A 58,417-nucleotide genomic window follows, 5' to 3' on the forward strand; every position below is an offset into this window, starting at 1 on the left:
CTATCCCACCTGGTTCATTGACTACAGCTCAGCCTTCAACACCATAGTGCCCTCCAAGCTCATCAGTACGCTCAGGGCTTTGGGTCTGAACCCCTCCCTGTGCAACTGGGTCTTAGACTTGCTGATGGGCCGACCGCAGGTGGTGAAGGTAGGCAACAACACCACCTCGTGTGTTTGTAAAGTACGTTTCTGTGGGGGCCCCAAAGGGGTGTTTGCTTAGCCCACGCACGTCTACAACTCAATCAGGTTTGCTGACAACAACAATGGTAGGCCTAATTACCAACATGGACAGCCTACAGGGAGAAGGTGGGAACACTGGCCGAGTGGTCCCAGGACCTGATCGTGGACTACAGGAGACCGCAGAGCGAGAGCACACCCCCATCCACATTGAAGGGGTTGCAGCAGAGAGGGTCAAAAGCGGGGGCACACCTGCCCTCCAGGACATCTATAGCACCCAGTGTCACAGGAAGGCCAATAAGATTATCAGGGACTTCAGCCAGCTAGAAGGTGGAGACACTATAGGTGCCTCAAAGCTGTGACAAAGAGACAGATGTTTATCAATCTCCAGGCCATCAGACTGTTAAACAGTCATGACTAGCCGGCCTCCGCACAGGACCCTTCGCTGAACCTTAGACACTGTCACTAGCCGGCTACCACCAGGTACTCTACCTAGCCTGGGCAGCCGCTAGTTGGCGCTAAGGATCTCCACTATCATCTGGGCTTGATGTGACCAGCCGGTAATACACGTGTGCCCCCTGGCGCCCGGTTTGTACATTAAACATTCTCACCCTTACAAAAAAAAGATTGCAGTTTTGAAACTGCAGTAAAAGTGCAGTAACTGCTGTCGACAGTTGTTTTGGACGCTGTAATTACAGAATAACTGCAGTGTACTGCACTCTGACTGCAATCTATTTAATAAAGTTTAGGCATAGGCCTACACACTTGTGATTTGAAACAATCCACAGCTATAATGATCCTCTATGGCTAAGTCATGCTCCCTAGTGAAGTATTTTGAATGATTTTATATAATTTTGGCAAAACAAATTTAATTAGCATCCTAAAAGTCAATTTATGCTTGATCTGAAAATGTGGTTGGAGGCTACTTATGGAGGGTGTGGCGCAGTTGCGGAGCCTCTGGAGACATGTAGAGGCCAACTTGAGCTCCCTACCGCATCCCAAATGTTGTAACAATGCAGAGGTCTCCATATAGCTCCGCATTGACATGACTGGGTGATGGTAGGTGGGGATGGGAGGTCCTATATAAACACAAACTCACTTCTTTCAAAACGGCTCTGCTCAACAGCTCTGCACTGCCCCGTAAAGCACCTAAAGTATGAATGAACTGACTTCTGCAGAGGCCGCTGCATGGCCAATGCAGATGTCGGATTGACCATGCTGCGCCTTCATTAGTACCAACTTTCCTTTCCAATTCACAAGAGGCTGAAACCAGAGATCTGTATATAATGACGAGATTCTCATGTCTTCGCCATAACAATGGGAGTCTTCGTCCCAAAAGCTGGAAGGCAGGCGATAAGATTAAGTCTGCATATTATGCCCATAGAAACGCATTGGGCTAAAAGGCGCTGCATGGTCAATCCGAGTCTGCATTGGCTGTGCAGCATTTACTGTGACACGACCTCTGCAGAAGTCAGGGCATCATACTCCTTGCGAGGGATGTTGTGAATTAAGTTGTCAAGAAAGTGAGTTGGTGTTTATACAGGACCTCCCGCCCTCACTTACTGTCAACCAATCATGTCAATGCGGACCTATAGGTAGCTCTGTGCATTGTTACAAGGCGCACAGGGTGCAGTAGAGGCCAATTTGGTCTCTGCGTGCCTCAGAAGGCTCCCCAATTGCGTCACACCATCCATAATGCGCCGCTGACCACATTTTCGGATCAAGCATAAATTGGCTCTTATTCTGGACAGATTTTGACAAGTGAGCCCTCTCGCTTCGGATTTTCCTCTTTGCTGAAACTAAATCACTGGAGAAAGCATCCGAGTGAGCAGAACAGCTCCCCTTTATATGTAGCCCATGTATCGGATGCCGTCTGGCCAGAAACAGTATGACATGCAATACTCCTTTGGTGCAGACAGCATCAGATACATGGTCTACACATACTGAGACAGAGGGGCACCGTTTCGCAAGCTCGGGTGCCTGAACATAGATTGAGTCTTTCTGTCGGTGCGCGTCTCGGTAAAATAAATTATTAATATTTCTGTATTTTATTTGTACGGGAAAGAAGGTTACGGTAGGCCGGGCCAGGCCCTTAAGGCCGGCCCATAACGCCGGACCTGGGGGGAAAGAAGTAATACCATCTACCAGACTTTATGCATAACTAATATGATCTGTCTGGAATGTCTTAAAATCCATGCCTTTTAAGATGCGTTTTCAGAGTTTCCTTTAAAGAAAATCTCTTCCCACACTTGGACCACTGGTGAGGTTTCTCACCCGTGTGAATTAACATGTATTTTATTTTCCCTGAGAATGACAATGTTTTGTGCACAGGGTGCAGGGGTATGGACACTCCCCTGTGTGAAATCTTTGTACATGAATCTGAACATGGCATGCTGCTTTGAAACCCCTTCCACAACGTTCACAGATGTAGGGTCATTCTCCTGTGTGTGTGATCATGTATGCAGCATTAGTTCTCCTGAGCTAAGGAATGCCTTACCACAGATGCTACATAAATAGTTTTTCTCCCCTGAATGCATGTGTCTAGCTAGATGTTGAACAGATGTCTTCCCACAAATGGTACAAAAGTAGGGACTCTCCACAGTGTGTGTGTGTACATGCATTTTGAGTGAATATGCACACATCACAATGGTCTTTCCCCTGTGTGAGCTCGCTGATGTCTTTTGAGATCTAATCTGGTCGAGAATCTTCTCTCACACTGGTTACAACAGAATGGAAATGTGTGAATTCTTATGTTTTTCCAGGGAGTTGAGGTTTTGGTAAACATTCCCACAATGAGGGCAACTTAGAGTCATGTTATCGGGTCTATAGGGGATAATTTTTGTGCTTGAGGGAAGGTTTTCCGTCCCAGATTCTTCAGAGTGTTGACACTTCCGCTCATCCCCTTGGTGCCTAGTCCGTACTACTGATGAAGTAGTTTTGTGCTGCGTGTGGGACAGGAATTATCATTCCCAGATTCTTTAGAGTTGAGATGCTTCCAGTTCTTCCTTTGGTGCCTAGTGCTGATACGCTGGGGGAGTTTTGTGCTGCTTGAGGAAAGGTGCTTTCAGTCCCAGATTCTTTAGAGCATAGACGCTTCCTGTCCTCACCGCCATGCCTAATCCTGATGTGCTGGTGGAGTTTTACCATAATATGAGAGAATGTACAGAGGGAGCAGGCAAGGACCTGGGATGCCATGTCACTATTCAAACCTGCAATGCCAAAATTAGGAGGACAGATTGCTTAAGATGTCCAGATGAATGAATTATCATTTGAGAAAGCAATTTTGAGTAACACTACATTTAACAACTTGCTGACTACCAGGTGTTTACTTACAAAGTACATAAACAAAAGATAAGCATTGATGTTATTTGGCAAAGAACACAAGGATGTACCAATTGTTATCAAGAATTTACCGATTCTGTTCATTTCCAAGTTGCTAATTACGATATGGAACCAATTGTTAAGTAATTTCATTTTAAATACCAGATAAATAACAGTGATAATAATGCTGTAAAATGAAGTCAAATATTTTAGCAATTACCTGAATTTCCATGCCGTTGCTGGGTACTGGGATACACGGACCAGAATTCTCTGCAGTCTTCCTTTTCCCAGTCCTCTTCAGTCTGCATATCTTTTTCCTCCTCTCTGACCCCATTAGATTGTCCTTCTCTCTCTTCTCCATCTCCTGCTCTCTCTGTCCCATTCTTGAAGCATTTATCTCCATCTGAGCATGACCTCATTTTGTCAGAGCTGGCCTGCTCCGAGCCAATGACAACTCTTATTGTTGGAGAGAGGAACAGGATGGTATCTGCAGTGTAGTAAGATAAATAACCTAGGAAAGACAGAACATACTGATCCAGTAAGTTACACTCTTGCCATACATTGTCTTCCACTACATACCAGACTTGAACATACTCAGTAACAAATACATAATTCTGGATGGAGACTTACTCTTTTTCAGGTTTCCATGATGCTGGTGGTGCTACATACATTTGTAATCGATTACATTTCGGTGTTTTTCAATGCTTTAGATTTGCAATTGAATTCAACACTGTGTATCATTGGTATTGTTCCTTCTCTGCATGCCAGAGCCTTGCGCATTGGGTAGATGTTTTCCTTCAGCTCACCATAGTCCTCAGTCCAACATTTTTTTTTTAAACAGTGTACAGCACTCAATACTTTTTAAAATATTTTTTCCCTCTCTTTTTTCTCCCCAATTTCGTGGTATCCAATTGGTAGTCACAGTCTTGTCCCATCGCTGCAACTCCCGTACGGACTCGGGAGAGGCGAAGGAAGCCAGGCGCACCAATGTGTCGGAGGAAACACCGTACACCTGGCGATCGTGTCAGTGTGCATTGGAGTCGCTAGAGCGTGATGGGACAAGAACATCCCTGCTGGCCTAACCCGGACGACGTTGGGCACAGCTAGCACTGCGCCACTTGGGAGGCACCTCAATACTTAATGAGGCTCAATACTTAATACTTAATGGGCACTGATGTTTCAATCTGTACCTGTCTGAAGTCTGGTACAGGTAGCAGCTCCTCCAATCTGGAGAGGAACTCCCACACCAGTACCTGCAGTGCTGTGTCATACTGAGGGCCATAATGTACTGGGAACACCTCCTGAAAAATAGACAATTTAACACACAATAAGTCCGGTGGCAAGTATTTTCTTCAGCATGGCTTTCGTGGATAATTTTTAATGTGGAAAAGTCTGCAATCATCTCCTGTTAATGTGACAATTAACAATGTCAATAATAGCAACACTTGGCTTTGACGTGACTACTGTGCCCAAAAAAATGCACTTGCAGATGCATTAAATACACACCTCTCAGAAGGGTCTTCCAGCAGAGTTTGGACCAACTCCACAAAGTTAGACTGTAGCCTCCAACTCATCATCATTACTCTGTCAGTAAGCATAAACAAAACAAATTACTTCAGACATGAACTCAACCTCAACATAAAGCTGAAAAAGTTCATATTTTCTTCAACTTAAAGCATAAGTTAACTTATAAACGTATTCTGTTAACAAATGGATTTTGTCCAGGTGAGGCTGGATGGACAAGGTCACCGGTGCTCTCCCTGAGTCACAACTCCAGAACCAGTGTGAGAAGCAGCCCCAGGGGAAAATATATATATATTTTTTTTACATTTAATTTTACCCCCTTTTCGTGGTATCCAATTGTTAGTAGTTTCTATCTTGTCTCATCGCTACAACTCCCGTACTGGCTCGGGAGAGACGAAGGTCGAAAGCCATGCGTCCTCCGAAGCACAACCCAACCAAGCAGCACTGCTTCTTAACACAGCGCGCATCCAACCCGGAAGCCAGCCGCACCAATGTGTCGGAGGAAACACCTGCACCTGGCGACCTTGGTTAGCGTGCACTGCGCCCGACCCGCCACAGGAGTCGCTGGTGCGCGATGAGACAAGGATATCCCTACCGGCCAAACCCTCCCTAGGCCAATTGTGCGTCGCCCCACGGACCTCCCGGTCGCGGCCGGCTGCGACGGAGCCTGGGCGCGAACCCAGAGTCTCTGGTGGCACAGCTAACGCTGCGATGCAGTGCCCTAGACCACTGCGCCACCCGGGAGGCCGGGGAAAACATACTTATTGTAACTTGTAGCTGCCCATACTTTATCAGAATCCTTTGCATTTCCACCTTGCTCTCAGACCCAGGAGGAGTTGGGTCCTCTGCCTGGAACTCAGCAGCTCTGGAACCATCTCTGTCGCCAAAGTCACAAACTCCTCCAGTTTCCCATAATGCTTTACAATATGCTGCCGAGCCACTTGCCACCCGAATGCTGACATCAGGCGTAATGGTGGAGCAAGGAGACACAGCGAGGACAGCTTTAAACCGGGAACTACAGTGGGAAACACAAACAAGAAAATATCATAGCGTAAAAGCCAATGACATATTGGAAATACTGTAGGCGAGTTATAAAAAAAAATGTATCCAGAAAAACATTAGGAAACTAGCTACTTAACTAGCCAGTCACCATTGTGAAAGCCCTCACACAAACTACAAAAATGTACACAGTAAAAGTTAACTTACCAGTCTTCTGCTCCTGGAAAGGAATAAGCCTGAGTTTTTGATATGCGAGTGAGGACTCTATCGATGACGACAAAAAAACGCTTTCTTCAAGATAGATGGAACCACTCATCTTGTCATCCTTGAGGTTTCTTTATTCCTGTTTCAGATGTTTTTACTTTTCTCTGCATTGCTTTAATGTCCTGTTAAATCCAAGTGCAGCAAACTCTGAACTAAATTTGGCATAGACATGCTTGTTTTTATAGGCGAGAAGCTGCTCTTGAACACTCATCTGCCCAGAGTTTTAATGCATGGATCTCCTGAGACGTTCAGCTGTATTCCGATTTTAATGTGAAAGAACCACATCAGTTGAAAGCAGTCAGAAACTGGTAAACAATATTAGCTAGCAAGTTTATTGTACAGTTTATGAAAAATGTGTACTAGATAAGTGTTTTTCAAATTCAGGCTATTACTGGCCAGTCCCTCAGATGGTTAGCAGACATTAACTTAGTTAGCTAGTAGTAGTAAGCTAGTTTCTATCCAAGCAATCTACCAAGGAACACATTTTGCTAATCCCTGGTACAAAAAAGTTCGAGAAAGACGGTACTAAATTACTTACAATAAGGTTCCTGTTTTACAGGGGAATCCGGTTGAGTCGGCTCCAGCAGCACAGTAGCTGAATTTATCATCTCAGACCCTGAAGATCCTGGTTGGTGACCAACGACCTCATCAGGTGTCTAACTGGATGAAGATTGGTCTGTGGAAGCAACAGCTCAATTGACAGTACTCACATAATCAATATTAACTACCAAGCTTGTGGTAACAGGACAAGTTACTGTGTAAAAAACAATTTGTACGAGAGACCGTATGAGAGAACCTACCAGAATTCTCTATTTCTTGCGGGGAATCAGATTTAGTAGACTACAAAAGCTTTGCATCTGAATTTATCACCCCAATCTCCTAAGTACTTGGTTGGTGACAGAGGACACTATCAACGATGGCAATCCATCTTTCTCCACGATGGTTGGAACCACTCTTGTTATTGTCATCCTTGGGGGTTTTTGTATCCCTGTTTCAGCTTTTTTAGTTTGTCTCTGCATTGCTTCAACATCCTCGTAAATCCTATGGCGGCGAGCTCTGAACCCAATTTGGCATAGACATGCTCGTTTTTATAGGAGAAAAGCTGCTTCTGGACACTACCAGCTGCCCAGAGTTAAGTCCCAGAGTTAACCTCCTAAAACGACCAGTGGCATATTCCTCTGTGAAAGAACAGCATAAGTTGAAGCAGTCAGAAACTTGTAATCAATATTAGCTAGCAAGCTAACAGTACAGTTTATGAAAAATGTGAACTAGATAAGTGTTTCTCAACTTCTGGCCATTACTGGCCGGTCCCTCAGATGATTAGAACTTACAAAATCCGTTCTAATCCATTCCACAAAGGGGAGCGCCAAATCTTGCCTGTCCCTGGTACAATATATATATTTTTTTACTTTGTACTAGATAATGTACCATAATCTTCAGAGGAAACAGTCAACTCCAACAGCTTAGAAGCTGAAGTTCTCACCCCAGACCCTGAAGTTTGTGGAAGTTCATCAGGTGTCCAACTGGATGATGATTTGTCTGGAAAAGCACCAGATCAGATAAAAGCACTCACACAAACAAACAAACAACCGCCGGCTATTTCTGACCAGTGTGCTGTTAAGGTGCATTGCCAACAACCTTGTCATAATAAAGTTCTCTATATCCTTTGTTATGTAGGCAATCATGTTTAACATTTACAATTTGGTCTATTTATGTGTATTCATGGTTAACAGTTCCCTTTGTTGTTTAATGTGCCTGTATGCGCTTGGGTGGGGACTGTTTTGGAGCAACTTGCACCTTTTGGTGATCTCGGGTTTCCCAGAAGTAAATTATTGTGAAATTTGGTCAGCTTCCTTATTTACTTCTGGGTCCAAACGTGTTAACAATTGAGAGTTGTGTTGTGCCAAAGAGGAAGTAGTCTCCACCCTTGCAAAAGGAAACTCTCAGACAAAGCCCCACCCCTTCCACACACTGCTTTAAACAGGGGAGAAAGACTCCCCCCTTTCATTGAAGTTCAAGGCCGACCGCGGAACTGCAGGCATTGTTTGCAGAAAAAAGGATCCCCATTATAGCGAATAGGAAAATGGCAATCTTCGTGGTCTATTTGTGAATAAAAATAGAACAAAATCAAAGACAATCATGGTACCAATAATTGCTTCTATTACACCAGATGTATGTATGTCTTTGAAACAATTATTTTAAAATTGCACACAGAAGAAGTTATAATTTAGCTGCTGATTGCAGCCTGCAGTACCCCAGTCTGCCTTCAACTCGAGTTACTCAATGAGAGGAGGCAGCACTGAGCTAGCCTGCAACATTACTTCCTGAAGTAGTTGAAACTGCGAATTTGAGCTGTGCCGAGTATTCGGACAAAATGAGTATCAAAACGGATATGGGCAATTTTCTGGATACGATTATGATCAGAGTATTTTTTTGTGATTATTCATGAACAAAAAATAAGTGTGCCAGCACACATCCTTTTAATTTCAGTCAGTCTTGTGCAAGGTTCTACGTGGTCTATATCAGTGGTTCCCAAACTGTGGGGTGCAGGATCCCCCCCATTTTTACTCAGTCCGGCTTTCAACTGACTCTTGAAAGTTGTAATAGTAAAATGCACAAGCTGCAATTTCGAAATTGGGTAATCCATCATCACTTTTCCTCTTGTTATGTCAGTCAAGGCATACCTTTGAGAGATATGTATAACTTGTCAGAAATGTTTAAGACCGGGTTGAAAAGGCTGCATGAACTTTCAGCCTGTTTTGGTGGGATGGCGTTTTGGCCTGCCTGGTGACACCATCAGGTGCTAAATTTGTTAATAGACCAATAAAAAGGGTTCCAAACCTCTATGCCAATAACAGCTAGTTTTCCCCTACCCACTCAGATCAAAATTCTTGCTTGAGAAATAGTTTTTTGCTAAGAAGGTATTTTTGTTTATTTTTGACCATTTTAATTCAACTATCACAGTGAGGTACTTAATTGTTACCCAGAAATGTTTTATTTAACTAGGCAAGTCAGTTAAGAAAAATTCTTATTTACAATGACGGCCTACCCCGGCCTAACCCGGACGACGCTGGGCCAATTGTTCGCCGCCCTATGGGACTCCCAATCATGGCAGTTGTGACACAGCCTGGAATCAAACCGGGGTCTGTAGTGCTTTAGACCGCTGCGCCACTCAGGAGCTCAATATCAAAATGTTTTGATATTGAGATAAAAAAGGCTGCATTGGACTTTTGCTGTAACCAAGAGTCATTGGGAATACCAAAGAGATTGAGACCTAATCCCTTTCATTTTTGGGAAAACTCTTATTTTGAAGGATTTGGGAAAAACAACGTGAGCCGGAAGTGATTTGTGATTCTTGTTTCTGACCTGGAGGCTTCAATAGGTGGGCTATCTCGGCCCACTTTTATCACAGATGAAACAATGAGACCGCTATTTCACCGGATGTATGAACGTGGAGCATCCGTTTGGAGTTTCCACTCACTACCACATATGGTAGTGAGAGGAAGCCCAGTGGCCGGCAGTGGGAGAAGATGGAACGAGATGGATTTTGGCCGACATTCTGCTAATTTACTCATCAATTAAACATTTGATCTCAATACAGTTTTCTGTTCCCAAAAGTACAATATGTTACGAACAGAGTGGACTAAGTTTGGTAAACTTGACCCATGGCCAAAGTTTTTAAAAATTGCGTTGTTTAGAAGGCGTATTGAGTTATTGCTCGCGCGCACTTCAGAGTAGGCGTTCCCCAACGGAGATATGCAAATTACTTGCCAATAGGATCACGCTTGCTTCTGCCTACCTCATTGCTTGTTCTGCCCACTATTGCTTATTTGTTTCCATTTGAAACGACAGGCTGTGGTCTATCTTGGTTTAGTTATACACATCTTTGCATTATCCGAACCGAACCGTGCTAGGCAGACTATTGTGAAAAGGGTATTCTATAAACTTCTACAAATAGCAAATAAATAACCATGGAAAACAAAAAATCCCTGTCCTGTGCATGTCAATGGACACCTGAGGAGGTAGTGGCATTGTTAACACGCTGGGCAGACGGGAGTGTTCAAGAGCAGCTTCTCTCCGCAGTGAGAAACGAGAGAGTCTTTATCAAACTTAGTTCAGAGCTTGATGCCTTAGGCTTCATCAAAACATCGACACAGTGCAGGTGGAAAATAAAGAAGCTGAAACAGGAATACAAAAGAATCAAGGACGACAAAAACAAGAATGCCTCCACCTGTCTTAGAAGAAGATGGTTTGCCATCATGGATAGTGTCCTCGGTCACCAACCAAGTGGTACCTTATTGAAGTCTGGCTTGGTAATGAATTCTCAAAATATTTTGGAGTCCACGCCTGATGCCCCACCAGAGGAGGAAGATCCCGGTAATTTAGACTGATGTCCCTTTTCCAAAGTAGGGTTTTACACCAGGCTGTATATAAACTCTGGATTGCTAATACTATGTATTGGCCATTGAGAAGCTTTGAAGCCACCGGTCGGCCATATTGGCACTCCCCAGTAGGAGCAGACCTCTATAGGATTTAATGGAATTCTACACTATTTCAATGAAATGTTTCAAGGACAGAATTACATGTATTTAAGTATTTTTTTGTTCTAGTGGACAGTAACATTAGTAATATATACTTTAAGGAAAATGTTTTAATTTAATTTATTAAATCAAATTGTATTTGTCACATGCGTTGAATACAACAGTGAAATGCTTACTTACAACTAACAATGCTGTTAAGAAAATACAAAAAAAAAGTGAATAATAATAAATGATTAAAGAGCAAGCAGTAAATAACAATAGCGGGGCTATATACAGGGGGTACTGGTACAGAGTCAATGTGCGGGGGCACCGGTGTCAAGGTAATTGAGGTAATATGTACGTGTAGGTAGAGTTATTAAAGTGACTATGCATAGATAATAACAGAGTAGCAGCAGCGTAGAAGAGGGTGAGGGGGCTATGCAAATAGTCTGGGTTGCCATTTGATTATTATTTGCATGCTTAGCGCACAATCTAATTTAAAAGTATGCATTAAGGTGTCTGTAATTAAATCCATGTGGAAAAAACGAATGTAGACAATAAATGCATTTTTATAGCTTCCAAAATATTTTTTTACAATGTGGAGGAGTGCCAAGATGGAGGCACGGTGGCTTCAACACAGCGCCCACTATAACTGGTCTAGTGTGTGTATATATATATATATAAACCATTGGTTTACACTGTCACTTGGCCTGTATTTCCACCCCTGGAGGCCAGGCAAAAAAGTATTGGGCCATGGCCTATTTTTCATCATGCCAACACCAATGTGACTTTCCATGCGTTTCCCACAGTGGAGGCTGGTGGGACGAGCTATAGGAGAACGGGCTGATTGGAATGGGTGGATTGGAGTCTGTGATTTCCATATGTTTGATACCATTCCAGCCATTACTCCTCCCACCAGCCTCCACTGGTTTCCAAGTGTTATAAACTAAGTAACATTAGATAATGGTGAATGGTGTTTCCATAGCTAAATCTAGTTGCAAGTGTAGGTTAACACTGCGTATGTTAGCAATATACAGCTCTGCCCAGAGGCCCAGGCTTTTGTGGTGCAGTCTGTTAGGTGCTCGCATCTGCACTGTAAAATGCCATGATGCAGCTCTCTTCTTTCCCGCTACATTGACAGCAGCGGTGGGAATGAAACAGCTTGTGCCACAGGCTAAGCCCAGGCAGGGCAGAGGCAGTACAGTACAAAGCTCTAACATACCGTGTTACACAATCTTTGCTAGTTATTATGTCCCTGTTTGTGTGAGTACTCATGTTATCTGGTGCTTCCACAGACAAGTCACCATCCAGTTGGATGCCTGATGAGGTCCACAGTCTCTTTAGTCACCATTCAGGAACTTCAGGGTCTGGCGGGATAAATTCAGCTTCTAGGCTGTTGGAGTCGGCTGATTCCCCACAAAAAGCTGAAGATTATGGTAAGCTCAAACACTCATCCATTACATTTTTAGTAGGCCTAAATGGCCTATGACCTTACGTGATAACATTATTATCTGCGTTTTCTTGTGTCCTTCAACTGATCTGGTGCATTCACAGATGAATCTCCATTCCGCTGGACGCCTGAGGAGGTCCATGCATTGTTAACACTCTGGGCAGACAGGAGTGTTCAGGAGCAGCTTCTCTCATCAGTGAGAAACGAGAGAGTCTTTACCAAACTTAGTTCAGAGCTCGCTGCCCTGGGATTTAACAGGTCGTCAAAGAGGTGCAGAGAGAAAATAAAAAAGCTGAAACAAGAGTATCATAAAATCAAAGACAACAATAAGAAGAGGAGCTACAACCGCCGTAGAGAAAGATGGTTTGCCATCATGGATAGTGTCCTCCGTCACCAACCAAGTACTTTGGTAATAGATTCAGATGGAAATATTTTGGAGTCAACTCAACCTGATTCCCCACAAGAAGTCAAAGATTCTGGTAAGTTAAGCTGCCTAGTACAGCATCAACACCAGTGACATTTTTAAAACACTAAATTGGCCTGCGACTGAAAGCTCGGAAGTTAATATTGTTTGTCAACTTATCTGTTGCTTCCCCAGACAAATCTCCACCCAGTTGGACACCTGACGAGGTCCATGGTTTCCTTGGTCACCGACTAGGAACCTCAGCTACTATGATGAATTCACCTACTATGCTGTTGGAGTCGACGGATTCCCCTCTAGAAGCAGAACATTATGGTAAGTCATCTAGTGATGTCTTTCTGAACCTTTTTTACGGACTCAATGTCTGCTAACCATCTGAGGGACCAGACAGTAAAATAGTCAATGAGAAACACAAACAACAAAAACATAAACGCAACATGTAAAGTGTTGGTCTCATGTGCTGAAATAATAGATCCCAGTAATTTTCCATATGCACAAAAAGCTTATTTCTCTCAAATTTGATCAACAAACTTGTTTGCCAAGATTTTCCACACACCTGACAGGTGTGTCATATCAATAAGCTGATTAAACAGCATGGTCGTTACACAGGTGCACCTTGTGCTGGGGACAATAAAATGCACCGTTTTGTGCTGGGGACAATGGCCACTCTAAAATGTGCAGTTTTCAAATAAAATGTTATGTCACATACACATATTAAGCAAATGTTATTGCAGGTGTAGCGAAATGCTTGTGTTCCTAGCTCCAACAGTGCAGTAGTATCTAACAATTCACAACAATACACACAAGTAAAAGGATGGAATTAAGAAATATACAGTACCAGTCAAAAGTTTGGACACACCTACTCATTCAAGGGTATTTCTATATTTTTACTATTTTCTACATTGTAGAATAATAGTGAAGATGCAAACTATGAAATATCAGTTATGGAATCATGTAGTAACCAAAAAAGTGTTAAACAAATCAAAATATATTTGAGTTCTTCAAAGTAACCACCCTTTGCCTTGATGACAGCTTTGCGCACTCTTGGCATTCTCTCAACCAGCTTCACCTGGAATGCTTTTCCAACAGTCTTGAAGGAGTTCCCACATATGCTGAACACTTGTTGGCTGCTTTTCCTTCACTCTGCGGTCCAACTCATCCCAAACCATCTCAATTGGGTTGAGGTCGGGTGATTGCGGAGGCCAGGTCATCTGATGCAGCCCTCCATCACACTCCTCCTTGGTCAAATAGCCCTTACACAGCCTGGAGGTGTGTTGGGTCATTGTCCTGTTGAAAAACAAATGATAGTCCCACTAAGCCCAAACCAGATGGGATGGCATATCGCTGCAGAATGCTGTTGTAGCCATGCTGGTTAAGTGTGCTTTGAACTATAAATAAATCACAATGTCACAAGCAAAGCACCATCACACCACCTCCATGCTTCACGGTGGGAACCACACATGCGGAGATCATCCGTTCACCTACTCTGCATCTCACAAAGACACGGCGGTTGGAACTAAGAATCTCAAATTTGAACTCATCAGACGAAAGGACAGATTTTCACCGGTCTAATGCCCATTGCTTGTGTTTCTTGGCCCAAGCAAGTGTCTTCTTCTTATTGGTGTCCTTCAGTAGTGGTTTCTTTGCAGCAATTTGACCATGAAGGCCTGATTCACGCAGTCTCCTCTGAACAGTTGATGTTAAGATGTCTGTTATTTTAACTTATTTGGGCTGCAATTTCTGAGGCGGGTAAATCGAATGAACGTGTCCTCTGCAGGAGAGGTAACTCTGGGTCTTCCTTTACTGTGGCAGTCTTCATGAGAGACAGTTTCATCATAGCGCTTGATGGTTTTTGCGACTGCACTTGAAGAAACTTTCAAAGTTGTTAAAATTCTCCAGATCGACTGACCTAAAGTAATGATGGACTGTCATTTCTCTTTGCTTATTTGAGCTGTTCTTGCCATAATATGGACTTGGTCTTTTACCAAATAGGGCTGTCTTCTGTATACTACCCCTATCTTTTCACAACACAACTGATTGGCTCAAACTCATTAAGTAAAGAAATTCCACAAATTAATAAGGCTGTTAATTGAAATGCATTCCAGGTGACTACCTCATGAAGCTGGTTGAAGGAATGCCAAGTGTGTGCAAAGCTGTCATCAAGGTAAAGGGTGGCTACTTTGAAGAATCAAAAAAAAATAAAGTATTTGTTTAACACTTCTTTGGTTACTACATGATTCCATATGTGTTATTTCATAGTTTTGATGTCTTCACTATTCTACAATGTAGAAAATAGTAAAAATAAAGAAAAACCCTTGAATGAGTATGTATGCCCAAACTTTTGACTGGTACTGTAAATATTAGATTGCTCAATGTCGGAGTGGCATTGACTAAAATACAGTGTAATAGAATACAGTATATACATATGAGATTAGTAAAGCAGTATGTAAACATTACTAAAGTGACCAGTGATTTTATGTATATAGGGCAGCAGCCTCTAAGGTGCAGGGTTGAGTAACCGGGTGGTAGCTGGCTAGTGATGGCTATTTAACAGTGATGGCCTCGAGATTGAAAAACAGCTTCTGTCTCAGTCCCAGCTTTGATGCACCTGTACTTACCTGGCTTTCTGGATGATAGTGGGGTGAACAGGCCGTGGTCCGGGTGGTTGATGTCCTTGACGATCTTTTTGGCCTTCCTGTGACATTGGGTGCTGTAGGTGTTCTGGAGGGCAGGTAGTTTGCCCCCGGTGATGCGGTGGGCAGACCGTACCACCCTCTGGAGATCTCTGCGGTTGCGGGTGGTGCAGTTGCCATAACACGCCACGCTGTGATACAGCCAGACAGGCTCAATTGTGCATCTATAAAAGTTTGAGGGAACTTCTTCAGCCTCCTGAGATTGAAGAGGCGCTGTTGCGCCTTCTTCACCTCATTGTCTATATGGGTGGACCATGACAGATCGTCAGTGATGTGTAGGCCGAGGAACTTGAAGCTTTCCACCTTCTCCACTGCGGTCCCGTCGATGTGGATAGGGGCGTGCGCCCTCTGCTGTTTCATGAAGTCCACGATCAGCTCCTTTGTTTTGTTGACGTTGAGTGAGAGGTTATTTTCCTGGCATCACTCTCCTAAAGCCCTCACCTCCTCCCTGTAGGTTGTCTCGTCACTGTTGGTAATTAGGCCTACGACTGTTGTCTGCAAACTTGATGATTGAGTTGGAGGCGTGCGTGGCCACGCAGTCATGGGTGAACAGGGAGTACAGGAGGGGGCTGAGCAAGCACCCCTGTGGGGCACCTGTGTTGAGGATCAGCGAAGTGGAGGTGTTGTTTCCTTCTTTCACCACCTGGGGGCGGCCCATCAGGAAATCCAGGACCCAGTTGCACAGGGCGGGGTTCAGACCCAGGGCCCCGAGCTTAATGATGAGCTTGGACGGTACTATGGTGTTGAATGCTGAGCTGTAGTCAAAGAACAGCTTTCTAACATAGGGGATAGGGCGATGGCAATCGCATTGTCCGTGGATCTATTGGGGCGGTAAGCAAATTTAAGTGGATCTAGGGTGTAAGGTAGTGGTGATATGATCCTTAACTAGCCTCTCAAAGCACTTCATGACAGAAGTGAGTGTTACAGGGCGATAGTCATTTAGTTCAGTTTGCTTTCTTGGGTACAGGAACAATGGTGAACATCTTGAAGCAAGTGGGGACAGCAGACTGGGATAGGGAGAGATTGAATATGTCCATAAACACACCAGCCAGCTGGTCTGCGCTAGCTTTGAGAAGGAGAGCCCACAGTCCTTGGTAGCGGGCCGCGTCGGTGCCACTGTGTTCTCATCAAAGCGGTCGAAGGTGCTTACCTTGTCCAGAAGCAAGACGTCGGTGTCCGCGGCAAGGCTAGTTTTCCCTTTGCAGTCCGTGCTTGTCTGTAGACCCTGCCACATACGTCTTGTGTCTGAGCCGTTGAATTGCGACTCCAGTTTGTTTCTGTACTGACATTTTGCCTGTTTGATTGCCTTCTGGAGGGAATAACAACACTGTTTGTATTCTGCCATATTCCCAGTCACCTTGCCATGGTTAAATGTGGTGGTTCACGCTTTCAGTTTTGCACGAATGCTGCCATCTATCCACGGTTTCTGGTTTGGGTAGGTTTTAATAGTCACAGTGGGTACAACACCCCCTATACACTTCCTGATGAACTCAGTCACCATGTCCGTGTATACGTCAATGTTATTCTCAGAGGCTACCCGAACATATCCCAGTCCGATGATCAAAACAATCTTGAAGCATGGATTCCGATTGGTCAGACCAGTGTTGAATAGACCTTAGCACGGGTACATCCTGTTTGAGTTTCTGCCTATAAGAAGGGAGGAGCAAAATGGAGTCGTGATCAGATTTGCCGAAGGGAGGACGGGGGAGGGCCTTGTAGGCATTTTTAAAGTTGAGTAGCAGTGGTCCAATGTTTTTCCAGAGCAAGTCCTTCAGTCAATGTGTTGGTAGAACTTCGGTAGTGTTTTCCTCAAATTTGCTTTGTTAAAATCCCCAGCTACAATAAATGTGGCCTCAAGATATGTGGTTTGCATAAAGTCCAGTGAAGTTCTTTGAGGGCCGTCGTGGTATCGGCTTGAGGGGGGATATACGCGGCCGAGATTAACCGAAGAGAATTCTCTTGGCAGGTAATACGGCATTTGATTGAGGTATTCTAGGTCGGGTGAACAAAAGGAGTGTCTGTATGTTATCACAATCGCACAATGAGTAGTTAATCATAAAACATACACCCCTGCCTTTCTTTGTCCCGGAGAGTTCTTTATTCCTGTCTGAGCGATGTACTGAGTACCCAGCTGGCTGTATGGATGGGGACAGTATATCTCGAGAGAGCCATGTTTCTGTGAAACAGAGTATGTTACAATCCCTGATGTCTCTCTGGAAGGAGATCCTCGCCCTAAGCTTGTCTGCTTTATTGTCCGGAGACGGAACATTAGTGAGTAATATACTCGGAAGCGGTGGATGGTGTGCACGCCTACTGAGTCGGACTAGAAGTCCACTCCAAATATCTCTTCTTGGCCGGCGGTGTTTTGAAGCAGCCTCTGGGAATAAGTTCAATTGCCCTGGGGAAAGTCTTATTCCTGGTTGGAATTCTGGTAATTTACCGCTGTTCTGATATCCAAATGTTATTTCTAGTTGAATGTAATAACACCAAAAAATGTCTGGGCTAATAATGTAGGAAATAAATCACAAAAACAAAATACTGCAAAGTTGCTTAGGAGCTAGAAGCAGAGCTGCCATATCTGTTGGTGCCATTTTTTGTCACACAACACAATGCCACAGACGTCTCAAGTTTTGAGGGAGCGCACAATTGGCATGCTGACTGCAGGAATGTCCACCAGAGCATTTAATGTTAATTTCTCTACCATAAGCCGCCTCCAACGTAGCTTTAGAGAATTTGGCAGTACATCCAACCTGCCTCACAACCGCAGCCCATGTGTATGGCGTCGTGTGTGTGAGCGGTTTGTTGATGTCAATGTTGTGAACAGAGTGTCCCATGGTGGCGGACAACAAATCCAATTGCATTTTATCGATAGCAATTTGAATGCACAAAAATACCGCAATGAGATCCTGAGGGTAGTTTAATTTTTTTTAATTTTTTATCTGTGACCAACAGATCCATATCTGTATTCCCATTCATGTGAAATACAGTTGAAGTCGGAAGTTTACATATACCTTAGCCAAATACATTTAAACTCAGTTTCACAATTCCTGACATTTAATCCTAGTGAAGATTCACTGTCTTAGGTCAGTTAGGACCACCACTTTATTAAGAATGTGAAATGTCAGAATAATAGTAGAGTGATTTATTTCAGCTTTTATTTCTTTCATCACATTCCCAGTGGGTCAGAAGTTTACATACACTCAATTAGTATTTGATAGCATTGCCTTTAAATTGTTTAACTTGGGTCAAACGTTTCAGCTAGCCTTCTACAAGCTTCCCACAATAAGTTGGGTGAATTTTGGCCCATTCCTTCTGACAGAGCTGGTGTAACCGAGTCAGGTTTGTAGATCTCCTTGCTCGCACACGCTTTTTCAGTTCTGCCCACAAATCTTCTATGGGATTGAGGTCAGGGCTTTGATGGCCACTCCAATACTTTGACTTTGTTGTCCTTAAGCCATTTTGCCGCAACTTTGGATGTATGCTTGGGGTCATTGTCCATTTGGAAGACACATTTGCGACCACGCTTTAACTTCCTGACTGATGTCTTGAGATGTTGCTTCAATATATCCATATCATTTTTCTGCCTCATGATGCCATCTATTTTGTGAAGTGCACCAGTCCCTCCTGCAGCAAAGCACCCCCACAACATGATGCTGCCACCTCCGTGCTTCACGGTTGGGATGGTATTCTTCGGCTTGCAAGCCTCCCCCTTTTTCTCCAAACATAACGATGGTCATTATGACCAAACAGTTATTTTTGTTTCGTCAGATTAGAGGACATTTCTCCAAAAAGTACGATCTTTGTCCCCATGTGCAGCTGCAAACCGTAGTCTGGCTTTTTTTTATGGCGGTTTTGGAGCAGTGGTTTCTTCCTTGCCAAGCTGCCTTTCAGGTTATGTTGACATAGGACTCATTTTACTGTGGATATAGATACTTTTGTACCTGTATCCTGCAGCATCTTCACAAGGTCCTTTGCTGTTGTTCTGGGATTGATTTGCGCTTTTCGCACCAAAGTACGTTCATCTCTAGGAGACAGAACGCATCTCCTTCCTGAGCGGTATGACAGCTGCGTGGTTCCATGCTGTTTTTACTCGTGTACAATTGTTTGTACAGATGAACGTGGTACCTTCAGGTGTTTGTAAGTTTCTCCCAAGGATGAACAAGACTTGTGGAGGTCTACAACTTATTTTCTGGGGTCTTGGCTGATTTATTTTGATTTTCCCATGATGTTAAGCAAAGAGGCACTGGGTTTGAAGGTAGACCTTGAAATACATCCACAGGTACACCTCCAATTGACTCAACTGATGTCAATTAGCCTATCAGAAGCTTCTAAAGCCATGACATAATTTTCTGGAATTTTCCAAGCTGTTTAAAGGCACAGTCAACTTAGTGTATGTAAACTTCTGACCCACTGGAATTGTGATACAGTGAGATAATCTGTCTGTAAACAATTGTTGGAAAAATACTTGTCATGCACAAAGTAGATGTCCTAACTGACTTGCCAAAACTATAGTTTTTTAACAAGAAATTTGTGGAGTGGTTGAAAAACGAGTTTTAATGGCTCCAACCTAATGTAAATTTCTGACTTCAACTGTACATAGATTAGGGCCTAATGAATTTATTTCAATTGACTGATTTCCTCATATGACCTGTAACTCAGTAAAATCGTTGAAATTGTTGAATGTTTTGTTTATTTTTGTAAAGTATAGTACACATTTTTGGGAAACTGTTTAAACTTGTTAGGTAACATTGTTTGCCAGTTTAAGTGCTTTTAACAGATCTGGTGCATTCACAGATGAATCTCGAGCCAGCTGGTCACCTGAGGAGGTCCATGCGTTGTTAACACTCTGGGCAGATGGGAGTGTTCAGGAGCAGCTTCTCTCCACAGTGAGAAACAAGAGAGTCTTTACCAAACTTAGTTCTGAGCTCGCTGCCCTCGGATCTACGAAGACGTCTAAGCAGTGCAGAGAGAAAATAAAAAAGCTGAAACAGGAATACAAAAAAATCAAGAACGACACTAGCAAAAATAGTTCCAATATTCGTGGAACAAGATGGTTTGCCATCATGGATGCTGTCCTCAGTCAGCGAACAAGAACTTCAATGCTTTTGGAGTCGACTCAGCTTAAGTCCTTGCCAGAGGCAGAAGACTCTGGTAAATTAAGTTGTACTCTACATTCTCAAAATGTTAACTTGGCCCCTATGTTGTTTGTGTGAGTGCTTTTAAAATGGTGCCTAGCTTCATAGATATTCACTGAAGCTGGCTAGTATCCCAAACCATAGCTAAAGACATTTTTATATCTAACCTATACAATATTTTGGGTTTAAACTGTCCTAGGATTTTATTATGTCATACATATTCTTGTTTGTGTTTCCCACTGTAGGTCCCCGTTTAACTCTCTCCTCCCTACGTCTCCTTGCTCCACCATTACGCCTGATGTCAGCATTCTTGTGGCAAGTGGCTCAGCAGCATACTGTAAAGCATTTTGTGAAACTGGAGGAGTTTGTGACTTTGGTGACAGAGGTGGTTCCAGAGCTGCTGAGTTCCAGGCAGAGGACCCAACTCCTCCTGGGTCTGAGAGCAACGGTGAGAGAGGTGCAAATGCAGAGGATTCCGATAAAACTATGGGCAGCAACTATTCGCAAATATAAACGCAACATGCAACAGTTTCAAAGATTTTACTGAGTTACAGTTCATATAAGGAAATCAATCGAGATAAATTAGGCTCTAATCTATGGATTTCACATGACTAAGAATACAGATATGCGTTTGTTGGTCACAGGTACCTTTAGAAAAAGGTAGGGGCGTGGATCAGAAAACCAGTCAGTATCTGGTGTGACCACCATTTGCCTCATTCAGCGTGACACATCTCCTTCGCAGAGTGGATCAGGCTGTTGATTGTGGAACGTTGGCCCACTCCTCTTCAGTATCCAGCAACTTCGCACAGCCATTGGCGGGAACTGGAACACGCTGTGGTACACGTTGATCCAGGGCATCCCAAACATGCTCAATGGGTGACATGTCTGTTGAGTATGCAGGCCATGGAAGAAATGGGACATTTTCATTTTCAATTGTGTACAGATCCTTGCATGCTTATCATGCTGACACATGAGGTGATGGCAGCAGATAAATGGCACGACAATGGGCCTCAGGATCTTGTCACGGATCTCAGTGCATTCAAATTGCCATCGATGAAATACAATTGTGTTCGTTGTCCGTAGCTTATGCCTGCCCATACCATAAACCCACCGCCACCATGGCTGCACTCTGTTCACAACATTGACATCAGTAAACAGCTCAGCCACAGAACGCCATACACACTGTCTGCCATCTGCCCGATATAGTAGAAACTGGGATTCATCTGTGAAGAGCACACTTCTCCAGCATGCCAGTGGCCATTGAAGGTGAGCATTTGCCCACTGAAGTCGGATACGACGACGATCTGCAGTCACGTCAAGACTGGTGAGGAAGCAGATGAGCTTCCCTGAGACAGATTCTGACAGTTTGTGCAGAATTTCTCTGGTTGTGCAAACACATTTATCAGCTGTCTCTAAAATGACCAGCCACATTCAGCATGCCAATTGCACACTCCCTCAACTTGAGACATCTGTGGCATTGTGTTGTGACAAAATGGTGCATTTGATTGTCCCCAGCACAAGGTGCACCTGTGTAACGATCATGCTGTTTAATCAGCTTCTTGATATGCCACACCTGTCAGGTGGAGGGGTTATTTTGGCAAAGGAGAAATGCTCACTAACAGGGATGTAACAAATTGGTGCACAACATTTGAGAGAAACAAGCTTTTTGTGCATATGGAACATTTCTGGGATCTTTTATTTCAGCTCATGCAAAATGGGACCAAAACTTTACGTTTATATTTTTGTTCAGTGTCCAGTCGTGGCCAAAAGTTGAGAATGACACTAATATTAATTTTCAAAGTCTGCTGACTCAGTTTGTATGATGGCAATTTGCATATACTCCAGAATGTTATTAAGAGTGATCAGATGAATTGCAATTTATTGCAAAGTCCCTCTTTGCCATGCAAATGAACTGAATCCATTTTCACTGCATTTCAGCCCTACCACAAAAGGACCAGCTGACATGTCAGTGATTCTCTCGTTAACACAGGTATGAGTGTTGACGAGGACAAAGCTGAAGATCACTCTGTCATGCTGATTGAGTTCGAATAACAGACTGGAAGCTTCAAAAGGAGGCTGGTGCTTGGAATCATTGTTCTTCCTCTGTCAACCATGCTTACCTTTAAGGAAACACGTGCCGTCATCATTACTTTGCACAAAAAGGGCTTCACAGGCAACGATATTGGACATAAATCAACCATTTATCGGATCATCAAGAACTTCAAGGAGAGTGGTTCAATTGTTGTTGAAGAAGGCTTCAGAGCACCCAAGAAAGTCCAGAAAGCGCCAGGACCGTCTCCTAAAGTTGATTCGTGCTTTACACCTGCATTGCTTGCTGTTTGGGGTTTTAGGCTGGGTTTCTGTACAGCACTTAGAGATATTAGCTGATGTACGAAGGGCTATATAAATAAACTTGATTTGATTTGATTCGGCTGCAGGATCGGGGCACCACCAGTACAGAGCTTGCTCAGGAATGGCAGCAGGCAGGTGTGAGTGCATCTGCACGCACAGTGAGGCGAAGACTTTTGGAGGATGGCCTGGTGTCAAGAAGGGCAGCAAAGAAGCCATTTCTCTCCAGGAAAAACATCAGGGACAGACTGATATTCTGCAAAAGGTACAAGGATTGAACTGCTGAGGACTGGGGTAAAGTCATTTTCTCTGATGAATCCCTTTTCCGATTGTTTGGGGCATCCGGAAAAAAATATGGTCCGCAGAAGACGAGATGAGCGCTACCATCAGTCCTGTGTCATGCCAACACTAAAGCATCCTGAGACCATTCATGTGTGTGGTTGCTTCTCAGCCAAGGGAGTGGGCTCACTCACAATTTTGCCTAAGAACACAGCCATGAATAAAGAATGGTACCAACACATCCTCCGAGAGCAACTTCTCCCAACCATCCAGGAACAGTTTGGTGACGAACAATGCCTTTTCCAGCATGATGGAGCCCCTTGCCATAAGGCAAAAGTGATAACTAAGTGGCTTGGGGAACAAGACATCGATATTTTGGGTCCATGGCCAGGAAACTCCCCACCTTAATCCCATTGAATTTGAGGTTAATCCTCAAGAAGTGGGTGGACAAACAAAACCCACAAATTCTGACAAACTCCAAGCATTGACTATGCAAGAAAGGGCTGCCATCAGTCAGGATGTGGCCCAGAAGTTAATTGACAGCATGCCAGGACAGATTGCAGAGGTCTTGAAAAAGAAGGGTCAACACTGCAAATATTTACTCTTTGCATCAACTATATGTAATTGTCAATAAAAGCCTTTGACACTTATGAAATGCTTGTAATTCCACTTCAGTATTCCATAGTAACATCTGACAAAAATATCTAAAGACACTGAAGCAGCAAACTTTGGAAATGAATGTCATTCTCAAAACTTTTGGCTACGACTGTAGTATGTTTTCCCCTGGTGCTACCTCACTAAGACCTCTTTTTCAGCTGGTTCTAGATTTATGTCGTAATGAATGCACAGCTGACCTCGTGACCATCCAGCCTCACCTGGATAAAATCCATTCTTTGACAGAATTCTCTGTACACAAAGAGGTAAGTTAACTTATTTTGAAGCATATTTAGAAAAATTTCGTATTTCTTTCAGCCCACATGTTGAGTTCATGTCTGATGTCGTTTGTTTATGCTTACTGACAGAGTAATGATGATGAGTTAGAGGCTACAGAGTCTAACTTTGTGGAATTGGTCCAAACCCTGCTGGAAGACCCTTCCGAGAGGGAGCACTTCTTTCAGGTAAGAGATCTTTCTGGTTTGTGACTTGCAGGTGCCTATTGCTTGTATCAGCATTGGCACAGGACTTTGTCATAAATTATCTATTTTTCAGGTGGTGTTCCCAGTACACTACGGCCCTCGGTATGACACAGCACTCCGGGTACTGGTGTGGGAGTTCCTCTCCAGACTGGAGGAGCTGCTACCTGTACCAGACTTCACACAGGTACAGAATAAAGCATCACAGTATAAGTTTGATTATTTTAGTCTACACTAGGTTTTAAGCTTACAAAGATGGCCGGAGTACAACTGAATGGAATATACTCCATGTGTATAAAATATCAGTTGTCTGGCATACTGTATTTTAACACTATTTCCCTGCTCCTCAGACGGCAGCATGGCTCGGTGCAGGCCCCTCTGTCTTGGAGGAATGTGGACACGCCATATTTGACACTGAAGAGCTGAAGACACTTCTGCAGCACCATCAGCATCATGGAAACCTGAAAAAGAGTAAGTCTCCATCCAGTCAAACCAAACTCCTGTCATTTGAACTTGATAATGCAGGTGTCAGTGGCAATCATCTTAGCTGTAATGGTAAGAGAAAGGAAAACGCTGCTGAAAAATATAACAAGAGTAACGTGTGCTGTCTTTCGTAGGTTATTTCTCTTACTACACTGCAGATAGCATCCTATCCACACTGTCCCTCCCTCCAACAATAAGAGTTGTCATTGGCTCTGAGCAGCCCAGCTCTGACAAAACGAGAGATGGAGAAGAGAGAGGACAACCTAATGTGGACAGAGAGGAGGAAATGGAAGAGAGACGGAGTGAAGAGGACTGGGAAGATGAAGACTGCAATGAAATAAGTTATATAAGGCAGGATTTGGAGCAACAGGAGCAGATGGGCATTTCAATGGCAGAAACGTCTGCTCTGTGTATCCCAGTGCCCAGTAACGGTAAGGGGATTCAGGAATTTAAACACTGATCTCATGTTAACAAATTATTGATAACATCTGTCATACAATCTACATTCTTGATCTTGTCATTGCAGGATTTAATGATGACATGTCATCCCGCATCCTTGCCTGCTCCCTATGCCCATTCAATCACATTGAAATTGCAAAACTCCACCAGCACATCAGGATTAGGCATCGAGGAGAGGACCGGAAGCTTTTATGTTCTAAGGAATCTGGGACTGATCACCCCTTTCCCTCAAGCAGCACTAAAAGAAACCCCTATGTACCAATAATCAAGACTCACAAATGCACTCATTGTGGTAAAGTTTTCAAATGCTCCAAAACCCTGAAAGTACATATAGGAATTCACACATTGCCATTCCATTGTAACCAGTGCGAGAAAAGATTTTCTTCCAGGTGTGGTCTGAAAAAACATCAGCGAGTTCACACAGGGGAAAGACCATTCAAATGCTCTCACTGTGACCGAAAATTCATGTGTGCAGGTTCACTCAAATGGCATGTGCGCACACACACTGGAGAGCATCCCTACTGTTGCACTATTTGTGGGAAAACATCTGTCCAACATCTAGCAAGACACATGCGGATGCATGCAGGGGAGAAAAACTATTTATGTAGCATCTGTGGTAAGGCATTCCTTAGCTCAGGAGAACTGAGGCTGCATACAAGATCGCACACCGGAGAATGTCCCTACACCTGTAAACATTGTGGAAAGGGCTTCAAAGCATCATGCCATCTAACACTTCATATGCGATCTCACACAGGAGAGCGTCCATACCCCTGCACCCTGTGCACAAAACGTTTTACTACGGCTAGAGGCCTTAAAAGACACACGCTTACTCACACTGGCGAAAAACCTCACCAGTGCTACAAGTGTGGGAAGAGATTTTCTGTAAGGGGAAATCTGAATACACATCTTAAAAGTCATAGATTTTAGGATGGGATTCTGCAGGAGCAGTCTTGTAGAATTGACTTTAATGAAATAAAATAATGACAATTTCATTAAATACTGAACAAGTTTTACAAGTATTGTGATTAACGATTCCCTGTGCATTTTGTTTTGAACAACCTACAACCTGTGAACAATGTGAGGGGTTTATCAATATCCTTCCCATAATCACACTATACTATTAATATGGTGAGTCCATGCCTCTAGATTCAAACTAGCCCAAGATGTACTATTAAGGAATCTACCCTTACTCCTTAAGGTCCAAATATGTTATTTGCATAAGTAGACTGGTTCTGGCAGCCAAATACTCCGTCCAAACGTGGATCGATTCTCAATTGTGATACGGTCCTAGAAACATAAAGCCCTTTACGTTCATATCAAAATAATTTCACAAATGCAAATATTACACTTACTGTACACTGTTTTAACCAGCTTTATCACAGTTGCAGCAAACAGTATTTTTCATTCACAACACGTTTCTGGCGGCCTTTTGTTACACACAGGTGTACAGAGCATGCTAGATGGCTAATTAGCACAGGTGGTACCAATGTCTAACATAAACACGAAATGTAACATGGAGATATGGCCGTGTGGGAACCCTAACCCTATAAAGGTGTGTATCAATTTAACCTTTTGTTTTTTGAAAACTATTTCTCGCTGACATGAAAGATTAGGTCTTGTGCTTCCAAACCCGTACCGCAAGCGACGCAGGTTGACGTTAAGACCGAGCCTCCGTGCGCTTAACAAAACATCACCTTACAGAAGAGGTCTTTGACGAAATGACTCTTATGTGTAATGGAACTTAGTCATGATCAAAGGCTAGATTCAACTCTACGTTCATGGGCACAACATTTTTTTTTAAGTAACTAATGCAATTATCACTTATGAATATGCAGAAACCAATTCAATATTGATGAATATATATTGTAAATAGAACCTTTACTTGGCAGGAAATATTTTGCCCGGAAGTGATTGCCACGGCTTCAGGAAGAAGACGCTCTGGGGTATGAGCTCGTTTCATTCAATTTGTGTGACTAACAAATTAATCTTTGTTTATAGTATGTAACATTTTCGACTGTGAAACGTTTTGGCATTATAGTATTTTACGTCTCAGCAACAACCGAAGTAACTTGATCCAAACATATTTCCATGGTTGTAGCCTATATTTTCCCAGTGTCAATACTACCTAGCTAACGTTACCTTGTTAACTAGGGACGTGTACATGCAATAGGTTACTGTAGTTTATCATTCATAATTATAAACATCGAACAATTAATTGTAGTTAACTAGTTATGTTTTTATTAACTCAAGCCCGCAAGCTAGCTAGCTATTACACACTTTACTTGCTAGTTAGTAAACGAGAACCCAAGGTGGTTTACACAGCCGGTCAATGTAATCCAATGGAGTTGGAGTCGTGAATAAAGGTTACTTGTTATCAGCTGTTTTGTTAGCATGCATGCCGGTTAGTTAACTAACGTTAGCGTGTGGGAGATGTTGCCACTAATTGTCAGTCAGTGACAAGTAATAACTAACGAATGCTCTTCCTACAGTTGATATAGGCCAAAACCCATTAAAACATATTTGCTGGTCATGTCCTCGTGTTGTGTTGTCTGGTCGATTCAAAAGTGAATGAGATGGCGACGAATGGGGCAAGCTGTGAACAACCACAGAAGCGAGGAACCAAAGACAAACCGAATGGATATTTTGCAGGTTGGTTGTGAAACTTCTCCAAGTGAACCAGCATTAGTCTGTGTTTATGGAAAATGGATTAACAATTTTACCAAGGAAGGAGAAGGGTTGTGTTGCTAAAGGTATGCAGCAATGCACAAATTGTTATCTTGAGAATTCTTACAACGTTACAGTATTGTCAGAATGGTCCCAAACCGTTGTGTACTTATTAATTCCATAGTTTAGAAAAAACAAAATAATTATACTTGATTCGAAGGTCTAGACTAGTGAACTCCACCATTTGCTAGTGTTATGTTCCTACTTAGGCCTAGACAAAGTGACATGACTTTATCAAAGGCTTATGCTAGCCTATGTCCATCAATATAAGGGGATATTGCTATGGCATTTTTGATACTAGGCTACTTTTATAGATGAATCTGACCTCACGAGTGTGCTCCTCTATCTACAGACTCTGCGGTCAGTGAGAGGAGGCAGAAAGATCGGGAGGAGCGTCTTGCTCTGGTGTTGTGGAGGCGGCCTTTCATCACACTACACTACTTCCTCCTGGAAACCTTCATCACACTAAAGGAGTGGACATTAAAGTAAACCACCACTACTTGACTGTAAAACTAGAAACCAACTGATTAGTTGAAAGTTGTCTCAGTTCTGTTGTGTTTAAAGTAACACTACCAGTCTAGCCATTTGGTAGTTGTATCAAACTGTTCCACTTCTTCCCCTCTGCAGGTTATGGCGACGAAGGGGTACAGTGTTCTTGTTCCTGGTGTTGTGTTCACTCTTCTCCCTTGCCTACTCCACTGAGGGAGCACACCAGAAGGTAAGGAAGGAGAGAAACAAACTCCTATCATCTCCTCTGTAATATATTTATTTGGGATGGTTAAAGATATGTAACTGTTTATTCAGATGCACAGCATTCCTGGAGGAAAGGTCACCTGAGGAGATATGTTGCGCAATATTTTTTTACTTGATGCTCAGGCCAGTACATTGGATGTATCTTAGCCAATGTGTTGATATTATTGTGTAAATTGTTCACATTTCCTAATTTTCCATCACTATCCTTGGCATAACATACAGTTGAAGTCGGAAGTTTACATACACTTAGGTTGGAGTCATTAAAACTTGTTTTTCAAGCACCCCACAAATGTCTTGTTAACAAACTATAGTTTTGGCAAGTCGGTTAGGACATCTACTTTGTGCCTACCTTCAAACTCAGTGCCTCTTTGTTTGACATGGGAAAATCAAAAGAAATAATTGTAGACCTCCACAAGTCTGGTTCATCCTTGGGAGCAATTTCCAAATGCCTGAAGGTACCACGTTCATCCATACAAACAATAGCACGCAAGTATAAACACCATGGGACCACGCAGCCGTCATACCGCTCAGGAAGGAGACGCATTCTGTCTCCTAGAGATGAACGTACTTTGGTGTGAAAAGTGCAACTCAATCCCAGAACAACAGCAAAGGACCTTGTGAAGATGCTGGAGGAAACGGGTACAAAAGTATCTATATCCACAGTAAAATTAGTCCTATATCAACATAACCTGAAAGGCCGCTCAGCAAGGAAGAAGCCACTGCTCCAAAACCGCCATGAAATAGCCAGACTACGGTTTGCAACTACACATGGGGACAAAGATCGTACTTTTTGGAGAATTATCCTCTGGTCTAATGAAACAAAAATAAAACTGTTTGGCCATAATGACCATCGTTATGTTTGGAGGAAAAAGGGGGAGGCTTGGAAGCCGAAGAACACCATCCCAACCGTGAAGCACGGGGGTGGCAGCATCATGTTTTAGGGGTGCTTTGCTGCAGGAGGGACTGGTGCACTTCACAAAATGATGTGGATATATTGAAGCAACATCACAAGACATCAGTCAGGAAGTTAAAGCTTGGTCGCAAATAGGTCTTCCAAATGGACATGGACCCCAAGCACACTTCTTCCAAAGTTGTGGCAAAATGGCTTAAGGACAACAAAGTCAGGGTATTGGAGTTGCCATAACAAAGCACTGACCTCAATCATATAGAAAATTTGTGGGCAGAACTGAAAAAGCGTGTGAGCAAGGAGGCCTACAAACCTGCCTCGGTTACACCAGCTCTGTCAGAAGGAATGGGCCAAAATCCACCCAACTTATTGTGGAACGCTTGTGGAAGGCTACCCAAAATGTTTGACCCAAGTTAAACAATTTAAAGGCAATGCTACCAAATACTAATTGAGTGTATGTAAACTTCTGACCCACTGGGAATGTGATGAAATAAATCATTCTCTCTACTCTTATTCTGATATTGTACGTTCTTAAAATAGTGGTGATCCTAACTGACCTAAGACAAGGAATTGTTACTAGGATTAAATGTCAGGAATTGTGAAAAACAGAGTTTAATTGTACTTGGCTAAGGTGTCTGTAAACTTCTGACTTCAACTGTAGGTCTCCAATGTTTTCTCCTAAGGATAAATGTTGTGTGTTATTGCTCTTTGTCCATGCAAAAGCCTAAAACTCTTTACTCTCCACCCTCCTGTCTGTTCTCATCTGCAGTATGTGCAGTACCTGGAGAAGAGGTTCCTGTGGTGTGCCTACTGGGTAGGTTTGGGCATCCTGTCCTCAGTAGGCCTTGGGACTGGCCTGCATACCTTCCTGCTATACCTGGTAAGTAAGATAACCACCCTTCCCTTGCCTGTCAGCTGTGCCATCAAAAATGTAAGCTAACTTATCGTGCTCAGACATTGGAAAAGCCTGCTGTAGCTCTGTAAATCAAATCAAAGTTTATTTGTCACGTGCGCTGAATACAACCTTAGAGTGAAATGCTTACTTACAGGCTCTAACCAATAGTGCAAAAAAGGTATTAGGTGAACAATAGGTAGGTAAAGAAATAAAACGACAGTAAGAAGACAGTCTATATACAGACACTGGTTAGTCAGGCTGATTGAGGTAGTATGTAGATATGGTTAAAGTGACTATGCATATATGATGAACAGATAGTAGCAGTAAAAGAGGGGTTGGTGGGTGGCACACAATGCTGATAACCCGGTTAGCCAATGTGCGGGAGCACTGGTTGGTCGGCCCAATTGAGGTAGTATGTACATGAATGTATAGTTAAAGTGACTATGCATATATGATAAACGGAGAGTAGCAGCAGCGTAAAAAAGGGGGTTGGGGGGACACACAATGCAAATAGTCCGGGTAGCCATTTGATTACCTGTTCAGGAGTCTTATGGCTTGGGAGTAAAAACTGCTGAGAAGCCTTTTTATCCTACACTTGGCACTCTGGTACTGCTTGCCATGCGGTAGTAGAGAGAACAGTCTATGGCTGGGGTCTTTTACAATTTTTAGGGCCTTCCTCTGACACCGCCTGGTGTAGAAGTCCTGGATGGCAGGCAGCTTAGCCCCAGTGATGTACTGGGCCGTACGCACTACCCTCTGTAGTGCCTTGCGGTCAGAGGCCGAGCAGTTACCGTACCAGGCAGTAATGCAACCAGTCAGGATGCTCTCGATGTTGCAGCTGTAGAACCTTTTTAGGATCTCAGGACCCATGCCAAATCTTTTTAGTTTCCTGAGGGGCAATAGGCTTTGTCGTGCTTTCTTCACAGCTGTCTTGGTGTGTTTGGACCATTCTAGTTTGTTGTTGATGTGGACACCAAGGAACTTGAAGCTCTCAACCTGCTCCACTACAGCCCCATCGATGAGAATGGAGGCGTGCTCGGTCCTCCTTTTCCTGTAGTCCACAATAGTATAAACCTTTTTTTTTTCTTCTGAGAACGCTGGTACAGTATGTGACTTTGGATGTTTTTGTGAGCCTGTTAGCTCTGCTTGTTGTTCCATAACTAGCACGATAGACCAACAAAAAAATTGTAGTTGCGGTGAATTAGTTTACAGGCTTGTGCTTGTCCTCTTTGACCTAGAGGGACACATTTTGTGCACAGGGTATTTCCATCATTTGAGTCACCACTGCCAGAAACTTAATACATATCCACAGTTTGTCCAGTGGGTGGCCTCATACATCCCATCTCATTCTTTCAGTGTGTTCAGTTCTTCATAGATCTGGTCCAAATAGAACTGCCATTCACCTCTGTGGCCAAGTTTTTCTATTTGGACTAAGTCCAGATAACTTTTGATGAACTGGGCGCGAAAGTCTGGGTAGCCATTTGATTAGCTGTTCAGGAGTCTTATGGCTTGGGGGTGGAAGCTGTTTAGCTCTTGGACCTATACTTGGCGCTCCGGTACTGCTTGCTGTTTGGTAGCAGGGAGAACCATCTGACTAGGGTGTCGGGAGTCTTTCACAATTTTTAGGGCCTTCCTCTGACACCGCATGGTATAGAGGTCCTGGATGTCATGGCTTGGCTCCGATGATGTGCTGGGCAATTTTTTTTCTTATTTTTTTATCGCTCTGACATTGCTGCAAATGCATTCGAAAATCAAACACTTCATGAGAGCCCTGGCATTCAGTTTGAGGGGAATATGATCACCTGTTGGGCAGCGAGAACCAGCTCTTCATAGCTGGGTGATGCATGGAATTAAATGTGTTCCTGTAAGCCTATGTTTTGCAACATTTCTATAGGCTATGCAATTGTTTTCTCACGCAGAGTTTTGATGGTCTCCATTTAAAAAGAGGATCCAATCAGCTTTCTCTAGACTAGGCTGACTTTATTTCTCAACTTTCCTAATATTAATCACATTGCTTCACTTTACAACCGGAGTAGCCTACCTGGCTGGCATGAAAATTAAACGCGGGAAAGTGTCCTCCATTCGCTATTCAAGTGCATATGGATGACATGTCTTTTTTTTCTGCGTCTGTTCCGACAGGTGCTTGATAATGGCCCATTCTAAATCAACTAATTTCACAGACATTGTTTGGTATACGTAAAGACGAGATTAAATTGACAGTGTAATGGGTGAGAATATTATGATTATCACTTGTGAATGATGCCCAGCGTGTGCAGTCTAAGGCAAATCATAGTCACATGCATCATGTAGCCTAGTCCATAGGCCTATATGTTTTGATAAGGTTTGTATCACAACTAAAATGTCCAAATGTCTTAGCATAGCCTTTAGCCTACAGAGTTGTGAAACATGTACTTATCATTGCAGTCATTGCACAATCTAGTTTGAAAACAGTTTTGACTGGCCAATATTTAAGAGGATCCCAGCTTTCTCGTGCTGCTATATTTATTGCTCAACTCTTAAAATGTAATCACATTAAACCTCTTTTATAACTGGCGTAGCTTACCTGGCATATTAAAAACGGAACCGAGGGAAGCGCTTCCTCCATTCGCTATTCAAGTGCAGGCTGCTTTTTTTTTTTGTGGGCCATTCAACAACAACAAAAAATCACACATGCACGGAGTGTACAAAACATTACAAACACCTGCTCTTTCCATGAGACTGACCAGGTGAAAGCTATGACCTCTTATTGATGTCACTTGTTAAGTCCACTTCAATCAGTGTAGATGAAGGGTAGGAGGCTGGTTAAAGAAGGATTTCTAAGCCTTGAGACAATTGAGACTTGGATTGTGTATGTACAGTGTGTCCAGACCCCTTGGCTTTTTCCAAATTTTATGTTACAGCCTAATTCTAAAATTGACAACTTAAAAAAAAAATGTTATCCATCTAAACAAAATACCCCATAATGACAAGGTAAAAACAGGTTTTTAGAAATGTTTGCAAATGTGTTAAAAATAAAGATACCTTCTTTACATATGTATTCAGACCCTTTGTTATCAGACTCAAATTGAGCTCGGGTGCATCCTTTTTCCATTGATGATCCTTGAGATGTTTGTACAACTTGATTGGAGTCCACCTGAGGTACATTCAATTGATTGGACATGATTTGGAAAGCACACACCTGTCTATATAAGGTCTCACAGTTGACAGTGCATGTCAGAGCAAAAACCAAGCCCTGAGATCGAAGGAATTGTCTGTAGTGTTCCGAGACGAAGATTGTGTCGATTGTGTTGCAGCATTGAAGATCCCCAAGAACACAGTGGCCTCCATTTTTAAATTGAAGAAGTTTGGAACCACCAAAACTCTTCCTAGAGCTGAGCAATCGGGGGAGAAGGGCCTTGGTCAGGGATGTGACCAAGAACCTGATGGTCACTCTGACAGAGCTCTAGGGTTCCTCTGTGGAGATGGGAGAACCTTCCAGAAGGACAACCATCTCTGCAGCACTCCACCAATCAGGCCTTTATGGTAGTGTCCAGATGGAAACCACTCGTCAGTAAAAGGCACATGAAAGGGGGATACCTAGTCAGTTGTACAACTGAAATGTCTTCTGCATTTAACCCAGCCCCTCAATCAGAGCGGTGCGGGGGGCTGCCTTAATCGACATCCACGTCTTTGGCGAAAGCCCGCTTGGAGTTTGCCAAAGGGCACCTAAAGGACTCTGACCATTAGAAACAAGATTATCTGGTGTGATGAAATTGAGATTTAACTCTTTGGCCTGAATGCCAAGAGTCAAGTCTGGTGAAACGTGGCACCATTCTTATGGTGAAGCATGGTGGTGGCAGCATCATGCTGTGTGATGTTTTTCAGCGGCAGGGACTGGGAGACTAGTCAGGATCGAGGGAAAGATGAACGGAGCAAAGTACAGAGATCCTTAATGAAAACCTGCTCCAGCTTGAGAGGATCTGCAAAGAAGAATGGGAGAAACTCTCCAAGTACAGGTGTGCCATGATTGTAGCGTCATACCAAAGAATACTCAAATCAAATTGGCTATGGTTAGCAGATGTTAATGCGAGTGTAGCGAAATGCTTGTGCTTCTAGAACCAACGAGTAATCTAACCTAACAATTATTACCTTATACACACAAGTGTAAAGGGATAAAGAATATGTACAGTGGGGAGAACAAGTATTTGATACACTGCCGATTTTGCAGGTTTTCCTACTTACAAAGCATGTAGAGGTCTGTAATTTTTATCATAGGTACACTTCAACTGTGAGAGACGGAATCTAAAACAAAAATCCAGAAAATCACATTGTATGATTTTTAAGTAATTCATTTGCATTTTATTGCATGACATAAGTATTTGATCACCTACCAACCAGTAAGAATTCCGGCTCTCACAGACCTGTTAGTTTTTCTTTAAGAAGCCCTCCTGTTCTCCACTCATTACCTGTATTAACTGCACCTGTTTGAACTCGTTACCTGTATAAAAGACACCTGTCCACACACTCAATCAAACAGACTCCAACCTCTCCACAATGGCCAAGACCAGAGAGCTGTGTAAGGACATCAGGGATAAAATTGTAGACCTGCACAAGGCTGGGATGGGCTACAGGACAATAGGCAAGCAGCTTGGTGAGAAGCCAACAACTGTTGGCGCAATTATTAGAAAATGGAAGAAGTTCAAGATGACGGTCAATCACCCTCGGTCTGGGGCTCCATGCAAGATCTCACCTCGTGGGGCATCAATGATCATGAGGAATGTGAGGGATCAGCCCAGAACTACACGGCAGGACCTGGTCAATGACCTGAAGAGAGCTGGGACCACAGTCTCAAAGAAAACCATTAGTAACACACTACGCCGTCATGGATTAAAATCCTGCAGCGCACGCAAGGTCCCCCTGCTCAAGCCAGCGCATGTCCAGGCCCGTCTGAAGTTTGCCAATGACCATCTGGATGATCCAGAGGAGGAATGGGAGAAGGTCATGTGGTCTGATGAGACAAAAATAGAGCTTTTTGGTCTAAACTCCACTCGCCGTGTTTGGAGGAATAGAAGGATGAGTACAACCCCAAGAACACCATCCCAACCGTGAAGCATGGAGGTGGAAACATCATTCTTTGGGGATGCTTTTCTGCAAAGGGGACAGGACGACTGCACCGTATTGAGGGGAGGATGGATGGGGCCATGTATCGCGAGATCTTGGCCAACAACCTCCTTCCCTCAGTAAGAGCATTGAAGATGGGTCGTGGCTGGGTCTTCCAGCATGACAACGACCCGAAACACACAGCCAGGGCAACTAAGGAGTGGCTCCGTAAGAAGCATCTCAAGGTCCTGGAGTGGCCTAGCCAGTCTCCAGACCTGAACCCAATAGAAAATCTTTGGAGGGAGCTGAAAGTCCGTATTGCCCAGCGACAGCCCCGAAACCTGAAGGATCTGGAGAAGGTCTGTATGGAGGATTGGGCCAAAATCCCTGCTGCAGTGTGTGCAAACCTGGTCAAGAACTACAGGAAACGTATGATCTCTGTAATTGCAAACAAAGGTTTCTGTAGCAAATATTAAGTTCTGGTTTTCTGATGTATCAAATACTTATGTCATGCAATAAAATGCAAATTAATTACTTAAAAATCATACAATGTGATTTTCTGGATTTTTGTTTTAGATTCCGTATCTCACAGTTGAAGTGTACCTATGATAAAAATTACAGACCTCTACATGCTTTGTAAGTAGGAAAACCTGCAAAATCGGCAGTGTATCAAATACTTGTTCTCCCCACTGTACATAAAGATATATGAATGAGTGATGGTACAGAACGGCATAGGCAAGATGCAGTAGATGGTATAGAGTACAGTATATACATATGAGAGGAGTAATGTAGGGTATGTAAACATAAAAGTGCATAGTTTAAAGTGGCTAGTGATACATAATTTCCATCAATTCCCATTATTAAAGTGGCTGGAGTTGAGTCAGTATGTTGGCAGCGGCCACTAAATGTTAGTGGTGGCTGTAACAGTCTGATGGCCTTGAGATAGAAGCTGTTTTTCAGTCTCTCGGTCCCTGCTTTGATGCACCTGTACTGACCTCGCCTTCTGGATGATAGCGGGGTGAACAGGCAGTGGCTCGGGTGGTTGTTGTCCTTGATGATCTTTATGGCCTTCCTGTGACATCGGGTGGTGTAGGTGTCCTGGAGGGCAGGTAGTTTGCCCCCGGTGATGCGTTGTGCAGACCTCACTACCCTCTGGAGAGCCTTACGGTTGTGGGCGGAGCAGTTGCCGTACCAGGCTGTGATACAGCCCGACAGGATGCTCTCGATTGTGTATCTGTAGAGGTTTGTGAGTGCTTTTGGTGACAAGCCGAATTTCTTCAGCCTCCTGAGGTTGAAGGCGCTGCTGCGCCTTCTTCACAACGCTGTCTGTGTGGGTGGACCAATTCAGTTTGTCTGTGATGTGTACGCCAAGGAACTTAAAACTCTAGGCTGTAATCGCTGTCAGAGGTACTTCAAGTACTGAGTGAAGGGTCTGAATACTTATGTAAATTTGAGTTATTTTATGTATTCATTTGTAAAAATGTCAACTTTTTTGCTTTGTGTGTAGATTGGGGGGGGGGGGGGGGGGATCTATTTCAGAAAAAGGCTTTAACATAACAAAGTGAAAGTCAAGGGGTCTGAATACTTTCCCAAATGCACAGTATGTTAGACATTGAGAGTGAATGGGCAAGCTGAAAGATTACTATCAGCTAAAAACAAGGAGTGGCTCCAGTGGGCACACAATCAACAAAACTAGACAATGAGTGGAAAAACATTGCATGGAACATGACAGTGAGTTCAGTTTACTTGTGGTCTGTGCAGTCACCAGATGTCAACCCAATAGAACATATTTGGGATGAGATGGAACGCGCTGTTCAAAGCATGAATGTACGGCCGTCCAAATAGCAGCATGTGCGTGATGCCATAATGTCAGCATGGACTAACATCCCGGTAGAACGTTTACGACACCCTGTAGAATGCCCCAAAGAGTTCAAGCTGTTCTGGAGGCAAAGGTGTGTCGGACCCGGTAATAGATGGCTGCACCGACTAAACTGGCTCTTCACCATCTTGTGTTACAAAAACTTCACTTGTCTGTTAAGTAGCGGGGGCAAGACTGTGTATATGGCATAGTTGTTTTTATTTATTTTTATTGTACCTTTTATTTAACTAGGCAAGCCAGTTAAGAACAAATTCTTATTTTCAATGACGGCCTAGGAACAATGGGTTAACTGCCTTGTTCAGGGGCAGAATGACAGATTTTTACCTTGTCAGCTCGGGGATTCGATCTTGCAACCTTTCGGTTACTAGTCCAACGCTCTAACCACTAGGCTACCTACTGTAATGAAATGTGCCACGATGTAAACGGGGCCTTTAGAATGTATTAGAAATCAAAACATGGAGCTTAAGGTTTGTAACACAACTAAAGTTGCATTGGTAACTCTACATTAAGCATATAGTAGGACCTATTTCAAATTATCACTTTTTTTAACCACTCAACACAGAATAGCCACATGTCCACACTCCCTCGGAAATCGTTTGGGGGAAAATACCCTTTCTATTTTATTCAGCTATGTTCCATTGTATTCTTCTTACTTCAAAACAATTCCACGGGAATTATAAGCAAATGTTATCTGCTAAATGAACTAGTTAAGCCCACTAATCAGGGCCAAACATAAGGATGACTCAGAATATGCTCTTTTGTTCTTCTGAAATGGGCTACATGTCACAATGTATCTTTAGACAAGCCGAAAATTAATCGCCACAGCCCTAGTTTCTGATGAGTGAAAGTGAACAGTGTGACTGTGGTAGAGTCACGCTCCTTCCTCTGTGGTTTGTTTGTGACATCCATCTTGGCTGTGGGGAAATGAAGCATTCAACTGTGATGAAGACAAGTGATTCTACCGAGATCCCCACTTTTTCAGTGACATGGCCATTGTTCACTAGATCTTATGATGTACCCTTGAGTCAACAGCTCCACATTTTACAAATAGGAAATTGAAAGGTTTCTACTAAACTTTTGAAATAGCTGCTTTTTACTTTTGTAGCCTTTCCAATTATATGCCTAACTACCCATTTTCCTCACTACATACACTACCCAAACCCACTAGTAGAGACGGGCCTGTGAACCACAGCCTATGGTAGTGTTGGTGGTGTTGACCTCGCGACGTGTCATCTTCCATAGATGTGTGTATGACCTCATTTCCTTTCCCACATCTCTCCACTCGATGTGAGGGAGGCTATTTCCATCAGCTTTCAGTCATATTCTCCAAAATGAGAATGTAGCTGTTTAATGCAACTTACAAACACTCAAATGATCCTATATGAATTAATGCAGTGTCGTGATTTCTATAGCAGTAGGCCTACTTTTTATTGTATAAATGTGAATGTGGATATTACCAGTATGTTATTTGAATCAAGGCATCACTAAAATATCAACCACTTGTGTAAATATGTGCTGGTATATGAGAGTGCTATATATGAGACTGTTTTTTGGAAACGATGTCTCCTAATATCTAGAGAAGAGCGAGGTTGTGCTCCCTGCTAAAATAGGCTATGTGCACATTTTACCAGACACATAATTCAGAGGTGAGGTCAACCTATTGAAAAGTCCCTAGTTGAAGGGTGCCAGAAACATCTGCCCTCTGAAGAGCTGCTATGGATTTACCTAAGACCTAAAGAATTAGATACCCCATAGTTAGGAGCGGAGATATTTTGCTGGGCATTACAAGCATAATTGTATGATTCATGAGTCTGGTCATGCTGGATTCAGATGGAAATGTAGGGACTGTGTTTTCGTGTTTTGCTAAACAAAGGAAATCAAACAAGGCAATAGCCACTGTGAGTTTAATTTGCTATGTTTCTAGGATTATTTCTAAATAATGGAAAGGTGTTGTCTTATCATTGATTCACCATCATGGTGAAACAAGTATAGATTTGTAACGGAATGAAAGGCAGTGATTGAGACCTTGTGAACACGTATTGTGAAAAGAAGACTCCTCAGCATGTTTGCTCGTTCTCTCGAGGAGAGCTATGGGGATCAGCACTGACTAATTGTCTTCGATCTCCTGTCACCGTGGTATCTCAACAGGAGGCATAATAGACCTCCTGTGCTGTGTTTTCAGGTGCCCTGACTGCCAATGAAGCCAGGTGGCTAAGCCTGGGCTCTGATTAATGGAGCTGCATACCGGGCTGTGTGTGTGCGAGAGCAATATGGACAAATCCATATTGTGATAAATTGACCCTTTTTTTCTTTTTTGTGATGACGACTATTCTTTTTGGGAGGGTGCTAGACCTGGGCGACATGTACAAAAAGTCATATTGCGATTAATGTTACGGTTTTGCTCTAACAACAAACAATATTATTTTATGGACAGTTACTTTACATTAGCACCACGGCTCTAGCATTTTTTTCCAGTGCCATGTAAGACAATTGAGGTAGTCTATGATTTATTTTTTATTTAAAAAATATATACAGTGGGGAGAACAAGTATTTGATACACTGCCGATTTTGCAGGTTTTCCTACTTACAAAGCATGTAGAGGTCTGTAATTTTTATCATAGGTACACTTCAACTGTGAGAGACGGAATCTAAAACAAAAATCCAGAAAATCACATTGTATGATTTTTAAGTAATTCATTTGCATTTTATTGCATGACATAAGTATTTGATCACCTACCAACCAGTAAGAATTCCGGCTCTCACAGACCTGTTAGTTTTTCTTTAAGAAGCCCTCCTGTTCTCCACTCATTACCTGTATTAACTGCACCTGTTTGAACTCGTTACCTGTATAAAAGACACCTGTCCACACACTCAATCAAACAGACTCCAACCTCTCCACAATGGCCAAGACCAGAGAGCTGTGTAAGGACATCAGGGATAAAATTGTAGACCTGCACAAGGCTGGGATGGGCTACAGGACAATAGGCAAGCAGCTTGGTGAGAAGGCAACAACTGTTGGCGCAATTATTAGAAAATAGAAGAAGTTCAAGATGATGGTCAATCACCCTCGGTCTGGGGCTCCATGCAAGATCTCACCTCGTGGGGCATCAATGATCATGAGGAAGGTGAGGGATCAGGCCAGAACTACACGGCAGGACCTGGTCAATGACCTGAAGAGAGCTGGGACCACAGTCTCAAAGAAAACCATTAGTAACACACTACGCCGTCATGGATTAAAATCCTGCAGCGCACACAAGGTCCCCCTGCTCAAGCAGGCGCATGTCCAGGCCCATCTGAAGTTTGCCAATGACCATCTGGATGATCCAGAGGAGGAATGGGAGAAGGTCATGTGGTCTGATGATTCAAAAATAGAGCTTTTTGGTCTAAACTCCACTCGCCGTGTTTGGAGGAAGAAGAAGGATGAGTACAACCCCAAGAACACCATCCCAACCGTGAAGCATGGAGGTGGAAACATCATTCTTTGGGGATGCTTTTCTGCAAAGGGGACAGGACGACTGCACCGTATTGAGGGGAGGATGGATGGGGCCATGTATTGCGAGATCTTAGCCAACAACCTCCTTCCCTCAGTAAGAGCATTGATGATGGGTCGTGGCTGGGTCTTCCAGCATGACAACGACCCGAAACACACAGCCAGGGCAACTAAGGAGTGGCTCCGTAAGAAGTATCTCAAGGTCCTGGAGTGGCCTAGCCAGTCTCCAGACCTGAACCCAATAGAAAATCTTTGGAGGGAGCTGAAAGTCCGTATTGCCCAGCGACAGCCCCGAAAACTGAAGGATCTGGAGAAGGTCTGTATGGAGGAGTGGGCCAAAATCCCTGCTGCAGTGTGTGCAAACCTGGTCAAGAACTACAGGAAACGTATGATCTCTGTAATTGCAAACAAAGGATTCTGTACCAAATATTAAGTTCTGCTTTTCTGATGTATCAAATACTTATGTCATGCAATAAAATGTGAATTAATTACTTAAAAATCATACAATGTGATTTTCGGGATTTTTGTTTTAGATTCCGTCTCTCACAGTTGAAGTGTACCTATGATAAAAATTACAGACCTCTACATGCTTTGTAAGTAGGAAAATCGGCAAAATCGGCAGTGTATCAAATACTTGTTCTCCCCACTGTATATATTATAAAAAAAGAGGCTATTTCATCGAGCACATCCAGCAAATGCATGATTTTATATTTTGATGTGCAGCCTGTCAAAATAGGATCTGGAATTATCAGATGTATTTTTTTTGCTTTGGTTCCATCCAGCCCCTTTTCCCCAAATTACCGTGTGAAGGAAATAAATTCCCTGTAACCGGTAATATATTCTGCCTCTGTCATCCTTACCCGCACCTGCAGTCACATACCTCTTTCACTCCACGGGGAGTTGAGTGTAGCAGGGTGTTGCGTTCCCTCCAAGAGGCGTGCGTAACACTATATAGCAATGTAGACTGATTAGCCTACATTTTCTGATAAATTAATCAATGTCCTTCAAAAACTTTCCAGCACTAGGCCTAGGCTACTTGATGTAGGCAAATGGAGTGCTCTGCTCCGCGGGCATATCAAAACTATACTACAACTACAGCCTACTCCGGTTGTAAAGTGGTGCCATGAACTCAATATTAAGAGGCGAGAAATATGTTGACATACTTAAAGAATGTTGTGACTCTCCTCTCTATAACTATACTGAACAAATATATAAACGCAACATGCAACAATTTCAAAAATGTTACTGAGTTAGTTCCCATGAGGAAATCAGTCAATTGAAATTAATTAATTAGGCCCTAATCTATGGATTTCACATGACTGGGAATACAGATATGCATCTGTTGATTACAGATACCTTTTATAAAAACAAAAAGGTATGGGAGTGGATCAGAAAACCAGTCAATATTTGGTTTACCACCATTTGCCTTATGCAGTGTGACACATCTCCTTCGCAGAGTGGATCAGGCTGTTGATTGTGGAATGTTGGCCTACTCCTCTTCAATGGCTGTGAGAAACTGCTGGATATTGGCGGGAACTGGAACACGCTGTTGATCCAGAGCATCCCAAACATGCTCAATGGGTGATATGTCTGAGTATGCAGGCCATGGAAGAACTGGGACATTTTCAGCTTCCAGGAATTGTGTACAGATCCTTGCGACATGCTGTGCATTATCATGCTGAAACATGAGGTGATGGTGGCAGATGAATGGCACGACAATGGGCCTCAGGATCTCATCATGGTATCTCTGTGCATTCAAATTGCCATCAATACAATGCAATTGTATTCATTGTGTGTAGCTTATGCCTGCCGGTACCATAACCCCACCACCACCATGGGGCACTTTGTTCACAACATTGACAACAGCAAACTGCTCGCCCACACAACACCATACACATGGTCTGCGGTTGTAAGTTCGGTTGGACGAACTGCCAAATTCTCTAAAACTACGTTGGAGGCAGCTTATGGTAAGAGAAATTACCATTAAATATCCGGCAACAGCTCTGGTTGACAATCCTGCAGTCAGCATGCCAGTTGCATGCTTCCTCAACATGAATGATCATGCTGTTTTAATCAGCTTCTTGATATGCCCCACCTGTAAGGTGTGTGTGGATTATCTTGGCAAAGGAGAAATGCTCACTAACAGGGATGTAAACAAATTTGTGCCCAAATGTGAAGTTTTTTTGTGCGTAAGGAACATTTTGGGGATCTTTTATTTCAGCTCATGAAACATGGGACCAACACTTCACTTTTTGCGTTTTTAATGTTTTTGTACAGTGTAGAACCACAGTTGCATTGAACTCTGCAATATTTTGAGCAACGGGCATACGTTGCATTTGGAAAGTATTCAGACCCCTTCCCTTTTTCCACATTTTGTTATGTTACAGCCTTTTTTCTAAAATGGATTTAATAAAAACATTTCCTCACCAATCTACACACACACTACCCCATAATGACAAAGTGAAAACAGGTTATTTTATTATTTTTGCTAATTTATGAATAAAATAAACTATGTAAATGTGATAAGTATTTAGACCCTTAGCTATGAGACTCGAAATTGAGCGCCAGTGCATCCTGTTTCCATTGATCATCCTTGATGTTTTTATATCTTGATTGGAGTCCAACTGTGGTAAATTGATTGGACATGATTTCAGAAGGTCTATATAAGGTCTCACATTAGACAGTGCATGTCAGAGCAAGAACCAAGCCATGAGGTCGAAAGAATTGTCCGTAGAGCTCCGAGACAGGATTGGCAAGGCACAGATCCAAAAGAATTCTGCAGCATTGAAGGTCCCCAAGAACAGTGGCCTCCATCATTCTTAAATGGAAGAAGTTTGGAACCACCAAGACTCTAACTAAAGCTGGATGGCCAGACAAACTGAGAAATCAGGGGAGTAGAGTCTTGGCCAGGGAGGTAACCAAGAACCTGAATGTCCCTCTGACAGAGATCAAGAGTTCTTCTGTGGAGATGGGAGAACCTTCCAGAAGGACAATCATCTCTGCAGCACTCCACCAAATCAGGTATTTATGGTAGTGGCCAGACAGAAGCCACTCAGTAAATGCCACATGACAGCCCACTTGAAGTTTTGCTAAAAGGCACTTAAAGTACTCAGACCATGAGAAACAAGCTTCTCTGGTCTGATGAAACCAAGATTGAACTCTTTGGCCTGAATGCCAAGTGTCACGTCTGGAGGAAACCTGGCATGATCCCTACAGTGAGCATGGTGGTGGCAGCATGCTGTGTAATGTTTTTCAGTGGCAGGGACTGGGAGACTAGTCAGGATCGAGGGAAAGATGAACAGAGCAAAGTACAGAGATCCTTGATGGAAAAACTGCTCCAGAGCGCACAGGACCTCAGACTGGGATGAAGGTTCACCTTCCAACAGGACAATGACCCTAAGCACACAGCAAAGACAACGCAGGAGTCTCGAATGTCCTTGAGTGGCCCAGCCAGAGCCTGGACTTGAACCCGATCAAACATCTCTGGAGAGACCTGAAAATAGCTGTGCAGCAACGCTCCCCATCCAACCTGACAGAGCTTGAGAGGATCTGCAGAGAATAATGGGATAAACTCCCCAAATTACAGGTGTGCCAAGCTTGTAGCGTCATACCCAAGAAGAGTTGAGGCTGTAATCACTGCCAAATGTGCTTCAACAAAGTACTGAGTAAAGGGCCTGAATACTTATGTAGATGTGATATTTGTTTTTTATTTTAAAATTTGCCCCCAAAAAATAACTTATTTTTGCTTTGTCATGAGGTATTGTGTGTAGATTGAAGGGGTAAAAACAATTTCATCAATTTTAAATTAAGGCTGTAACGTAACAATGTGGAAATTGTCAAGGGGTCTGAATACTTTCCGAATGCACTGTATTCTTGTGCTTCTCAGAATACATCTCTCCGTCCTCCGTGCGCACAGTCGGGAGAGGGAGTGAGTCGGCAGCCGGCAGGGACCAACTATGTGTAGGCTATTACTGTTGACCAAATAATAGTTTTAGAACAATCTTTAGGAACGTTGTGTAGCAAAATCACAGACTTACCAATGTAAGCAAAATGCTTTGGTAAGAAGGCGATGTCTGTAATTTTCGGTTTATCATCCCAGCTCTAGTGTGTCTCAACTGTCCAGGTTCAGTTGAATTATGGAATGCCCATCCATCCTCTGGCTCTCAGGGTCCACACATAGCATCAGTCACCCTGGCTGCGTACGAGTGTGGGTCTACAGACTTCCCCGAGCCCCCCTACCCAGACCAGATCATCTGCCCAGAGGCAGGAGGAATGGAGGGCAGCATCTCACTCTGGTCCATCATCTCAAAGGTCCGGCTGGAGGCCTGTATGTGGGTGAGGAAACGTGTCTTTATTCAACTAAAGTCTAGGTTCATCGTTCTAGTGAACTCTATGGGGCGGTTTCCTGGACACAGATTAAGCCTAGTCCTGGACAACAAAAAACACACGCTTAATGGATAATGTCCATTAAAAAGTTTATTTTGATTTTTAAATTGTCCAGGACTTAATCTGTTCCTTGGGAAACCGCTCCTTTTGGGTTTAGAACAATAAGGGCATCTTTAGTGCTCAACATTGGTTGACATCACGTATTCTCAACTATGACATCCACCATAGAGCTATGCCTGACTCTGGTATGAGCCAGAGTATGAATCAGTGCTAAGCTAATCCAGTGTGTGACTGTCTCTCCAGGGTGCAGGCACAGCCATTGGGGAGTTGCCGCCCTACTTCATGGCTCGAGCGGCCAGGCTATCTGGAGCAGACCCAGATGACGAAGACTATGAGGAGTTTGAGGAGATGCTGGGGCAGGCAGAGACTGCTCAGGTGAGTGGGGACTCTGTTTTCCCCTCTGAGTGTAGTAGCCTGCCTCTTGAATGCCCCATTCCACCCAAATCTGTGGAGTCCTATATTCTCTCCTTCAGTCTTTGATTTTAGGATTTGACTCTACTTAACTGTCCATCACTATCTACTGACTTCTCTATCTGGCCTGTGATTGGCCTCCAGTTATCACATGACTTCTCTGAAAGCCCCTCCCACCATTTCCAGTAAGGGCATTGCTAGTGGAGTGAGTCACGGTGAAACAAGCTCCCCTGTAATCATCCCGGAGGCATTTCTTTTCATGATCCGTTCATTTGTGGGACAGGCAATGTGAACAGGCTACTGACAACATGACTGCCCCTTACGGTGGGGGGGGGGGGTGTAGTGTAGACACAGTGCATTCGGAAACTATTCAGACCCCTTGACTTTTTCCACATTGTTACGTTTCAGCCTTATTCTAACATTCATTCAATCATTTTTTCCCCTCATCAATCTACACAATGACAAAGCAAAAATTGTTTTTTAGACATGTTTGCAAATATGTTGTGACTTTACTTTCATTAATCTGATGACTGTCATTTAATCAACTGTTTAATTGTTGCTAGATTTAAATAAAGTATTTTTTTAATCATGTAACAATTAACTCATTAGGATTTGGGGCACCATGGAACAAGTTGTTTAGCATTACCATCTTCTGAATTAAACTGTAAAGGTCTTTAACTATAACATCGATAAACAGTCATCTTATTAATCATTACCTCTTATCAAATACTAATTCTGAACGATCGTGACCTTGGATCTGCAAAAAAAACAGCTTTGCGCATTATTCAGTACTACACAAATTGGTTTAATCATTTTATTTACTAGCTAACTATATAATAACACAGAATACACACACTTATGAGACAAAGGTCCCTAGTGGACTGAAAGAAATGACGGCTTGTTACACCATAATGGAGAGGGGGGGAAGAGAAAAAGGCAGACTTATTGTCGATTTCAGATTTCCTAAAAAAGTGTAATTTATTTGGTCCATCCAGTTTTTAATATCACAAAATGAAAAGCAATATTACATTCGTTTTCCATAGTTCCCCACTGACCATTTCCCACATCATTACGTTAGAAATAGTGTTCCGTTGTTCACTGTCTGGATGTTAGAGTTTTGGGTGGGCTAAAGTATCTGATCAGACATTCCTTTGGTTGATACTAAAGAGCAAGAGAGCCCACTCGGACGTAATTTAGCTGTCACCCCTTGCGGGTGGGATAGGGTTTGGTTATTGTCAGCCATTGTCAAGCTGCTCTGACCCATTGTGATCCTCACATGACAGTCATTACAAATAATAAAAAATAATATATTTACATAAGTATTCAGCCCCTTTACTCAGTACTTTGTTGAAGCACCTTTGGCAGCGATTACAGCATCGAGACGTCTTGGGTATGACACTACAAGCTTGGCACACCTGTATTTGGGGAGTTTCTCCCATTTCTTCTCTCCAGATCCTCTCAAGTTCTGTCAGGTTGGATGGGGAGCGTCGCTGCCCAGCTATTTACAGGTCTCTTCAGAGATGCTCGGTCGGGTTCAAGTCTGGGCTCTGGCTGGGCCAGAAGGACTTTGAGAGACTTGGCCCGAAGCCACTCCTGCATTGTCTTGGCTGTGTGCTTAAGGTCGTTGTCCTGTTGGAAGGTAACCTTCGCTCCAGTCTGAGGTCCTGAGCGCTCTGGAGCAGGGATCTCTGTACTTTGCTCGGTTCATCTTTCCCTCGATCCTGACTAGTCTCCCAGTCCCTGCCGCTGAAAAACATACTCACAGCATGATGCTGCCACCACCATGCTTCACCGTAGGGATGGTGCCAGGTTTCTCTAGACGTGACACGTGACACTTGGCATTCAGGCCACAGAGTTCAATCTTGGTTTCATCAGACCAGAGAATCTTATTTCTCATGGTGTGAGAGTCTTTTAGGTGCCTTTTTGGCAAACACCAAGCGGGCTGTCATGTGCCTTTTACTGAGGAGTGGCTTCCATCTGGCCACTCTACCATAAAGGCCTGATTTGGTGGAGTGCTGCAGAGATGGTTGTCCATTTGGAAGGTTCTCCTATCTCCACAGAGGAACTCTAGAGCTGACCAAGGCCCTTCTCCCCTGATTGCTCAGCTCTAGGAAGAGTCTTGGTGGTTCTAAACTTCTTCCATTTAAGAATGATGGAGGCCACTGTGTTCTTGGACCTTCAATGCGGCAGAAATGTTTTGGTTCCCTTCCCCAGATCTGTGCCTCGGCACAATCCTGTTTCTGAGCTCTACGGGCAATTCCTTTCCCCTCATGGCTTGGATTTTGCTCTGACACGCACTGTGAGACCTTATATAGACAGTTGTGTGCCTTTCCAAATCATGTCCAACCAATTGAATGTACCACAGGTGGACTCCAATCAAGTTGTAGAAACATCTCAAGGATGATCAATGGAAACAGGATGCACCTGAGCTCAATTTCGAGTCATGGCAAAGGGTCTGAATTATTATGTAAATAAGGTATTTCTGTAGAGACCTGAAAATAGCTGTGCAGTAATGCTCCCTATCCAATCTGACAGAGCTTGAGAGGATCTGCAGAGAAGAATGGAAGAAACTCTCCAAATAAAGGTGTGCCAAGCTTGTAGAGTCATACCCAAGAAGAGTTGAGGATGTTATTGTTGTGAAAGGTGCTTCAACAAAGTACTGAGTGAAGGGTCTGAATACTTATGTAAATTTGATTTTTTTTTTAAATATACATTTGCAAATCTAAACCTGTTTTTGCTTTGTCATTATGGGGTATTGTGTGTAGATTGAGGGGATGAAGACAATTTACAAAAGTTTAGAATAAGGCTGTAACATAACCAAATGTTTTTTTGTTTTTTTTGCACCCACAATATTTCACCTCCCTTTTGTAGTGTGTATCAATCAGATCAAATGAGTTCAATAGCTCTCTGCCAACAACTCTTGACTTAGATTTTTACCAGAGCTGCTAAAATAGATCAAAGGAAAAGATAATAGCCCATCTGATAGCATTTGTTATACCACATGAACTCTTTATCAAGTAACTCCTTTTTCAGAATTACATTAGACTTTTGCTTTTTATTTTGGTTATACTGTATCATTATTGATATATTATTGTAGAAGTTGTTTAATGTGTGAAGCATAAATTAATATTTGATTGTAAACTGAATTATGTTTTCAGGATTTTGTTACTAGAGCAAAACTGGGCGTTCAGAACATGGTGCAGAAAGTGGGATTCTTTGGGATTCTAGCCTGTGCCTCGGTAAATCCAAAACTACATCGCAGGCAACCTTTTGATGACTTGACTTGTACTCTTATCTAATACTGTTTTAAAATGTAGGCCTTTATTATTAAAGCGCATCGCTGAATATTGTACACTCGTGGCCGAAAGTATGTGGACACCTCTTCCAATTAGTGGATTCAGCTATTTCAGCCACACCGTTGCTAACAGTTGTACATAAGACACACAACCATGCAATCTCCATAGACAAACCTTGGCAGTATAATGGCCCGTACTGAAGAGCTGTGACTTTAAACGTGGCACCGTCATTTGATGCCACTTTTCCAACAAGTCAGTTCGTCAATTTTTTGGCCTGCTAGGGCTGCCCCAATCAACTGTAAGTGCTGTTATTGTGAAGTGGAAACGTCTAGGAGCAACAACGACTCAGCTGTGAAGTGGTAGGCCACAGAACGGGACTGCTGAAGTGCGTAGCTAGTAAAAATGGCCTGTCCTCGGTTGCAACACTCACTACTGTATTCCAAACTGCCTCTGGAAGCAACATCCGCAGCAATAACTGTTCATCGGGAGATTCATGAATTTGGTTTCCATTCCAAGCAGCCGCACACAAGCCTAAGATCACAATACGCAATGCCAAGCATCGGCTTGAGTGGCGTAAAGCTCGCCGCCTATGGAATCTGGAGCAGTGGAAATGCTCTCTGGAGTGATGAATCACGCTTCACCATCTGGCAGTCCCGACGGACGAATCTGGGTTTGGCGGATGCCAGGAGAACGCTACTTGCCCCAATGCATAGTGCTAACTGTAAAGTTTGGTGGAGGAGGAATAATGGTCTCTGGCTGTTTTTTATGGTTCAGGCTAGGCCCCTTAGTCCCAGTGAAGGGAAATCTTAACGTTACAGCATACAATGACATTCTAGACGATTCTGTGCTTCCAACATGTGGCAACAGTTTGGGGAAGGCCCTTTCCTGTTTCAGCATGAGAATGCCACCATGCACAAAGCGAGTTCCATACAGAAATGGTTTGTCGAGATCGGTGTGGAAGAACTTGACTGGCCTCCACAGAGCCCTGACCTCAACCCCATCAAACACCTTTGGGATGTATTGGAACGCTGACTGCGAGCCAGGTCTAATCGCCCAACATCAGTGCCCGACCTCACTAATGCTCTTGTGTGAATGGAAGCAAGTCCCCGCAGAAATGTTCTAACATCTAGTGGGAAGCCGTCCCAGAAGAGTGGAGGCAGTTATAGCAGCAAAGGGGGGACCAACTCCGTATTAAAGCCCATGATTTTGGAATGAGTTGTTTGACGAGCAGGTGTCCACATACTTTTGGCCATGTAGTGTATGTTTGTTACAATGAAGTTATGACAATGAAGGTAGAATTCGAATGCACTCTATTACAGAATATATTTTGATGTGTTACGACCTGTCTTTCAGATCCCTAATCCTCTGTTTGACCTTGCTGGTATAACATGTGGCCACTTCCTGGTACCATTTTGGACCTTCTTTGGAGCGACTCTTATTGGGAAAGCCGTCATCAAGATGCACATACAAGTAAATATTTTAGTTGTACTTAAAAATTAGACACATGGACATTGTCCGAATATTTTCCGTTGGCTGTAATTCTGTGTTTTTGAAGTACTTTTAGTGCTGCTATTGAAGACCATTCCAGATTAAATGAGTATGGAGAGCACTTTAACGAGAACCATTGCTTTTTGTAAACCAGATCAAACTCTTAGTTGTCGGCTGTATTGTTGAGTCTGCCACGGTGACTAATCTACTCCCAGACGGTGCGAGACTGACTGTGTGTCTCTGAGTTGTGGTGGTGAGAGCTGATCCTGTGGTACCAGCCAGTGATCTCACCAGTTCTGACAAAGCCCTCCAGGGTTGAGGACCAGGGTCCGGGGGATGCTTTGTGCTTTCTCCTAAGACCTCAAGGGTCTTTTACTGTCCAGACTTGGCTGGGACGGCATGTGTCACTGTGTTCAAAGCAGACACAGGATATATCCCCCACCTCGGGGGAGATGATGAGTCAGGTTTTCACTGTCTCTGTCTGAGACTGATCACTAATCACCCAGTTGATTAATTTGTCTCCCCACAGAAACTGTTTGTTATCATAACGTTCAGCAAGCACATAGTGGAACAGATGGTGTCTCTGATCGGGTGAGTATGTGTCTTTGTTAATGTATGTGTATAGATGAAGAGAGGTGCTTTGCCCGGTTAGCATCCTTCCTCTGTGCTTTAATGGGAGCAGGGCTCCACATTTCTTGTTACGTAATAATCACATCAAAATATCAAACAATTACTCTGATCAGAATTGGAACTTTGGAGGCCAAAGTTGGATTAATATTCTAATCTGTTTTTAATGTATATTAAACATATGTTAAAGCCTACATGTCAAATTGTAGGTGATATGCATGTTGGGATGAGTTGGACCACAGAGAGAAGGAAAAGCAGCCAACAAGTGCTCAGCATATGTGGGAACTCCTTCAAGACTGTTGGAAAAGCATTCCAGGTGAAGCTGGTTGAGAGAATGCTAAGAGTTTGCAAAGCTGTCATCAAGGCAAAGGGTGGCAACTTTGAAGAATCTCAAATATAAAATATTTGGATTTGTTTAACACTTTGGGTTACTACATGATTCCATGTGTTATTTCATAGTTGATGTCATGTAGAATGTAGAACAATGTAGAACATTTAAAAATCTAAATATAGAAAAACCCTGGAATGAGTAGGTGTCCTAACATTTGACTGATGCTGTATATGTGCAGCGGTTGTATGAATTTAGGATTATACGTTTGAAACCAGTTTTGCTGATGGATTGATCATTCCCATTCTGAACAAATGGCATCAAAAGCATAACCTCAAAGTCAGATGTGTGTGTGTTTTGCCCCCTCCATTAAGGTTATTTCCCTTACACAGAAACTAATCCCCCACATAGGTGGTCAGCCAGCCTTGTGGGGTCTTCTCAGATGGAATGTCTTCTGTTCTGTTCTGACTCACAGCAGTTTAGCTTTGACTGCACCAGAATCTTCTCCACAGCAGCAGGGAAACAAAATAACTGCAGGGTTTATTTAAGAACAATAAATCACTTCCATATTACACATCTAACAACTTCCTTGGCTTTTTCTTCTCACCATTTTTTAAATCATTAACAAATCAAATTTAAAATCGTACTCACAACTAATGATTTTATTTAACTGGGCAAGTCGGGTAAGAACAAATTCTTATTTACGATGACGGCCAAACCCTCCCCTAACCCGGACGATGCTGGGCCAATTGTGAGCCGCCCTATTAGTTTATAGTGCCGTCTTATTCACAGTTAAAATTAGTTGCATGAGAAAGAACCCTTGCTTGCTACCATTGCAATTGGTTGACTGGTCTGACTCGCTATGATGTGTTACACTGGTGCTTGAATGCTGAATTGGGACTTTTTGTAATTGCAGCAGTTTGTCAGTCAGTTAGCCTGGGAATGGGCTTGCCATATCCCTTAAGATCAGCGATTACAGTTACTTGTAACTTTTCTACCCCTGATAGTAAATAGTATTGAAATGGTTTAGTCAAGTTTTAAATGTGGAATGTTTATATTAACACCTGAATTAAAACTAAACTCTGATTGTATCCATATTTATATTCTATTTAATTATGGTTGTGATACATTGATTAGACTATTCCAATTATTGTTGGTATAGTGCTGTCAACTACAAATGATTGTGGATTTATTAAGGTACAGTACCTCACGGTCTGAGGGTTCTCTTCCAATTAAATTGTCTGCATTCTCTAACTATAATCTTAAGAGCCCCTATGAACTGGGTGACCCACAGTGATCTAATCCTTTGCGCTATCTCCCATATATGGACAGTCATATTGATGAACACGCCTAGTTTGTTCTGTTTCCACCCATAAGGCTGTGATGACAGCATATCGAGTCACTTCCTGGTTATTGGGCTCAGACTGGTTTCCTATAGGAACCTCCGGGATAAATAAGAGCAATGGGGAGGACTGCCTCACTTCACTCTGCTGCGTGCTCCCAGCAACTACACTTGCAGTGTGAACTCCTAGCTTGAGGCCTAACTAGAAACACATAGGAAATGGAACTCTCAACATCCTGAGCAATGGACTGTTCTCTTTAAACCCTGGTCCTATGGACCAAGGGTTCCCTCTACACAGCCTAATTATTTTACCATGTGAAGGGATACTGCTGGTATGGTAAGTACTCTGGGATATAATCATGTCTCCGTCTTTGCCTCTCTTTTCCCCTCCTCGTATCTCCCCTGCCTGTGGATGTCCTTGCCCTGCCACTGTGTCAGGTCTCTGCCGAGGGTAGGTCCCTCCATACAGAAGCCCTTCAGTGAGTACCTGGAGGCCCAGAGGAGTAAACTCCACCACCACACCGGAGAAGGCACCCCGGCGGTAAGAGCACTACTACCATCATCCATCCTTTCTATGTCGAGACAAAGCATGTGATTTTATTGATTGGCAAGATAATACAAATTGTAATGTGTTAGTGTCAAAAGAGTAATATTCCTCTGTATGCATGTCTCTCTGCAGAGTGAGAACTGGCTGTCGTGGGGCTTTGAGAAGGTGGTTCTGGTCATGGTCTGTTACTTTATCTTCTCTATCATCAACTCCATGGCTCAGAGCTACGCCAAGCGACGACAACAGAGTCGGCAGCAGCGATACTCTGAGGAGAAAACCAAGTGACGAGACTCACCAACAGACCGTGCTGAGTCCCTCAGCTCTGTTTCAAACTAACCTCGCCCTTCCATTCTTAAGAGGCTGAACTGGCACTTTCCTGTGTTTCCTTACGGATGTATGTGCTGTTTGTTTGTCCCTCTTATGGTTTTATAGTTTCCCCTCATTTGTGTTTAGTGTGTGATTTAATAATATAATGATAGGATATGAGCAGTGAAGCAGCAGTTGGATGTCAACTGTTTTGCTGGCAGCTATACCAGCTGTGATGCCTTATGCAAGGTGGAGGGTCCTACTTCCATTGAACACAGTTCTTAATCATGACTTGATTTGTAAATTTTTCACTGTATGGATGGACTCTGTGCTGATATGATGCTAAGGATGTTTTCAGGGTTACATTTTTCTTGCGTTTTTGTCCCGTTGATCAGAAATAGGCCATCTGTCATTCGCATTTCTTGGATTTGTTTGAAATTCAAGTTTGCAATTGGAAATAGCAATATCAAGTCGTCTCAACATGTTATTGATAGTTTGCACATCTTGGAAATATTTTTTGCGCGGTATGTATGCACATGCATTTAGAATGATCTGGACAAACTAACTTGAACCAAAACAGAACTTACATTACACTCGGCTAACTTGGTGTCATTTTTATTCTGTACATTTACTGAGTCTTTGATCAGAATATATAAAATGCCTAAATCATTTTTCTTGTTTCCATGTCTGAGTTTTTCCATCTATTTTACTCTTTGTAGGTCCTACTCTGTAAACAATTGCTCCCATTGTAAGCTTGCCCCATGTTATTGTATAAAGCATCTTCTGCTGTTGAGTTAAGGATGCTTAGGCAATCAGACCACCAGGATAGAAAAAATGTTTGAACCTCTCAGAGAACTAACATCCAAAAGGTAAGTGTCAAGATTCTCCAATAGCAATCCGGATGCTTTTTGAAATTTGGTAAAATGTATTTAAAACAATCTTATGGAAAATATGGAGTTGATAAGTTGTAATTAGAAACTAGATATATATCATGGCTTATTGTTTTAAAGAAAGCAATGCTTATTGTCCTGTGGCAATGAGTTTCCTGAAGCTGGTTTGTATAGACTTGGTCCTGGTTGTTGCAGGTATTGTACTCCATCTCCCATCCTGTCAGATAGCTTATCAGACTGGTGTTGACTGTTTGAATCACATGGCGACAACGGTCTGTAAGCTGTCTGAAGTTCTGGGTATTAACCATCTGAAGAGTGCAGTCTTTTTACCATAGTCAAACTTTCAAGCAGGTGTTAATTTCAGTACATTTGATTTGGTTCGTTAGCTACCAAACAACTTCCCAACAGACATTTGTAGGGCGTCATGGCTGTTGTGTGCATTTGTAGGTAATCAGTTGTCTTATCTGAGAAATCATGCTGTCTTCAATAAATCACCTTGTTCATATAAAATGTTTTTTTATACCCCTCAAATGTACATGTCATTCATTCAACATGACTCCTTTGACCATTAGACACACATACTCTACTTGTACCAATCTCCTGTTCTTAAAATGCCAATATAGTATTACCTCTGTGCAAGTTAATTGGCTTAGGCAGGAATGCAATATGATTGCGCTTTGTCTGCAATGCATGGTTTAAAGGCAATATTCAGAGAACACATTCGCAGTAAACGCTGCATATGATGGCTCTATCGGAAATTACCTTCAAAGTGCATTGTCCAAATCTGCGGTCGGATTGAATCCAAAACAGTATCTTACTTGTCCAAAGTTGACTGTAGCTAGGGATTACCTGTTCAGGAAATCTTCCTCTGAGTTCCCAAACTCCCAAAAGTGTACAGATGAATGTAGGCCCTGTGGAAGCAGAGACACCACATCAATATGTGGAAACCCAATAACCTGGGAATGAGGCAGTTTAGAACAGTAAAATGCCATTACCAATCTTTTTGCAATGATTGACAATGACTCATCCTGTTGGAAAACATCAATATAAGTGAGCATGCATGCCTTTTTTTTAATTATTTGTACATGATGTGCCTAACCTTACCTGGAAGCAAACATATTCTAGGCTTTCCACCCCATGTTGTCCAGAGGCCTCAGCAGAGCCTGGCGGTTGCTGACCAGTGTAGGATACTTATACTTGTTTAAGGGGACTGGGGTTTTCCACACGCTGAAAGCCAGGGGGTATATAGGGTTGGATCATGAAATCCACCTATAGATATAAAAACATTTGAAAGGAGTGTTGGATTCTAGAATGAATAAACCAGTATCTGTATTAATGTCTATTGTCCCATAATAGTTAGACACCTATGTACTGGTCTCTTACCTATCTCTGCTCTGTTCACATCCTTCCCCCGCAGTATGAGCAGGTTGGGGACGTCTTGAAGCCAGGTTGTCTGTGACTCCTGGTCCTCTCTACCCCTTCAGGCTGGAGAGAGGGTGCTCGCACCTGCCAGTCGATGCCTGAAAAATAACAATCCTCAGAGCATTAACATGAATATCTGGACATGGAACAGTAAAAACGATGGAGAAGCTAGCTTATACTAACTATATTGTACAAACATGGCTACACACAAAAAAACAGAATCAATATACAGTACCAGTCAAAAGTTTGGACACCTACTCATTCAAGGGTTTTTTATTTTTACTATTTTCTACGTTGTCGAATAATAGTGAAGACATCAAAACTATGAAAAAACACATGGAACCATGTAGTAACCAAAAAAGTGTAAAACAAATCAAAATATATTTTATATTTGAAATTCTTCAAAGTAGCCACCCTTTGCATTGATGACAGCTTTGCAAACTCTTGGCATTCTCTCAACCAGCTTCACGAAGAATGCTTTTCCAACCGTCTTGAAGGAGTTCCCACATATGCTGAGCACTTGTTTCCGGCTTTTCCTTCACTCTGCTGTCCAATTCATCCCAAACCAACTCAACTGGGTTGAGGTCGGGTGATTGTGGAGGCCAGGTTATGATGCAGCACCATCACTCTCCTTGGTCAAATAACCCTCACACAGCCTAGAGGTGTGCTTTGGGTCATTCTCCTGTTGAAAAACAAATGATAGTCCCACTAAACGCAAATCAGATGGGATGGCGTATTGCTGCAGAATGCTGTGGTAGCCATGCTGGTTAAGTGTGCCTTGAATTCTATATAAATCACTGACAGTCTCAGCAGCAAAGCACCATCACACCTCTATGCATCACAGTGGGAACCACACATGCGGAGATCATCCGTTCACTTACTCTGCGTCTCACAAAGACACGGCGGGTGGACCCATAAATCTCAAATTAGGACTCATAAGACCAAAGCACAGATTTCCACCGGTCTAATGTCCATTGCTTGTGTTTCTTGGCCCAAGAAAGTATCTTCTACTTATTGATGTCCTTTAGTAGTGGTTTCTTTGCAGCAATTTGACCATGAAGGCTTGATTCACGCAGATAGCCCAAACCCAAATAGAGCTATCTTCTGTACACCACCCCTACCTTGTCACGACACAACTGATTGGCTCAAATGCATGAAGGAAAGAAATTCCACAAATTACAGTGCCTTGCAAAAGTATTCATCCCCCTGGTGTTTTTCCTTTTTTGTTGCATTACAACCTGTAATTTAAATGGATTTTTATTTGGATTTCATGTATTTGACATACACAAAAAAGTCCAAATTGGTGAAGTGAAATTTAAAAAAGGACTTGTTTAAAAACAAAAATCTAAAAAATGGAAAAGTGGTGCATGCATATGTGTTCACACCCTTTGCTATGAAGCCCCTAAATCAGATATCTGGTGCAACCAATTACCTTCAGAAGTCACAACATGAGTTAGATTACACACAGGTGGACTTTATTTAAGTGTCACATGATCTGTCACATGATCTCAGTATATTTCTGGTCACCATAGCAGCATGCGCCCCAGCAGGTATATTTCACTGGTCACCCCCAAAGCCAATTCCTCCTTTGGCCGCCTTTACCTCAAGTTCTCTGCTGCCAATGACTGGAACGAATTGGCAAAAATCATTGAAGCTGGAGACCCATATCGCCCTCACTAACTTTAAGCACCAGCTGTCAGAGCAGCTCACAGATCACTGTACCTGTACATAGCCCATCTTTTAATAGCCCATCCAACTACCTCATCCCCATACTGTTATTATTTTTTGCTCCTTTGCACCCCAGTATCTCTACTTTCACATTCATCTTCTGCACATCTATCACTCCAGTGTTTGATTGCTAAATTGTAATTATTTCGCCACTATGGCCTATTTATTGCCTTACCTCCCTAATCTTACCTCATTTGCACACACTGTATATAGACTTTTTTTCTCTATTGTGTTATTGACTGTATGTTTGTTTATTCCATGTGTAACTCTGTGTTGTTGTTTGTGTCACACTGCTTTGCTTTATCTTGGCCAGGTTGCAGTTGTAAATGAGAACTTGTTCTCAACTAGCCTACCTGGTTAAATAATGGTGAAATAACTTTAAGAAATGGGTCTTCCAAATCGACAATGACCCCAAGCATACTTCCAAAGTTGTGGAAAAATGGCTTCAGGACAACAAAGTCAACGTATTGGAGTGGCCATCACAAAGCCCTGACCTCAATCCTATAGAAAATGTGTGTGCAGAACTGAAAAAGTGTGTGCGAGCAAGGAGGCCTACAAACCTGACTCAGTTACACCAGCTCTGTCAGGAGGAATGGGCCAAAATTCACCCAACTTATTGTGGGAATCTTGTGGAAGGCTACCTGAAACGTTT

General features: G+C 42.9%; 1 protein-coding gene and 1 long non-coding RNA gene across 6 annotated transcripts; one reads left to right on the plus strand and one right to left on the minus strand.

Annotated features, from left to right (window-relative positions):
- Nucleotides 1-3,877: 3,877 nt before the first annotated feature.
- On the minus strand, nucleotides 3,878-5,967 carry LOC139548716 (uncharacterized). Its single transcript, XR_011669765.1, has 4 exons — nucleotides 5,836-5,967; nucleotides 5,005-5,082; nucleotides 4,689-4,799; nucleotides 3,878-4,009 (listed from the first exon to the last, which is right to left on the minus strand). It is a non-coding gene; the product is annotated as an uncharacterized lncRNA (long non-coding RNA).
- A 4,156-nt stretch (nucleotides 5,968-10,123) lies between these two features.
- LOC139548714 (vacuole membrane protein 1-like) lies at nucleotides 10,124-54,396 on the plus strand. 5 transcript variants are annotated; one of them, XR_011669764.1, is made up of 24 exons: nucleotides 10,124-10,662; nucleotides 12,101-12,241; nucleotides 12,360-12,734; nucleotides 12,854-12,991; nucleotides 20,164-20,520; nucleotides 20,750-20,952; nucleotides 23,948-24,052; nucleotides 24,155-24,250; nucleotides 24,342-24,452; nucleotides 24,616-24,736; nucleotides 24,883-25,179; nucleotides 25,275-25,499; nucleotides 27,097-27,150; nucleotides 27,773-27,856; nucleotides 28,284-28,416; nucleotides 28,559-28,649; nucleotides 30,361-30,471; nucleotides 45,102-45,269; nucleotides 45,624-45,755; nucleotides 48,950-49,030; nucleotides 50,441-50,557; nucleotides 51,105-51,166; nucleotides 51,412-51,518; nucleotides 53,311-53,413. XR_011669764.1 is itself a non-coding variant. In XM_071358460.1 (24 exons), exons 1-24 carry the CDS (start codon nucleotides 10,257-10,259, stop codon nucleotides 53,702-53,704), a joined length of 3,864 nt encoding a protein of 1,287 aa, XP_071214561.1. In that variant the 5' UTR covers nucleotides 10,124-10,256; the 3' UTR covers nucleotides 53,705-54,396. The 5 variants fall into 5 exon arrangements, 4 of the variants coding, with proteins under 4 accessions (XP_071214561.1, XP_071214562.1, XP_071214563.1 ...); XM_071358460.1 differs by lacking the exon at nucleotides 51,412-51,518 and adding an exon at nucleotides 53,552-54,396; XM_071358461.1 differs by lacking the exons at nucleotides 45,102-45,269; nucleotides 45,624-45,755; nucleotides 51,412-51,518 and adding an exon at nucleotides 53,552-54,396.
- The last annotated feature ends 4,021 nt before the right edge of the window (nucleotides 54,397-58,417 follow it).

The sequence above is a fragment of the Salvelinus alpinus genome, chromosome 22 (assembly GCF_045679555.1).
Source record: "Salvelinus alpinus chromosome 22, SLU_Salpinus.1, whole genome shotgun sequence".
Taxonomy (NCBI): Eukaryota; Metazoa; Chordata; class Actinopteri; order Salmoniformes; family Salmonidae; genus Salvelinus; species Salvelinus alpinus.

Bases quoted from the DNA above. Each gene is read 5' to 3' on its own strand.
- LOC139548714 (XM_071358460.1), top strand. From the start codon at position 10,257: ATGGAAAACAAAAAATCCCTGTCCTGTGCATGTCAATGGACACCTGAG. The intron at 24,053-24,154 runs GTAAGTTAACTT...GCTTACTGACAG, and splicing joins AATTCTCTGTACACAAAGAG to AGTAATGATGATGAGTTAGA. The intron at 49,031-50,440 runs GTAAATCCAAAA...CCTGTCTTTCAG, and splicing joins GGATTCTAGCCTGTGCCTCG to ATCCCTAATCCTCTGTTTGA.